This window comes from Poromitra crassiceps (assembly GCF_964638095.1).
Source record: "Poromitra crassiceps genome assembly, chromosome: 5".
NCBI lineage: Eukaryota > Metazoa > Chordata > Actinopteri > Beryciformes > Melamphaidae > Poromitra > Poromitra crassiceps.
Window position 1 is genome coordinate 62,177,396 of NC_139642.1, and position 63,144 is coordinate 62,240,539.

General features: G+C 42.5%; 2 protein-coding genes, 1 long non-coding RNA gene and 1 pseudogene across 4 annotated transcripts; 2 read left to right on the top strand and 2 right to left on the bottom strand.

The window, feature by feature from the left end:
• Window positions 1-18,851: 18,851 nt before the first annotated feature.
• On the top strand, window positions 18,852-24,247 carry mrps28 (mitochondrial ribosomal protein S28; the record flags this gene model as incomplete). The annotated part of the gene is made up of 3 exons (XM_083636839.1): window positions 18,852-19,085; window positions 20,374-20,457; window positions 23,555-24,247. 3 exons carry the CDS (start codon window positions 18,852-18,854, stop codon window positions 23,861-23,863), a joined length of 627 nt encoding a protein of 208 aa, XP_083492965.1. The 3' UTR covers window positions 23,864-24,247.
• A 3,975-nt stretch (window positions 24,248-28,222) lies between these two features.
• On the bottom strand, window positions 28,223-40,679 carry LOC310777311 (uncharacterized protein). Its single transcript, XM_083637637.1, has 3 exons — window positions 40,544-40,679; window positions 29,860-29,923; window positions 28,223-29,765 (listed from the first exon to the last, which is right to left on the bottom strand). Exons 2-3 carry the CDS (start codon window positions 29,881-29,883, stop codon window positions 28,500-28,502), a joined length of 1,290 nt encoding a protein of 429 aa, XP_083493763.1. The 5' UTR covers window positions 29,884-29,923; window positions 40,544-40,679; the 3' UTR covers window positions 28,223-28,499.
• Window positions 40,680-56,416: 15,737 nt separating this feature from the next.
• Window positions 56,417-59,904, bottom strand: LOC310777316. The gene is made up of 3 exons (XR_014552738.1): window positions 59,830-59,904; window positions 58,871-58,952; window positions 56,417-56,653 (listed from the first exon to the last, which is right to left on the bottom strand). It is a non-coding gene; the product is annotated as an uncharacterized lncRNA (long non-coding RNA).
• A 1,185-nt stretch (window positions 59,905-61,089) lies between these two features.
• LOC310776678 (eukaryotic initiation factor 4A-I pseudogene) lies at window positions 61,090-62,313 on the top strand (annotated as a pseudogene). Its single transcript has one exon. The product of its transcript is annotated as a eukaryotic initiation factor 4A-I pseudogene (transcript).
• Window positions 62,314-63,144: the final 831 nt, after the last annotated feature.

The following is a 63,144-nucleotide window of genomic DNA, read 5'->3' on the forward strand; positions in this document are numbered from 1 at the left end:
ATGAAACAAACAAAAATAAAATCGTGAAATAAAACAAGTCAGCCTCCAAAAAAAAAGAAAAAGAAAACAACTTAGGATGCTGAATGGCCGCCACCTCCCTTCCTCGTTGTGCTTCAAGTGATCCGCCGTGTGGTTGCGGATCTCTGCCTCAGTAGCAGCAGCATCCCATTTCAGCACTGCCCCTGCAACAGTTGAACAAAAAACAAAATTGGAATATGCAAAGACAACCAGTGTAGTTACATGGCAGCCTGCATGTTATTATACATATTTGTAGGTCAGAAGATTCTCATACATATTTATTATTATTCCATCAAGTGCAAATATCGAATGTCATGAATTTAGAGAACTACAGAATAAAATGGCTCATCAGGCAGCCACGCGTGATTTCTAACCCCACATAGGATAAGCAATAACCACGCCCTGTGGCGCCGGGATTGGCCAGGAGCATTGAAGCTTGGGACTACAATAAAGATGTTTAAAAAACTATTGCTTGTTACATTTTCAGTGCTGTACCTTTTCTCTGGGTAAGAATTGAGCTTGAAATTAACGATATGATACATTATATTATATGAGCTATGAACGTGAACACAACACCGTTTATATTATTGCATGTTTTTGTAGATTGTGTACATTGTGTAGATTACAATTATTATGCTTATTATTATTATTATTACTATGCTAAGGAAGGTAGGTGACCATAATTCATTTCAATGTCCGCTCCCAATGTCCGCTCTTGAAAATTTATCACTGTCCGTTCTCAAGAGCTATTCAGTTGGTTCATGAAATCGCTGGGCCGCGTGCCCTCCAGTGTTGCTCCTGGCCAATCCCGGCGCCACAGGGCGTGGTTATTGCTTATCCTATGTGGGGTTAGAAATCACGCGGCAGCCACAAAGTAATGGATTGGGGTAATAGAATATCAATTTTAGCAAATACTTGCTTAATTGTACTTGACTTTTGATAGAGGGAAGACAGCTGATTGTTGACAACTTATAGTCAAGTGAAATCCCTTTCAGCCAGGTAAGCCGCTATCTCCCATTATGTTTCATTCCATGGATCAGTCTAGACTTCTACCCGCCCACATCGATTTCCTGAAATTACAATGTAAACCGGCTAATCAGTTCTTACACCAGGTCAATCATGGACGCCGCTGGCAAACGGAGTAACAAATGTCATAAGTGCAGATATAGTTGCACAAAATACTCAACAATGCATTCGCATATATTCTCAGTGGAAAAGATGTTTGTCGTGCATTTGACAAAGTTTCATTGGCACCGTTCGGCTGAAGGAGTTTGTCAAGGAAAGTACGGCCACCGAATGAAATCAATGTGGGCGACTCGAAGTCCAGACTGATACATGGAGTGAAACAAAAAGTGAGGTTACGTGATAAGGGCGGCCAAGGCTGATGACATCCATGCATCATCTAGTAGGGGCGGCTGTAGCTCAGGAGGTAGAGCGGGTTGTCCACTAATCGCTTTGGATGAAAGAGGTCGGTGGTTCGATTCCCGCCTCCTCCAGTCTGCATGTCGAAGTGTCCTTTGGCAACGTACTGAACCCCAAATTGCTCCCGATGGTGTGTAAGCACCCTGTGTGGTAGCCTGCCGCCATCGGTGTGTGAATGGGTGAATGTACCTACTGATTGTAAAGCGCTTTGGATAAAAGCTCTATATAATGTAAATGCAGGCCATTTACCATTTAGTTTGTTGCTTGACCCGTTAATTCCAATAGTCTCATTCAACAAGCAAGCAAAACATACCCAAGAGATTTTCATCAAATAAAACTCTATCAATTTAACAACCCGTTACAGTCTACAGCAACATTTCTTTCTACCACTGACCATTCGGTTATAAAATGTACTTAATTCAGAAAATGTTGACAGTGAATATGAGTGAGATTTGGTGATGACTTAAATGGCATGGGGGAAATGCTGCATACCTTTAATTGCTTGAAAACCCCTTGTCGTCTCCAGAGGCTGTTTTTGCAGCTTCCCCCTCATGTTGAACTTCGCCATCAGGTTGTTGGTGAAGAGCCTGGAGAAGTGGCATGATTTAGAAATGACATGTGTATGCTGTAATCTACAGTAACTGTGCCATGGGTGAGGATGCCAAGAGGTGTGGTTCTGGGATACTGTGGTTTTATGGAACCAATCGTACAAAACCTGATGAAAGGTTGACCATTTGACAGCTCCGATTACATACTGTCCCTGCACAAAACCCCGCCTCTTTACCATCCAAGTCAGGTTTCTACTTAACCTAGGCAACTCACCTTAGATTTACTTATTCACATTCCTGCCATTTTGGATGACTGTGAGACCTATTCTAGGGCGGCTGTGGCTCAGGAGGTAGAGCAGGTCATCCACTAATCAGAAGGTTGGTGGTTCGATCCCCGGCTCCTCCAGTCCGCATGTCGAAGTGTCCTTGGGCAAGCCACTGAACCCCAAATTGCTCCCGATGGCTGTGCCAGCACCCTGCGTGGCAGCTGGCCGCCCTCGGTGTGTGAATGGGTGAATGTAGGCACATTGTAAAGCGCTTTGGATAAAAGTGCTATATAAATGCAGTCCATTTATTCACTTATACATTCATTTTAAATTTTAACCACACTAGCTTTCATGTTTTGAAATGTATGCAAGTGAATTCGTCATCATGCTGATCGACAATCTGGGAACCCAGAGTCTATTTTTATTGGAAAAAAGACTCTGGGACAGCCCTACCTTTTCCCCAGCTTCATGTACCCTCTCCTGCCACCGTTAGGGGTGTCACGATACCCTCAGTTCACGATACGATACGATACACGATATTGGGTTCACGATTACGATACGATATTTATTAAGTTTTTACAAAACTTGAATAATGAAAATATATGACTGGAAAAATAGTCGTATTTGAAATACACAAAATGCAAAACAAATGCTGTTGTTGGAAATTGTTATAATAACTAGAAAACAACATGGAAGATAAGGCTTATCTTGCAATATAATGTGTCACACTGTCACAAACTAAACGTTTGTTGCATGGTAGGCCTAAAAGAAAAATAAACAATACAATCTATATGTTAAATAACTTATGCAGCTGTGTATTGTGTAGGCTACTATCTTCATATGTAATTGTCATCCTCTTAAGAGGATGATTCCTCTTCAATTAATTCTCTGACTGCACTGTATGTTGAGCGTTGCGCAGCGTTAATTGACGATTGAAACGTAGTATCAAGTTAACGTTACTCGTACAATTAGACATGGTAATCGTAACGTACAATTAGAAATTGTTTCGGGAGTACAGAGCTGCATCGCCTAATGACAGATATGACAGACGCATTCAGAGCGAGATTCATTTGTAGGCTATCTTTAGAGATGAGGGGAGACATCTCGCCTGCCACTTGGAGCCGCGGGGTCTCCCTGTCAGAGTGTCCGTCCGTGCCTCTGCCAGTGCAGGCGGCAGACACACAGCCAGTGCGCTGCTGTCATCCACTGAAACACGCGGTCCGCATGGGATAACCGCATTAGCCTATAAATAGCGCATTTAATCTTGTCGGTTATTTAATGAGCGTCGGTTTAGTCCCCATTTCAAGCAAAGCAATGAAAAAGATAGAGAGAGAATACAGATCAGTGCCGGCCCGTCAGTGCAGCATGTTCAGAGGTTCTTTTTCTCGGGATATAGTTTTTCATCTCCACGATATCGTCACGTTTTGATATCGCGAAATTTCGTGGGACTTTGATATTGCGAAATTTCGTGGGACGAAATATTGTGACATCCCTAGCCACCGCGTCCGTGCTCCACTGTTTACGGTCTAAATAGCAACTTGTGCCGTGACTTTAGAGTAATTTTCCACTGTTGTTGTAAGACGAGTTGACGTTGTCTATGCAGTTTTAACGTTATTAGTGAATAGCCGAAATGGACGTGGAAAAGGAAGTGACGGTGGCTTTTCCGTCACTTCTGCTTTCCTTTTCCACGTCCATTTCGGAAAAGGAAGTGACGGTGGCAGGAGAGGCGCTGTACAGGAAGATGGGAAAAAAGGTAGGGCTGTCTTAGAGTCTATTTCCAGATTCCCAGATTGGCTGATGGATAATCTGCTCATCTTTAGATTGATCTGGAAAACACCACAGAGGCAGCAAATATTGAATCACTAATAGTCGCCCGCAGCCCGGCTGCTGTGTGGCCTCGCCTACCCTATTGGCGTGCGGGTGTGTTGCTCACTATTGCATCAGTGATGTCACAATGCCTGCTTGTGTGTGCCCTATTATGACATCACTGACGACATCTGTGTGTGTACCCGCTTGTGACATCACTGATCAGTCTTGTCACAATGCCTCCTTATGTGTGTGCTCCCTTATGACATCACATTAGAGATAATAGGTTAATAATAGGTATAATAGGTAGATAACTAGGTTTAATGATAACCGTGATAGAATTCCTTACGATAACGTCATCACTGGTCCACAACTTTACTCAAATCAACTCTCAATAACTGTCAAACTGTCAAACCTGTTTACAGTATTCTGATATGCTACTGTTGTTCTAATGATACAAAGCTGGTTGAAAATCGGCGGAGTGTTCCTTTAATGTATTGTATTTTTATTATTTCAAATAAAATAAAATACGTAAGATTTTTGTCTAACTAGATATACTAACAGGGATATAATTTTACAGTTGTCTGATTGCCAGCATCAGATAAATTAAAAGCAAATGACTTGCATTCATACATTTTTTAATTCTCATCTGTTGCATTAAAAAAAACAGGCTGCTACAATATATACAGTATGTCCCGTTCAATTGATTGCGGGTGGTGTTTGAATTGATACTGGCACCAACACTTCAGCACTTACTTTCTTCGGGCGTTGGAAATGTGAAGTCCTGATCCTTCCGAGGAGCTGCAGAATCTGAAAAACAGAAATTGTTGAATGCTTGATCAATGTAGAGAAACAGAAAAAAGATCTCAGATAGCACACTCATTTCTGGCAGTCTGCTACTGTAAACAGCCAAAGTGGTGATGTGATACAGACCCGAGTGAATGGTGCCCCCCCCCCCCCCCAATTCAAACACACACATATACTGTACACGTACATATACACACACCTCTATATCTATATATCTAAGCGCTGCAGACAGTAGTGAAAGTCGTCTCATCCGGTTAATTTTGCAATATTCTTCAACACATCGGCTCATTACACGCTGTACACTTAAACTAGTTCTGCCTAAGCACTCGCAGCTCTCTGCTTCTTTAAAAAAAGTTCTCACTAAATCACACGGCTGTTTACATACTTTTCTGATCGGCTAGTTATTAACGAAGCTGTTAGGGATGACTGCTGCATGTGGCTCTCTCCAACTCTATGATGTTTATGTTGAGTGGGTGAAGTCTAGTGAGGTGAAGTCTAGTGTTGATGTCCAGTGTGATGTGAAGTCTAGTGAGGTGAAGTCTAGTGTTGATGTCCAGTGTGATGTGAAGTCTAGTGAGGTGAAGTCTAGTGTTGATGTCCAGTGTGATGTGAAGTCTAGTGAGGTGAAGGCTAGTGTTGATGTAGCCTAGGTAAACCCAGCCACCACGTGACCTGCTCTCTCAGTTCCCAGTCACTATCGCATAGTGACTGAGAACAGGTCTGAGAGCAGGTCACGTGGGGGATGGGTTTACCCAGGCTAGTGTTGATGTCCAGTGTGATGGCAGATAAACCTGTGCTTGTTTATTTGCTGCGTCACCTGTGTAACGTTAGTTGGACAGGAAAATTTGCAACTTCCCTTTAAAAGCACAACGGCTGATGTACCGAACTTTGCCAACACTTTGTGGCCGTTTAACAAAAAGTCTCGTAATAGTATCGAAATTTCGGTATACCGTGCAACACTAATATCTATCTATCCATCTACAAATAACCTTCCACACACACACCATGGTTGAATGAGATGATTACTCACCGCCTATGGACCACCTGTCCCTGGACCCTCCACCCTCCACCTGGTGAGACGTGGCTGGAGTAGATAGTCTCTAGAGTCTGAAGATGAGCACATGTAATGCAACATTAATATCTATCCATCTACACACACAATGTATATATATACATACAGACCTGCCAACCTTGGGGAAGTAGTAAGGAGGGCGGCTTTAGCTCAGGAGGTAGAGCGGGTCGTCCAATGACGCAAGGGTTGGCGGTTCGATCCCCGCTCCCTCCCAGCTGTTAATCGTTGTGTCCCTGGGCAAGACACTTAACCCTCCTTGCCTGGTATGATTGGTATGAATGTAAGACATGAATGGTATGATTGGTATGAATGTAGACATGAATGATGATGGTGGTTCGGAGGGACCGCCAATGTGTGGCTGCCACGCTTCTGAACCACCGGTACGAATGGTGTGAACGAATAATGATTCTGTGTAAGCGCTTTGAGCCTTGGAAAGGCGCTATATAAATCCAATCATTATTATTATTATTATAGTTTGAGTACCACACACCGGCACCGCCACGTCACACCGCATCATATGGTGCGGTCCATAATATAACTATCTATCTATATATCTCTCTATCTATATATACATACATACATACATACATACACACACACACAGTATATAGATACTGTATGTACTGTATATACCGGTATGATGTATATATTTTTATTTTGACCACATCAATACCTATTTTAATCACCCATGTTCACTCTTTTGCATGAATTCAGGTTGCTTAAATGCCTTGTGGTTGAATTCAAGGGATCTTCTTTCACTTGACCAAGCTGTTCCAGCCCTGCTTTTGAGGACTGACCAACAATGTATTTAAACAGCTTGCTATGCTGATACCGCTTATATTGATCATGCACAGCCATCACATCATCTGATGTTACTACTATAATTAGATCGAGGACAGGTCATAGTGTTACAGAATTAAAGCAACATGGGCCATGATAAAATTACCTTTAGACTAGTTTGTGATTCATTTTATATTTACGGTGAAAAAAGATACGCACATCCCAACCAGTTTGAAAGGCAGGTGCTGGACCCAATAAAAACTGCAGTGAAATAAACAAAGAAAGGCCGCATACGGTAGCTCCCGTTTGCTTTTGTTTTATTCCATGTGTTACGTTTCTTCAGACATAAAACACACATATACAGACGCCATCTTAAATACCCCCTCACCTGTCACATGACTCACCAGGTCATCATGTGACATCTAGTGTTAGAAAAAAAGTACTGCGTTCACATCAAAGCAGTGCATATATACAGGCATGTACAAATATAATACAGATATATACATTCAAATATAGAGAAAAGGCCTCAGAGCACATAATGAAACTTCTCAGGCCAGAAGGCCGTCATATCTAAAAATGGCCAGATAAACCAGGAGGCATCTCTATATTTAAATGAAGTGGAAAATGTCACTAAGACATTTAGGAGGACAGCAACAACATCCATGAGGACACAACTGAGCATCGACAGTGTAGGGAAAAGCCATACAATGATCATATACATACATATATAAATATATATATATATATATATATACACACACACATAAGAATAGACAAATGTCTCACAGAAACGGTCTAATACTAAAATCCTCATTCAGACCTCTGGGGGCGAGTGTGTTTAGTGTATAAATCCAAAACAATTCTCTCCTCAGGAGTATGGCGTCGACATCCCCTCCTCTCCTAGGGCATTTGATGGCCTCGATGCCAATATATTTGAGAGAGGTTAGGCTATGGTGGGCTTCTGCAAAATGCACAGCCACTGGGCTTTTAGGGTCCTGGTTGCGGATAGCCCTCCTGTGTTCCGTAATCCTGGTTTTGAGAGCTCTAGATGTTCTCCCAATGTACGCGAGTCCGCAGGGACACTTAATCATATATATTAGGGCTGTCAATCTCCCTCTATAATCAAATTCGAATTTCAGTGCTTTATACATTTTAATATTCGAATTATATTCGAATATTTTAATTAATTTTTAATTGAATTAAAAAAAAAAAAAAAAAAAAAAAATTGGTCTGAGTGAATTGTTGTCTTCTCTTATGTTATGTTCTGATTCTAAATATAGCTGAATCTTTGGGTTTGACCAAGTAAAACTTTTTCTAAGCATTTTACCAAATGTAGATGGAAAAGTGAATGGTGGATGAATATTCAAAATAATATTAGGCTTATCACAAATAGTCCAGCAATGATGTTTATTTAAGAAAACATGTTCCTTGTACAATGTACATACATTCATTGCATTAGAAAATAGGTCAGATAACCAGAGCTTAGTTAATATTCATCAGTGATGTATTGGTGCTGTCTGAAATGCTAAAATAAAATAATTGATAATAAAAAAAGACACAGCCTTTGTTTGAGCTCCTTATCAATAAACAAATAAGTAAACTTTGCCAAAACAACAATGAGCCATGAACAAAAAAAAATCAGTCACGTATTGCACTTAAGAGCTACATGTTTACATTCAGTATAGCAGCTTCAACAGTCAACTTCAGTTAACAATGAATGAACATACATTTTAAGAGCTACAGGTAGGTTTACATCAGTATAGCAGCTTCAACAGTCAACTTCAGTTAACACTCTTTTCTTCAAGTATGTTGTCAGAACTTGTCACTGTTCTAGTGTTCTAAAAAAAAATTAAAAAAAATAAAAAAAATAAAAAATAAAAAAATAAAATATTCGTTTTAAAAAAAAATTAATAATCGAATTTCGTTCATAATTATTAAATTCGAATAATATTCGAATATCAAAATTCGTTTCAACAGCCCTAATATATATTACATTAGTTGTTTTACAGGAGATAAATCTCTTGATGTCAAACGATTTGCCCGAGTGAGGGTGGTTAAAAGTCTTAGTTTTGTAGGTGAAATGGCATTGCTGGCAATTCCCACATCTAAAGTTCCCAGAAGGGGGCCGACTGAGCAAATGTGAAGGGGTAGGAGGAGGGAGGTCTGCTGTCACTAACATGTTACGAAGATTTGGTGGTCGTTTGTATACAACAGAGGGAGGATGCTCAAAACAGCCTTTCAATGCAGGATCTGTAACTAAGATGTACCAGTGTTTTTTGAGAACCTCCTCAATGTTTTTACCCACAGGAGAGTACTGAATACAGCAGGTGAGTCTGGGATCAATTTCTGTAGATTTATTTTTATTTATTCTTTTCAGACACTCTGTTTGAGATAGTGTCAAATCATGTGGCTGCCCCTGTAATCCAACATCATCTAATTGCAGCGCTGGGCAGATTTGTCAAGTTTTAAATGACAAATCTTACCAGCGTACTTTGATGCCAAAATGCGTGCATGGTAAGAAAAATGTGTGCAGGTTGGCAGGTCTGTATATATCGATATATATATATATATATATACTGGTATATATATAGCCTATATATATATATATATATATATACACACATCTATATTAGGTCTGCTCAATCGTCCCTATTTTCATATCGTCCAATCGTGGTCATTAAGATTGGCGATTGATGATCAAATCGCAATAATCTTAACTGGCCGTCATTTTAATTATTATTATTATTTTTGATAAAGCGTTTTCCTATTTAATGGCATTAATAATTTGGAGGGGGGAAAACAATCAATCATATTATTGAATACAGCGAGCCTGTAGATCAAGCGTAGATGATGCATTTATAAGAGGAAAGATGAAAGAGAGACCGACCATGCATTCGTTCTGAAGCCGCATCACGCTCGCTGAAACTCTTCGTGACTTTTTTCCTGCGGTCTCCTTTTTCATGTTCATTTTGGATGATTTAACACCGGCTGTAAGGTCATGTATCTGTTGCACTTTTCATAGAAAGTAGCTACTCTGGCTGGAGTAATACACTTTGGAACGAGACCGCCATGTTATGGCTGCAGAGAGAACACGGCAAAAAACACAACCACTTCCATTTCTAGCCTTAAAAATGAAAGCACACAGTGCAAAATAAACTTAAATCCCCCATAGCCTTAAGTACGAGGAACCTCCATACATTGGAACCGGGTTTCGGTAGCCAACCCTAATCTTGAACGAGTTAAATAATAAACGTTGCGTCGTCGCCTCCACAGTTCAGACTTAATTTTTCAGTTATCGCTGCCTGCTTGTAGTGTCGTTGACGAGAGAGACGTGCTGTTTGGTGACAACAGTTCCCCCTTTTTGTTGGGGACCACCCTGCGAGTGGAAGGTGCTCATGGGAACATACGGGATGATTAGCTCAGCTATGTACGGGGGTGCGAGCCTGTGTAAAGGCTAGGCTTGACTGCCAGTGGGGGAAAGTCCATTTTAAATCTAAATTTAACGAAAAAATGATCCGACGGGGCTGGAGGACATGGCAGAACTAAGTATCGAGGAACGTGCGCACATCCACTGCTGCATCAGGTATCAATGGTTTAAAGAAATCTGTATCAGTAGCACCTCTTCATGGATGTTAACTGAGCTGAATAGCCAGCCTTCAAATTCAGTGTTCTATACCATGGAGGAGAGGGATGAGGACAGAACCACCCTTTTCATGAGGGAGGCAGGCCACCTTACGGAACAGATCAGTTTCGAGCAGCTGTTGTCTTTTCATCCTTTTCTGTTGATTTCTTGTGCACACTATATTCAGGAGTTTGGAGCTGCACGGCTTTTCAAACAACGTTGATGTGTAACGCTGCTGCAGGACATCACAGAGCACAGTGCCGTCTTCCCGTCTTTCTCTGACGAAAGCAAATCGTTCATCTCGCAAGAGAAAACAACTGTCTTTTTCCTTTGAGTTAACGAACATTCGAAGCCGTGTTTTGCTCTCGTTGGCGTTTGCACATTCAATCTCAGACAATCGCCTGGCCACCTGTGCTAGGGGATTTTTTCCACTCCGTACCTGTTTCTTGATTTGTCGGAGGTGGTTTTCAAAAGGAAACCCGGAAATATCGTTCAGTGAGCAATTGAAGTGGCGGACGTCCTCATGAAGGTGAGTCAGTCCATGCACATTGTACACTGAAAAGTACTTTCCGTACAGGTCAGCACAGCGGGTAACAAAGTGCGACATGAGTTCCTGGGCATATTGAAGATATGCACTGCGAGTGTTGTCATCCGATTCCAACATTATGGACATGGCTACTGTAAAGGACAAGAAATGACAGTATCTTTCAGGAGATAACACATTCTTTAGTACAACTGGTCCTGTGTACAACAGAAACTGCCGAAATTCCGTGGCCTTCCACCTGTCCAGCTCTTCTAAACCCCGGGGTTGCCGAGCAAATTCACTAGGCATCTTTCCACTCAGGGTCTTTAGCTTTTGTGATATTTCTTCCTTTTGCCTGGCAGATAAGCGGCAAATTGTTGGGCCCCGAGTCAAGAAGATCAGCATCCTTCGTACTACTCCCAAGTTGACCATATGCATATAATCTAAGACAAACGAGGTGACGCAAGGAATTCCTGCAGCAATGAAGGGGCTGGTACCAGTTTGATGGTTCTTGTATTCTACTGTACTGAACGCTTCATCTGTTCGCAAGGTGCACCCCTGTTCATTGTATACCACACTTTTCATTATGTAATCACCTTTGGTGATGCACCTCTCGCAACTGTGATAGGCATTATGGTTTTTTATGCACTTCAGATAAGCCCTTGCTGGTGCGTCACAGATCAATGCTTCAATATGGACAGTGTAGGTCTTCCCTTCATAAACCATGCCTGTGTCTGTGAGATGTTTACACTCCGTTAAAAAATCATCGAGGTATTCCGCAAGAGGAGATGGTTTCTTGTCCCCACAAAAGAGAGCTACCACAAATGGCTCAAAGTTGTGAAACTGAGCTAGTATTGGCCAGAACTGGACGACGTTGCTGCTTTTGGAGAGCGGGACACCGTCAACATTGATGCTCAGGTTTATAGAATCATGATCCTGTTGGAAAGCAATCGTCTGATTTAGTAAACTGCAAATCCCTTTTTCTAACCCACAATAAATGTATTGCCCACTACACTTCTGCTCAGATCCTACAGTTCGTGGTGTGGCAGCGAGGAGTGTCCTTGCATCCTTTGCTAGCAGGTGCCCTTGCTCTCTTAATATTCCCAGTAATTCATTTAAGGATCTTTGTGTGGTTTTGTTCTTTGTAGACCATTCTCTTAAGTCAGCTTGTAAATGGGGCAAATCCAAATCAGCATCATCATTTAAAACGTCTCTGTCCGAGTCTGAAGACACATACTCCAGGTCGGTGTCAAAGTCTGTGTCATCTGTTGTCAAACGGTCTGTTGCCGAATGTCTGCTTTCCAAACCGCTTGCTATGCCAGCCTGGTTGTGTGATCCGCTAGTTGATGCCTCAGTCAATGACGTCCGTCTTTCAAGGTCATCATCAGTGTCAGATTCTAGGAGCCGCCGGATCCGTCTGTCAACGTCATCATCACTGTCAGATTCTAGGAGCCGCAGGATCCGACTGTCAACCTCATCATCACTGTCAGATTCTAGGAGCCGAGCCATTTCTGCATTCCGTTTGCGGTAGTACTTAGCAGAATCCGCCATCTGAAATACATCATTTCCAGAGTCAGATTCAGAACAGTGCTTCCTTCAACTAAAATGCTTTGGTTTATGTAGGGCCATATGAAATCCACGTTCACGGAATTGCGGATGGAATCGCGGAATTGACCAATAAAAACGGAATCAACAGTAAAATGTGAAATACTGCATAATTTGCCGTAATTGGGCTGAAATTCAACTATTGAACAGGCTAAACTCAAACTAACAGTTTCACAAGTTGGACGGTTTTCTATGCATTTTGTCGGTTTTTGAACTCTTTGTACTGGTAATTAGGGGTGGGACAAAATATCGATACTCACGGTATCGCGATATTTCCACTTGCGATACGTTATCGATACACTGGCACCAAGTATCGATATGTTTATTTAAAAAAAATAAAATAAAAAAATAAACAGGCTAAAATATTATGCTGTGTGTGGTAGTTGAAACATAGTTTCAAGTTGACGTTTATTTATGTTTGTAGTTGAAACAAAAACATAAATACTGTAGGCTACATGAAATTAAATGTTTGCTCATTAATATCTACTTTTAGAAATTATATAATTATATAGGTAGGTAGGTTATATAGGTTTTCTTGTTTTAATAATAATAATAAAAAGACTTAATGTGTAACTTTTCCTCCGTGGTATCGAAAATGTTATGAGTGAGTGAGTGAACTCTGAGAGAGTTCATGTCAATTCTGCTAATAAATACATAATACCTGCTTCTTGCCTTTTAGGGGTATTTTTTTCTCTTCAGTTACACAGGTATCGTGATGTATCGTCTTCCAATATATCGAATATCGCAGAATCGCTGTATCGTGATAATATCGTCATCGAGGGCCAAGTATCGTGACCATATTGTATCGTGAGCTACTCAGCGATTCCCACCCCTACTGGTAATACGGCTTCAGTTCAGTTGGTCACCGCATTTGTAGTCTGACTCACTGGAAGCAGGCTGCAGGAATAAGCTCTGCTATTGGCTCTAACCATTTCAGTCAGAATGAAAGGAAATCCATGTCAGTGTTGCTGACAGGGAATAGTTGTTGATATAGTAGTGTCACGGTAGCCTTATCAAAAGGCTCATTTGAGATGACTAGCGTTGCCTGCTTCCTAATCGGTCTGATTCTTTATCAATTCCTCATCAATTCGATGTATGGAAAAAAGTATGCCTACACAGGTTTGCGGTGTCAACAGTTTCGTCATATCCACTGTTTATGTATGACCTTACAAGCTGATGATATTATGAAGCGTAACTCGTAGATATTTTTTTATTTCCGTTTCCTCACCTCTGAGTTGGTTATCCAAGTAGCAGGTCACAGCAGGTCAGTCTAGTAACAGAGAGAGCAGCAAGAAGCATATATTAGTCCACTAAAGGGCCACTGTTATGTCAATGTAAAGTTTGACTATTAAATTTAAAATGAGGAAACACCCTGGGTGTTTCCTCATTTTAAATTGTTTCCATCATTAATGGATTTCTGTTCTGTGAGTGCAGCATGGCTTAAAAGGGACAGCTCACCCTAAAATCCAAAATACATATTTTCCCCCTCACCTGTAGTGCTATTTATCCATCTAGATTGTTTTGTGTTAGATGTCGGTTTTGGAGATATCAGTCATAGAGATGTCTGCCTTCTCTCCAATACAATGGAACAATACAATGGAACTATTAATTTTCTTTCAACCGAGCTACACCCATTAACTGCTAGCTAGTTCCCACATGAAATTATTAGGAGGAAAAAATAGTTGTGCCCATTTCATTTTTGGCTGCCGGACAAACTCCTGTTATATAGCAAGGGATTTAGGTATAGATAGGCCATTGTATTTAAACCAGTAGTATTAGTAGTGACGTGTATGCAAAATATAGAGGCAAATTAATTTTTTCATCATTGCAAAGCTACAGCACAGTAAAGAGGATATTAATGTGGTGTGTAATTCTTTATCGATCTACTAGCCTCTACATTGTACTCTCAAAGTGCAGATTGATGCACGTTATTTTTGAAATGTACAATGGGGGGGTTGAGTATCACTGACCTACAGTATCTTTCCTCTGCATAGTACTCATACATCCTGTTTCTCTTACCTCTCAGACACCAGTCTTGGTGTGTAGCTATGCTTTTCCACGTCTGTCACCTATCGCAAGTAGGATGAACCTGTAGAAAACACACCACATTAAAATTAATATTTTAATATTTGATTTACCTTTGTCAAAAGTTAACTAACTTTATAATTACTGCGCAACATCTGTGACTGGTTGAACTGAAGCTTGTTATATTAACTTGTTGCCCATGAAAATATTGAACTGAATTGGCTCTATGCTGATAGATAGGGACTTCACTTAGAACTGGCAATATACTGTAGGCTAGTGATCTCTGGCACGAGGCAACTGAAAATAACTTGAAATATCATAATTATTTTCCACTCTGATCCTCTGTTTTCTTATCAATGATGCTCCGCCTTTAAATGTAGTCTGAATGAGCCCACACGCCCTTTTGACAAATTGGGAACCAGATAGACGAACAGCAGCATGCAAATCCTGTTTAGCTTCTCATTATCCTGATCTTCAATGGTGTCCAGATTTAACTCGACTGTTCCATTATCAAGGCTCATCTATTTTAATATGCAGTCCCTGTGGTCACTGACAATGTGCTTACTATAGCCTGAATTTGATCATATTAGTGTCCACTGCCCATTAAATAATAGGCTGCCGCCATCTGTTCTCCAACCATTACATTACATTACGTCATTTGGCAGACGCTTTTATCCAAAGCGACTTACATTAACACATTTTTGTCAGCAATAGAGCAATCAACTATGGAGCACAGTCTATGACAACTACAACCTCTGAAGAAACAGTGGTACAAGTTTAGTTTAGTTCTTTTTTTAGAAAGAGAAAGAAGTTAGATCAAGAAGGGCCCAGATGAAGCCTGAAAAGGTGTGTCTTTAGTCTTTTCCGAAAGATCGGCAGTGATTCAGCTGTCCTGACCGAAGGTGGAAGCTCGTTCCACCATTGAGGTGCCAGGGACGAGAAGAGTCGAGATGGGATGAGCCACTTTAGAGCCCCCGTAGCGAAGGAGGAGCGAGGCGCCCTGCACTGGTGGAGGAGCGAAGGGAGCGCTGAGAGGTTTGGAACCTGACCATAGATTGCAGGTACAGGGGAGCTGACTGGTGTACTGCCCTGTAGGCCAGTACCAGTGTCTTGAATTTGATGCGTGCCGAGATGGGAAGCCAGTGGAGGTCCCGGAAGAGGGGAGTGACATGAGAGAATTTGGGTTGGTTGAATACCAGACGGGCTGCAGCGTTCTGAATGAGCTGAAGCGGTCGGATGTCAGTGGCAGGTAGGCCGGCCAGGAGCACGTTGCAGTAGTCCAGGCGAGGGACCATAAGTGACTGGACCAGGAGTTGAGTCGCTTCTCTTGTGAGAAAGGGACGGATTTTGCAGATGTTGTAGAGGGAGAACCTACAGGAGCGTGCTGCCGCAGCTATGTTGGCCGAGCAAGACAGCTGGTTGTCAAGGATCACCCCAAGGTTCTTAGCTGTTTGGGAGGGAACCATTGTTTGGCTGATTTCCATGTGCACTTTTAAGAGTTAGAATTTGGGGTGGCTCAATCAGGCTACAATATGTAGGCTAACAGAGGTATGTAGGCTAACATGTAGGCTAACATAGGCAAAGTCCTTATTGCAGTGGCACTGTTTCAATGTTATATGCAATAAAGCAGAAATGCTATTTGATAGCAGTCATGAATACAATAAAGCCATAGGGCTATACAATAGGAGAGAAGCATGTACAATACAGAATACAGTGACACAATAGGCTATCAGCCTTTTGAAAATGGGATTTTAATGTTCATTTGATAATATAATGCTTGTCAAATGCCAGAGATCACTGCATGCCAGTTCTTGTAAACCGTGCAGTCCCAACTATCAGCATGCAACGAATTCAGTTCAATATTTTCATGGGCAACAAGTTACCCTCAGGCTCTTCTAAATTTCGTGTTAACACTACAGTTGTAGAGCCCTCCCATCGAGCATAGCATTTTCGTTAGACAATCTGTGTTGGGCATTAAACTCACCTTATTTCTGCACTTTGAAGTCACAGGTAGGGTCGGGTGGGGCAAACTATTTATATCGGAAGCCTAGTTGCGGAAAAAAGTGAGCTGCTGTTCTTTTTTTTAAGACAAAGTTTGACGAGAATCACCGAGTTGCCTGGAAACAGAGTCCAGACGCATGCGCACTGGCATCATTTTGTCTTGTACATACATTCTACAATGCATTTAGACAGACCACCACCGCTCACTTCTTTTCGGCAACTAGGCTTCCGATATAATTAGTTTGCCCCACCCGACCCTACCTGTGACTTCAAAGTGCAGAAATAAGGTGAGTTTAATGCCCAACACAGATTGTCTAACGAAAATGCTATGCTCGATGGGAGGGCTCTTCCAACTGTAGTGTTAACAGAACACGAAATTTAGAAGAGCCTGAGGGCAACAAGATAGTTGAACAAGCTTCAGTTCAACCAGTCGCCGATGTTGCTCAGTCATGAGTTGAACTGAGCAACCGTGAATGGACTGGTGGCGTAGAGCCATAGGTGCATGGTTTACTGTGCTGAATCCTTTTGTATTTGCGGATCGAAACGCGCAGGTGAGTCGTTTTTTTATTATTATTTTAGCAGTGATCACTGCTTTGAAAAGGTGTAATAATGCAGATCACCAATATACTTGTGTCGATCGCTATGAAAGCTAATTTTAACATTTTAATTTAATTTAATTCAATTCAATATTTGAACACCAGGAAGTAGGAAGAGAGTAGGCGGGTTTCATTCCAACACCACAGTCACACCCACCGAGAGATTTGGCAGACACATGCTCGCCTATCCTGTGTTTATTAGTTTATTTATTTGTTGGACAGGCACAGTGGAGATTAAAAGATGGTAAAACCAACGCAAAGAAGGGTAGTTTTCATCCGCCGGAGACTTCAGCGTTTCATTGTGGAGTTGTGGTGAATCTGCGGACAGAAGTGCACAACAGCTGCTGCAGAAAGTAAACAACAATCACACGCACGGTATGGAGGCAGGATAGCGGAGCGACCAGTGGCTGTCACACCGTTCAATAGATTCGGATCGTGCGCGAACGTCACATCACTACCGGACTCCATTAAAACTCAATGCAGTTGAATAGGCAGATTAATTGTTGGGTTAGCTAACTAGCTAACAAGCTAACAAGCACCACGTTGGGCTACCAGTTGGGTTGGTAGTCAACGTACGAACGCTACCTTTCAGTTATACGTCACAGCACAATTTCGACAAACATATGACTTCATTTGGACTATAAGCAAGCATGGAAATAAAATACAAAGCGAAATACAAATTGTTATTGTGTGCATGCGGTATTGCCTCTCGGAAGCCAGCCATAGCAAGCTAGCTGCTAACGTTAGCTATGCTGTAGTTAGCGTGAGAGCTAGCCGAAGTCGAGTTGAGAGAACTGCATGCTGAAGCTGATCTTATAAATCTAATTTACGTTATGTGTTCGAACCATGGCAGGTAACCCTCAGAATAACGAACTTTATTGGAAATGGTTGGGTTTAGTCATTACCTTATTAGCTAGTTAGTTCTGGTTCTGTCCTCCTGATCTGCTTTCTAGATGCCTTGTTGTTCTTCTCTTCCCCACGGCAGAGATGGGTGGGCTCATGCATCTTTTATGCTTTTGATTGGACGAGTAGCCAGCCACGAGATAGGGAAGTGTATGTCACAAGTTGAAAATTTATATTAAATAATATTAGATATAGAAAACATAAAAGAATAATAAGATAGATAGATAGATAGATAGATAGATAGATAGATAGATAGATAGATAGATAGATAGATAAAATATGTAAAGATAAATGAATAAAGAAAGAAAGAAAGAGACTGTCTGACTGACAGGGGCTCAAAACTACTTTTTATTAATCGGTCATTGTACCTGCCTACATATCAATTAGTGGCCTTTTCCCCAAAATACTGATGGTTCTGTGCTGTTGGTATTTGGTAGCCTATCTGAACAAGAACACTAAACACATCATTATGATTCAGTCAGGTCTTTCTCAGTGAGTCTGTCCTCCGCCAGCAGAGGGCGCGGCGGTACCATGATTGGCAAGGTCACGACGAATCACGGTAAAGAAGGAAGCCATAAAGGAAGCTGTCTCAAAGAGCATCGGAGGCAAGATGAGACATATGGTTTTACTTTACCACAACGCTACCGCCATTTTGGCATGAAAAAACCCCACTTTCTTGGCCAATGGGATAACGGCTCCGAACCTTGGCAGCCAATCATTCAGAGGTGTCTCCTTCAGGCCAAAATGGCGGGTTTGCTGTGCGCTGTTGTTACAAAGGAACGCTGAATTAGTTGTCATTTCTTATCAATGTAAGTTACTTTGTTGTCTCTCGCTTTGCATTGTGGGATATAATGAAGATGGCGGCTCTGTGTAAGGTAGTTTGTGTTAGCAGTGTGCTGAGCAGAGCGTGTTTAAAGCGTGTGAGCGGCTTAAACAGCACTGTGTTGTTCATCACAAAGTCTCCGTACTGTTCAGACATAAAAGCTCCGCCCGCCGGGGACAACGAGCCTGCACCGCCCGCCGGGGACGCACCGAGGAGCGGCTTTGCTGCTGCGTTCGAGCAGCAGTCTGCGATGCGCAGGCGCGAGGAGGTATGATACCTTCCAGTGACCCTCATTCTAAATAACAAACAGTCCCCAATTGCTTTTGATACAGAGCCATAACGTATCTTATGAAGGCAGCATTTGCTAACTTCAGATGTGGAGTTGTACGTTTAGCTATAGAGACTGGTCTACCTATACAGACTGGTCTACCTATTATAAACAGACAACGGTGGCTCAGTGGTTCAGACTGTTTACATGGCTCTGCTTATAGTAAGAAGGTCCTGGGTTTGAAACCAGGTCCGTCCATGGTCCTTTCTGTGTGGAGTTTGCATGTGTTCCCAGTGTTCGTGTGGGTTTCCTCCCACCATCACATACATGTATGTTAGGGTTAATATTCCTGTCATAGACATGTATGTTAGGGTTAATACTCCTGTCATAGACATGTATGTTAGGGTTAATACTCCTGTCAAATACATGTATGTTAGGGTTAACACTCCTGTCATAGACATGTATGTTAGGGTTACTACTCCTGTCAAATACATGTATGTTAGGGTTAATACTCCTGTCAGATACTGTTTTAAGGTATATCGTGATATCAAGCAACCACGGTTATCATAGGGTAAGCTTTGTTGTGTTGTGTGTAATATGGACGGTGCCACACGCCACTACAAATAACACTACAAATAAGGTGAAGTTCATAATGGAGGACCCTTGTGTAAACATTCTCATATTAGTTTCTTCAGTTCAATAAAGCAATATTTTTCTTCAAAGCAAAATATTTATATATTTTTCTATTGGTCATAGTTCGTTTCATTAAAGTGCTGGGGGGAATTAATAGTGTGAAATACCATATACTGTGTCTGTGATATTTTGGTAGATGCCTTACCATACTGTGAAATTTCATACCATTATTAAGTGTAATGGTATGCAACTGTGAACTTTATATACAGACAGTCATTACAAATTGTTTTCTCAACTTTCAAGGCAAGTTGCAGGTTTTGGTGAGTGCAGTCATTTGAATAGATTGTGTGCCTGGTAGGTCATTTGTGTCCAAGTCTAAGAGAAGCTTGCCACCTCATTCTCACAAGAAGGCCTTTTTTTTATTAGAATCTACACATTTTTAAATGCATTATATAGTGTTTCTATATCTTGTGCCTTTGTGTATTATAATTCTTTCTCTAGTATATTTTCATGTGTGTATTGTATTTAGCCTGTCTCTCATATCTTTTGTGAGTGATCCTCAACTCCTTTGTCTTTTGGCTGTTTGCTGTTTTGTTTGACCTGTTTATTGAGGATTGACACGTTAATAACATTTCTCTCTCTCTGTCTGTCACAGGAGCGGAGTGCAGGGAGGAGTGGCACCTCCTCCGGGGAGCAGCAGTCCTTTGCCTCACTGCTACGTCGCTCCCCGCTGCTCCAGGTAAACTTTTATATTGTATTCTTATGTGTCTATAGATGCTTTTCACGCAATTGTGGAGCTATGGGGGAACAACCTAGCTTGAAGCTTGAACAACCTAGCTTGAAACCTAGCTTATTTCCTGTCAGCAAACACTGCAACAGGAAGTAAGCTAGGGGCAATTTAGAATGTTTATTAGTGATGCACGATATGGATTTTTTCAACCGATACGATAACCGATAAATATCTGCTTCTCCTGCCGATAACCGATACCGATAACCGATAATTATTATAATAAAAAAAAAAATATATATATATATATATATATATTTTTTTTTTTTACCTGTATTTTATGCACACCTGGGGTTAAAAAAGGGTTAGGGTAGATGTATGGATGTAGTGAGCATAGCTCTGACCTAACCAAATCTAACTGACATCACTGTGAACGCAAAACAAAGAAAACTTCTGATATAATATGATTGTTTTAATAAAGTGTATCACTCAATTATAGTCAATACAAAAATAAAGGCTTTTATAGAACGGAAAGCCAAGCTGCTTAGTCTGCAGATAAAAGACAATGACAAAAGGCATAGTAATTTAGACTGTTATTGTCATGTTACTGATCTGTTCAAATTTTGCATAGGTTCCAGTTCTCAGTGAATGAAGTGAAGCCCAATGAATGGGGCAGGCACTATAAACCATCTGTGTTGTTTCACTTTTGACTGAAAAATGCTGCCACCAGATTAAAGAAAAGACACTATGTGATGTTGACTGACTGATGCTTTTTATGTAGCCTAATGTGCGTGACTGCGCCTTTGTTTTCATTATTGGCTATTAGATGGCTCTGTCCAGTAGCTAACGCTAACTAGCGCGGTTAGCTTAACGTTAGCGAGTGTTTTTTTAGTTAAATACACAATCCCTGGATGTTTCATTTCGGGTAAAGGGGTTTCCATTAGTTTCTATAAGTTTACGCCAGCTCTGTGTATTAAGTGCTTTTGCGGGACTGTTTGATCACAAGCCAGACAGATTACAAGACTGTAAATGTCAGTTTGTCTGCCAAGTGGACGAGCGTGCAGGGTAGGCCGCGCTACGAGCTACAAAACTCGCTAACAAAAACAACAAACATATCCGCTGCATCATCGCCAGCTTTGGTTTAACGTAATGCCAGCTTAGAGGTTTCCCCTCCTCTCGGAACCTGTGTGGGACATGTATTGCAAATTACAGTAGCTTTCTGATCATTCTGAAACTGAAAAACAGCAACACGCTGGCAGCAGCCATGTTTGCGTCGCAGCTGTGATGTCACGGGTGTGCGACAACAAAGGCTTTGCTTCCGAGGCAAAAAATAAAGCATGATTATTATCGGATGATAATTTATCGGAAAAAGGCCATTATCGGAATTATAAATAATAACGCAAATGGCCATATTGGCCGATAATTTATCGGTCCGATAATTATCGTGCATCCCTAATGTTTATGTTGTCAAGTTAAAACCGTCTATATCGTCGCTGTTGCGGCAGGACCTCGAATCTCCACAACATTAACTTTTCAGGAAGTTAAAAAAACCTGTTTGCTCTTAAAATACTGAACCAAACGTCGTCAAAGTGGCACGTCTTAATTATAGTTAGTTTCCCGCTGAATGTGTCATTACATTATTAATATCTTACGTGGATAAGCTCAAATGATGTTGTTTATGTTATCAGTCCGACTTGGAAGCACTCTCTCCCGGCCAGGCAGGCGCTGATGGCCGCCTCCCTTCTGGTCTGCACATGCACGAGCCGCAAGCTCCGGGCCGCGGGGGCGCGCGCAGCAGCAGCGCTCCCCAGCCTCTCATGGCCGAGGCGAAGGCTTTGGGATGGGGATGGGGATGAGGACAGTCTGACATAACGTAACTTTAACGTTACTTTATTCTCATCAGAAACCACTCTGATTTGCATGTTTAAACAAGTTTGCAGCCTAGGAATAACTGGAAAACATTTTATTGATCTATTTACGTCAGAGAAGGAAGCAAGGATTAAACAAAACGATATAGGAAATACACAGTGGGTCTGCTGTGTGTCTTTTTCAGGTTAAAGGTGCTGACAGGGTTCTGCGCAGCCTCGACTTGGGGCCTTGCCGCCGCCGAGCGGCGACAGCGAGACTGTGCATACTCGAACGTTAACTTGGTGCATTGGCTGCAGTACACCTCAAAAACACTAGGTGGCTTGTGGTACACTCATGTCCATTACATATGACGCTATCGTGTTGTTTACCAAGAACTTGCAATCATGTCGGTGGGGGGACATTTTATTGTCCCTCCATTTCAAAACTCATTCCGGTGAGCCTGCAGAAGGCTTTGCTAGATGAGGGACAAGCACTGTTAAATGAGGAAATTGCATTTCCTCATTCCTCACAACAAGTACGTCCAATCACAGCTCTCGTGCTAGTCACGTCACGTCCGCATTGACGCCGCGGAGTCACATTTTCGAGGAGCTGCACGCCCCCTCCGCCGATAGGACGGCCAGCTGCGGCAACTCCCTCGGCGCAGTCAGCGCCGGCGATTTCGCTTGAGCATAATTTGCGCTTTAGTGTCCTGCGTGGGGAGGTACAGACGGAGGTAGGGGAGGAATTTCGAGGTTTGACTGACAGACGGGATGTGGACAGGACGTAGCACGGGATGTCGGTAACTTGATATGATAGTTATTAGTTACTAGCATAGTTACAGGTTAGCTACTAGCATAGTTGATTGCTCTATTGCTGACAAAAATGTGTTATTGTAAGTCGCTTTGGATAAAAGCGTCTGCCAAATGACATAATGTAATGTAATGATATGAGCATGAGATCTGTCTGTAGCCTTGCAGCCTGTAGAGAGAACGTCTCGAGGACGATAGCGGTTCAAAGCCGGTGAAACACGCATGCACAGTTGAAGAAACGTCTGGAAATGAATAGTGAATTCACTTCCTCATGGGTGAGACTTTTGCACGTTATGGAGAGAGCGGCTCCAAACGCACACGCGCGCACGTACGTACGCACACCGACTTGCTCAAAACCTGCACTGCTTACTTCAACACCTGGGTGTGATTTTGTGTTTGTTTTGCATTGTACGTTGAGGAGTGACACACAAATAAAATGTCTATCCTTCCAGATGGGACCAGCCAAGGACAAGGTGGTGGTTGGTAAGATCTTCCACGTGACGCAGGATGACCTGTACATAGACTTCGGGGGGAAGTTCCACTGCGTGTGTGCGCGGCCCGCGGCGCCCGGCGGGGAGAAGCTGCAGCGAGGCAGCAGGGTCAAGCTGCGGCTGGAGGACCTGGAGCAGACCGCGCGCTTCCTGGGAGCCGAGACAGACACCACGCTGCTGGAGGCCAGGGCCGCACTGCTGGGCCCGCTGGAGGGGCCGGGACACGGGCCCGCGCGGGACAACCCCAAGGCCCAGGAGAGCCAGAGCTGACGGGACAGAACCGCACAAACTGGGAATTCCCAAATTTGTTCAAGAGCTGGACGGGGTCTTGGAAGAGTTTGAGAATTGGACAGAAAGTGGGGAAGATAAACTCTGAACAGACTAAACACATGTTAGATTTGCTGTCTGGACTCCTGACAGGTTATCTAAGATATATTAAATGAATAAACGTCTTGTGTGCCGGTCTGTGACGTGACATCAGACTTTATTTTGTGCTGATCTTCAGTTCTTCCATCGCTCTTTTCCAGTAACTACTAAGTACCTTTACTCAAGTAAGGTATTTGAGATACTCCAAAACAAATTGGAACAAATGTATCCTTTGTAAACTACAAGAGAAAAATCCTATTTGTGAGAAGGAAACAAATAAAAAAGAGACAAAACATTGACATTTTTCTCCAAATAATGTCTTGAACACATTGTAGGGTTGTCACTCACAATACTAGAATTTTTTAACTTTGATACAATACCCAGGAAAATATCGATATGCAATACCATTTTCGATACCACGGGGTGGGGGGTTGGCAGAATTTTCAATCTTTTTTAAATGGTAACGCTTCCTTTCATAGTCCAGGGATTTACCTGCTAAATATATGGCCAACAACATTAACACATTCCATCAACTGCCAACAATGGAAATGGAATAAACTTTATTTTGAGAGCGAATTGCCCCACAACATTGTATGTGTGTGTGTATGTATGTATATTTATATGTATATGTATATATATATATATATACAGTATATATATACACATACATATATGAACAGGGTTCCTACAAAGCTATGGAAAAGTATGGAATTTGATTTTAGTATTTTCCAGGTGTGGAAAATTATGAAAAAGATACTCTTTGAGTATGGGAAAATGTGTTTCCAGACTATTGTCTATGTTATCTGATAATTCAATATTATCGTCTTTCAGTGAAATCATATTGTGATGATATGAAGATATTTTGATATTGTGACACATTTCTGCTGTCTAAATTGATGACAGCAAATTTTACTTAAAAAATAAGTAAGTACTGAGGTATGGTTGAATATTTGAATATTAATGTTTTGTCACACGTAACGCTACCATTCGGTTCAATGAGATGAACATTCATTTAATTATTTAACATTAATCTGTATAGCTTACATAAACCATATCGTGCTACATATCGATATTGAGAAAAATCGTTAGGCTGATTTCAATAACAAGTGCAATGCCCGTTACCCCCATGCACCACTCTGTGGGCGCTCCCCCCACACACTGCATTCAGTCAGGTCTGTCAATAACCCCCTTTTCTATCATCTATTTTACTCCAAATGGGCGAGTTATATAAAGAATGACCCCTCTACAGTTGTTATGGAAAGGTGAAATTAGCTATATAGACCGTGTTTTGCCCCTCACTGGAAATACGTTTAATCCTGTTACAAAGTCAGGCATTTTAACATGGGGGGGGAATGCCTACTGCCCCACTGCCCCTGACGCCTAGCGGCCAGCCGAGGAACTACAGCTTTTCAATTCACTTCCGCATCATCAGAGGCAGTGGTGGCCCAACGGTTAGAGAAGGGAGCTTTGTGACCGGAAGGTTGTCGGTTCAATCCCCGGAACGGGCAGGATAAATCTGGGTGGGGAAAGTGAAAAGGCAGCGCTTGCCCCTCCCTCATTACCACCACTGAGGTGCCCTTGAGCAAGGCCCTTAACCCCAACCGCTCCCGTGGAGCTGACCAGTGGCCAGCAGTGGATCAGACTGTGGTTGTACTGGTCAGCTTCCAGGTATGAATGTGTGTGTGGCTGTGAACAGAGCCCTCCTGAAAAAAGAGCATTAATCTGGGTGAGACTCCGCCTGTATAAAGGTAAAAAAAAAAAAGGGGGGAAGGGGGTGGGCTTGCCCACTGAGGGCAACCTGACGAGCCCTTATGTTTTTTTTGCTCATCCTGCACATTTATTTTTATCGTCTTCTCTTCCCGATCAATATGTACTATATATATTGTTTTGTTTTTAATCTATCATGTATTGTTTTTTGTTTATGTGCAATAAATTAACTAAACTAAACCTGGCGGGGAAGAGATCGATCCAGACTCCCACGCGGGAGGGGCGGTGACGCAAGGGACTAGATTCGGATTGGGGGATAGATTTGGATAAATCAGATTTGATTATTTCTGTCTTGATCAGATTTCAAATTGTTTATTTATGTACTACCTTTGAAGCAAAGAGTTAAGGTCCATATGGCGGTAAAGTAGGACTCAAAACGCAGTCGCCAACTAAATCTACACAATCCATATTAGAAAAGCGACCCTCTAAACAAGCCATTTAGACTTTAGACTAGACTGTTAGTTTTACTTCGTTAGATACTTCGCCTATTCTTAATCTGACTTTAATTTATAGCCAACCTAATTAAAATACAGGTCACCCTGGAAAGCAGCACTCTCCCTTTAAGGTGTCAGATACTGTAGCTCTTTGGTCACAAGTTCAGAGAAAAGTAACAATTCAAAAAGATAATGTAGTCTTGACATTTGGCTTTCTGAGTTTTATTACAGAATGAGTATATGACACAACAATCCCTTTAATTAGGGTTTAGCTGTCTATTGAAAAAAAAGCAAAAAGCAAGAAATATAAAAAATACTGCCTGGGTAAAAATTAGCAAGCAGATAAGTTTTCTCTGCAAGATTCCTCAAACTTCTATAAGAATCTGACTATATTTACTGTCTATACATCTGTGGGTGTTTCCCTCTAATCAAAATACAAATGTATTGGCTTACATCGGCCCTAAGACTTCATCATGTAACCGGTTCTTCATTACTTTAGTCACAATACTTTCTTACTTAATAGTTCAATGACGTTCATCATGTCTTCATAACAATTACAGTTTTTGTTTTCTTGTGTTCAGACATATAGGTTTATTAGATGTTGTTTTACCTTGACAGTTTCCTGAGGAAGGCGAGAGCTATCGCTGAAACTGTCAAGGTAAAACAACATCTAACAAACCTATATGTCTGAACACAAGAAAACAAAAACTGTCACTTTGTTACTTTCTGCCTTATATGGTCTTTCAGTTCAGGCGGCACTCAACTTCTAGTTAGTTTCCAAGTAAAGCAGGCATAATACAAAAACACAGGTTTACACACATACAACAAGCTGTTCAGATATACATCATGCGAGCAGAATACAACTTAGACAGGTTTAGTGATCTATGCTTCTCTAGTCTCGCTAGCCAGCCTCTCTTCCTTTCTGTCAAGGAAGAGAGGCTGGCTAGCGAGACTAATGCTTCTCTGACATATCAAGGCTTTGGTTAAAATGGAATCCTTCAGTCATTGAGGTTCCTGTGGGCTGCTGCTTTTCTTCCAACTGCCTCCGCTCTCTCCTCTTTTCCTTCCAGACATTTCCTCATCTCTCAATCATTCATCTCTTGCCCTTCCTCATCTAAATCCCTCTGTATCCCACAGGAGTTGCTTGATACACAACCTCTCACGCCATTCGGGCAAACTTCATAACATCATGTTTCACTCTTGAAGGGTTAGCCAATTGGAACAGGAGTGGTCGTTAATATTAATGAGCCTTAAAAACACGGCGACACAAACAGCCCGTGGTTGGTGAGGCTCAGAGAGATGCTGGAATGGACCTTAAGACACAAAATAAAACTCTGGACAGCAAAGAGTGCAGAATATGGGACTTGACTTAAAAGCTCTGCACCACTTCCTGTTCACGCCATTTTACAGTTAAATCTGGAGCAGAACAGGTTTAAACAAAACAGCCGTCAGTTACAAGTTCCAACTATGTTCAGTATGAATATATGAATGAAAACGGAATCAAACTGCTGCCTGTAAAATAACAGCAATAGATTTGACTGAGACCGTCTGTCAACCTCAGACAAATTAATGGTGATTTTAGCTCCAGAATATTCTGCTGTAGTGTAGTACCGTAAATTCCGGACTATAAGCCGCACCGGTGTATAAGCCGCACCTTCAAAGTTGACTATTTTTTTCTTATATAAGCCGCACCGGAGTATAAGCCGCGGGTGTTTTAATGGTATTTTTTTTTTTTTTTTTTTTTGTGTTTTAATGTTTAATTACCATATGTAAGGGTTCATGCACAGAGGGGATTGTAGAGGAAGCTCCCATTTATTAACATTTCAACAAAACAACATAACACAATACCACCTGTGTTGTTTTTTACAGTGCACACAGTGTCATACAGTGTCATACAGTGTGGTGAAAAGAGGGCAAGAGAGGAAATTAAAACTTATTATAGTTATATAGGATTTATAGTTAGAAAGAGTGCTAAAAAAGAGAGTTTTTTTTTTTTTTTTTTTTTTTTTGAAAAAATCCATAGATAAGCCGCACCGTTATATAAGCCGCAGGGGCCAAAAAAGGCCAAAAAACGGGAAAAAAGGTGCGGCTTATAGTCCGGAATTTACGGTAGTAATCACACACGAGACACTTGACTTGACCATCACAGTTTCACAAACTCTCGATCCAAACTATATTATTTACCTTGTAATGACATGTTTACATCACGGTTTGCTTTCTAGCAGCCAATGCCAAGATTCATGGCTGAGAAACAAACATAATTCTGCACAGTCAGACTTTGCTGTCAGTTACACAGAAGCTTGTTCCCCCTGCAGACAGTGGAGGCGCTCTTCAGCAGGTTAACGGCAACGGTGTCTCTTCAGTGAATCGGACCGATGGAACAATTTCTTGCAGCGGACACACCAGTAGCCTGTTCCAGTGTGAATGCGTTGATGTGTTTTTAGGTCACCTAACCGACTGAAACTGCTCCCACATTGGTCACAGTGGTAGGGCTTCTCTCCAGTGTGAATGAGTTTATGATTCGTTAGGTTATCTACGCGACTGAAACTGCTCTCACATTGGTCACAGTGATAGGGCTTGTCCCCACGGTGAATGCGTTGATGTCTTTTTAGGGTACCCAACCGACTGAAATTGCTCCCACATTGGTCACACCAGTAGGGTTTCTGTCCAGTGTGAATGCGTTGATGTGATCTTAGGCCTTCTAAGCGACCGAAACTGCTCCCACATTGGTCACAGCTGTAGGGTTTCTCTTCAGTGTGAACGTGTTGATGGCTTATTAGGTTAGCTAACTGCCTGAAGCTGCTCCCACATTGGTCACAACTGTAGGGTTTCGTTCCAGTGTGAATGCGTTTATGTATTGTTAGGTTACTTGACTGACTGAAGCTGCTCCCACATTGGTCACACCTGTAGGGTTTCGTTCCAGTGTGAATGCGTTTATGTGTCGTTAGGTGACTTGAGACACTGAAGCTGCTCCCACATTGGTCACAGTGGTAGGGTTTGGCCCCAGTGTGAATGCGTTGATGTGTTTTTAGGTGAACTGACTGAGTGAACGATTTCCCACACAGCTGACAGGAGTAAGGTTTCTCCCCTGAGTGAACTCTCTGATGCCTCTTTAACACTTGAGGTGTTGTGAAAGCTTTGTCACACTGCTGACAGGAGTACCGTTTCTCCCCTGAGTGAACTCTCTGATGCTCCTTTAATGTTCCAAGTCTTCTGAATGCTTTGTCACACAGCTGACAGGAATAAGGTTTCTCCCCCGAGTGGACTCTCTGATGAATTTTTAACGCTGGAAGTGTTGAATATGCTTTGTCACACTGCTGACAGGGGTAAGGTTTCTCCTCTGAGTGAAGTATCTGATGCGTCTTTAAGTATTGAGGTGTTGTGAATGCTTTGTCACACACCTGACAGGAATAAGGTTTCTCCACTAAGTGAACTCTCTGATGGATCTTTAAAGTTCCAAGTACTTTGAAGGCTTTGCCACACTGCTGACAGGAGTACGGTCTCTCCCCTGAGTGGACTCTCTGATGATTCTTTAAGTTTTGACGTGTTTTGAATGCTTTGTCACACTGCTGACAGCGGTGACCTTTGGGTCCGTTGGTGTCTCTCTGTTTCCATAGAGAAAAATATAAAGAAAGAATCAGGGCAGAGTGTATGTGTGTGTTGCAACATCAGTGATACAACAGTGATATTTTTTCTCACCTCTTCCGAAGAATTCATTTCCATAACGTGTCTTGTCAAATGTCTCTCGTCTCGCCAATCAGCTCTGACATCAAACAGAGACAGTCAGTAAGACAGGGAACATCCACAAAAATAGCAATCATAATAACAATAATAATAATCATAATTAAAGCTGCAAGTAGCCTCCAAATCTATTCACAGCCACACGATGGCCCAGTACAGCGACCCCCTTTGAAAATCACATGACAAAGTAGGACAAAGAGTGTTTGTTAACAATGTTGTTGTTGTGTAGGGAGGTCTGTAGTCTCTCTCTCTGTCCCTCTCTCGTTCTGTTGTGCCAGATGACCACCTGATAGCCCACTTCAGATAGCAACATCACTCCCACCTCCCTCTCTTTCCCCCTCCCTCTCTCTCTTTCACTCACGGCTTGCGGAAAAAATAGAACAGACGCCGAACAGAAGCGGGGACAGCCCTAGCGTGAATGTCACTTGAAATGACTTGGAGTATTATCATTTTGGAAATATATTGTAATCCCCAATCTTTCCAAGTACCCCCTGCAATCTGCTGAAGTACCCCTAGGGCTACTTGGTATAAGGATTAAAGAGCGTGGTGCAGGTAAAAAAAATAATAATAAAAATATATATATATATATATATATATATATATATATATATATATAAGGACTCAAGATTCTTATGATAATACCCCCCAAAAAACAAAAACAAAATTAAAACATGCCCCCACGGCAGAAATATGGAGAAAAAGGTGGCATTATAATGCACATGGAAAAAGAAAACACTTTTGACGTCCCTCGGGCTACTGTAATAATGTACTGTACTGTAATAATAATAATAATATACAGTCAATGTGTACTACAGCAGAAAACTTTCCAAAACACCAGACGTACGATAATTATCGTATTTATAGAGCCATATGATTTCCGCAAAACCCCAAAAATGGACGGAATCACCGAATTTGGTAATAAAATGGAATAAACGGCAAAACATGGAATATTGCAGAATTTTCAATAATTTGGCTAAAATTAATAAAAGTATACCTAATTATCAAAATAAGAAGTAGATCTAATTATCGTATACCTAATGATTTCATAATTGTAAAATAGGTCTAGAGAAATGATTCAGTTTTCGATTGGGGTGTTTTGAGAGGGGGGTCGGCCTTGCGTGCAAGCAACCCTTACTGTACCTTAAGAAACATGTCGAAGAAGCTGTCTGTCTGAGAGAGCAATGTCGTCAAAAAAAGAAAAAATATCGCTCCTAACCCCTAAATTTAAATTTAAATTAAAATGGAAAAAATTGAATTCAGGGAAAAACAAAACGGAATTTGGAAAAAAATAAAACTGATTTCATATGGCTCTATGATAATTGACCTCCAACAATGATCATTTTGACCCTCTGGTACGATAATTCAATACTGCCCAAAATGCATTTCAGCACTGAGGCAGCAGAGAAAACTCCACGCCGCCATGTTGCAAGGCAACTATATTTAGTTTGTTTGGGCTCTATCTATGGTTAATATGGCATTTTATGAAGTTTTAATAGTTTCAGTAGTCAAACATAACTAGTAGTAAAACTAGTTGAACCCCAATATGTAATTGTTTTTTCAAAATAACGCCTATTTGGAAATATAATTTTGGAGAGCCATGAGACCGTACAGGGGACCGACCATCTCAGCTCGTGTAAGCCGGCTGCAGAATGGTCTCAGGTGGATGGATAACTATCGTTGGAGATGATGGACGCAAGTGGCACTCGCTGGAGCTCAGGAGGAGAGGAGGTTTAGCTCCAGAGGGGAAGAGTTTTAGCTGCAGAGTGGAGGAAATGTACTGCAGCGAGTGGCCTCTCGACAGATGGACAGACAGGGACAGACGCTGGGCGTACAGAGGTAATGATCCGAGGGAACATTTATTGTTTATTGTGTATTAAAATCATCACAGGTGTTATTGCTAGATTTGCCGGTTTTTATGTGTGCGTGCCAGATGCTTCACAAAAACCAGTCTAGATGCAGCTGTGTGGGGGGGGGAAACAAAAAACAAAAGAGAATCCTAATTGCTACATAAAAGTCCCACATATTAATGCAAAGTGGTGTCTAACCTGCATCAAGCTCTTTAAATGTTCAAACTGCTAAAGTGTTCAAAGTATAAAGTTTATTGTTCGATTTTGTCCAGAATTCCCCCTTCTTTTTTAATTATAGGTAGAGAGGGGGGTAACAGTGAAACTATAATCAAAATAGCCATTCTCTGATTGTTAGCTTCAGTGTGGGAATTTAGTCAAGATGCACCTAAAAACCATGATTGAGGGGTAAAATTGCCCCCAAGACATCGATGCTAAATGACCATCTATAGCGTCCATTTTCTGACTCTGGTAAAGAATAAATCTGAAGGTAATGATTAAAATGAGAAAGGTAAGAAGTTATACTTGCAGTTTTAGCCATTAAACCAGGTGGAAACAGACCATCATTTTAGCAAGTACAGGGTATATGCAATCCTGAGGTTAAATTCAAGACTTTTTCAAGACCCTTCCAATAACTTTCAAGACCCCATCACCACTTCGAGCTGTGACCGATTACATCAGCGACACAACTTTAACTAACTTACTATACATTTTGAGTTTGAGATTGCAAAACTAAACAATGTTAGTTTGCCATAACTTCTATGCACTGTATCAATACAACAGAATTCAGATAGGCCAGGAAGGAATCAAGCTCAAGAGAATAAATTGAGTGACTAACCCAAAGGCAAGGTTTATTTAAACGTAAATATATATATAAAGTATATTTATAACAATAACATGCTCGCTCACTCACTCACACATGCACACAACAGTGTTTCCCTGAGGATCAATCTGGTGCACTCTGAGAGCTATCCCCAGGTATTTTCACATGATCAAATCTGGCCCCCATTCAAAAAGGTTTGGACACCCTTGCCATATAGTCTCATATCACAATATTGATATAAAATTGATATATTGCCCACCCGTAATATTGAGTGCCAGAATCAACCTCCCAATGATGCAATTACAGAAAAAGATTAGATTTCATTGGTTATCAATCACTGCTTTCAATGTCTGATATAAATGTTTTATTTTTACAACCAGATCACCCTATTGTTTTATTTTTACAACGAGATCACCCTATTAAATAAACAGCGTCATGACTCAATAACGTTAATTGGCAGAGGGTCGCTCGTACTGAGCACATGTCCTCCTCAAACTGACGGTGAAAAATGTTTGCCGTCACAAAATAAAAATCGTTTGACGACTTATTTGAGGGAGTGTAATTATGTTATCGATCACATCGCTCGCAGCTGATAGAAATAATACAATCATGTCAAAACCATTCCCTCACTGCGGTGTCAAACAAACTGCGTGGTTGCCAGCGTATTGTTGCATCTGGCATTTCCTCGTCGTTAACGAGAAATGCGCAAGCTGCAACAATCAAGTCACCAGCGTCCCAGCGTCGGAGTTTTAACGATAAGCAAAGCAGCTGTCTGGAGGTTTGGAGCTGCATCCCAGAGAGAGACAGACTGAACATCAGAATGTTTTCATATATATATATTTTAATCAAGTCGGTGTGAATGTTTTCATCACTTTTATCATTTTTGATATCGTTTATATATATTAGAGCCCGACCGATACTGGATTTTTGAGGCCGATGCCGATACCAGGGAGTAAAAAAAATCCGATATCGATATATCGGCCGATATTCTTATATTAAATATACACATATTACACAATGTTTTTGCAATGATCCCTCAAATATCAAACACTTGACAAAGATATGACTTGACATGACTTGAGATATGTAATGTAGGCAGGATATTTTAGAGCTCATCAATCAACTTTATTGTCCAAAATGAAATCAATGCAATGAAACAGTAAACTGAACTGGGAATTTAATAATTATAAATAACTAGAAATACAAAAACACAAATAGAACAAATATGAAATATAACTTGAATTAAGAAAAAAGATCAAATATACACAACATGCTGTCTATAACTTAAAAAATACAAAATAAAGAAATATCGGCATACCGGCCAACATATCGGCCGATACCGATATATCGGTCGGGCTCTAATATATATATATATATATATATATATATATAAAGTCGGTCTGAATGTTTTTATGATTTTTATAATTGTTTCTAACATTTTTATCATTGGTTCTAAATTTTTTATCATTGGTTTTATCATTTAATAAACTAAATCAAATGCTTACTGTGTGGTTTTGTGATAAAAGTGGCTCTCCTCTTGACTTCGACCGGCTAGTGTGGCTCTCATGGAGAAAGTAGTGAGGATCACTGTTTTAGACAGTCGGGTAGGATGTGAACCGATTAACCGATGACCCTTTCAACATTAACCGATTAATACTAATAAAAAAAGTGTTGCACGTGCCCTTTAACACAGTGCCATGCCATGTGGGTGGGCGGCGCAGACGCAGCGAGAAGCACACAGTGCAAAGCGAGTAGAGCAAAATTAAGTGCCAAAAAAAAACACCGTGTGGGACCCAGATACCTACAGAGAGACAACCCACCCTCATAAAAAGCACCGTGTGGGACCCAGACACCTACATGAGAGACAATCCACCCTCATAAAAAGCACCGTTTGGGACCCAGACACCTACATGAGAGACAATCCACCCTCATAAAAAGCACCGTGTGGGACCCAGACACCTACATGAGAGACAATCCACCCTCATAAAAAGCACCGTGTGGGACCCAGACACCTACATGAGAGACAATCCACCCTCATAAAAAGCACCGTGTGGGACCCAGATACCTACATGAGAGACAATCCACCCTCATAAAAAACACCGTGTGGGACCCAGATACCTACATGAGAGACAATCCACCCTCATAAAAAGCACCGTGTGGGACCCAGATACCTACATAAGAGACAATCCACCCTCATAATAAGCACCGTGTGGGACCCAGATACCTACATGAGAGACAATCCACCCTCATAAAAAACACCGCGTGGGACCCAGATACCTACATAAGAGACAATCCACCCTCATAAAAAGCACCGTGTGGGACCCAGATACCTACATAAGAGACAATCCACCCTCATAAAAAACACCGCGTGGGACCCAGATACCTACATAAGAGACAATCCACCCTCATAAAAAACACCGCGTGGGACCCAGATACCTACATAAGAGACAATCCACCCTCATAAAAAACACCGCGTGGGACCCAGATACCTACATAAGAGACAATCCACCCTCATAAAAAACACCGCGTGGGACCCAGATACCTACATAAGAGACAATCCACCCTCATAAAAAGCACCGTGTGGGACCCAGATACCTACATGAGAGACAATCCACCCTCATAAAAAGCACCGTGTGGGACCCAGATACCTACATGAGACAATCCACCCTCATAAAAAGCACCGTGTGGGACCCAGATACCTACAGAGAGACAATCCACCCTCATAAAAAGCACCGTGTGGGACCCAGATACCTACAGAGAGACAATCCACCCTCATAAAAAGCACCGCGTGGGACCCAGATACCTACAGAGAGACAATCCACCCTCATAAAAAGCACCGTGTGGGACCCAGATACCTACATGAGAGACAATCCACCCTCATAAAAAGCACTGTGTGGGACCCAGATACCTACATGAGACAATCCACCCTCATAAAAAGCACCATGTGGGACCCAGATACCTACAGAGAGACAATCCACCCTCATAAAAAGCACCATGTGGGACCCAGACACCTACAGAGAGACAATCCACCCTCATAAAAAGCACTGTGTGGGACCCAGATACCTACATGAGACAATCCACCCTCATAAAAAGCACCATGTGGGACCCAGACACCTACAGAGAGACAACCCACCCTCATAAAAAGCACCGTGTGGGACCCAGATACCTACATGAGAGACAATCCACCCTCATAAAAAGCACCGTGTGGGACCCAGATACCTACAGAGAGACAATCCACCCTCATAAAAAGCACCATGTGGGACCCAGACACCTACAGAGAGACAATCCACCCTCATAAAAAGCACTGTGTGGGACCCAGATACCTACATGAGACAATCCACCCTCATAAAAAGCACCATGTGGGACCCAGACACCTACAGAGAGACAACCCACCCTCATAAAAAGCACCGTGTGGGACCCAGATACCTACATGAGAGACAATCCACCCTCATAAAAAGCACCGTGTGGGACCCAGACACCTACAGAGAGACAATCCACCCTCATAAAAAGCACCGTGTGGGACCCAGATACCTACATGAGAGACAATCCACCCTCATAAAAAGCACTGTGTGGGACCCAGATACCTACATGAGAGACAATCCACCCTCATAAAAAACACCGTGTGGGACCCAGATACCTACAGAGAGACAACCCACCCTCATAAAAAGCACCGTGTGGGACCCAGACACCTACATGAGAGACAATCCACCCTCATAAAAAGCACCATGTGGGACCCAGATACCTACATGAGAGACAATCCACCCTCATAAAAAGCACCGTGTGGGACCCAGATACCTACATGAGAGACAATCCACCCTCATAAAAAGCACCGTGTGAGACCCAGATACCTACATGAGAGACAATCCACCCTCATAAAAAGCACCGTGTGGGACCCAGACACCTACAGAGAGACAATCCACCCTCATAAAAAGCACCGTGTGGGACCCAGATACCTACAGAGACACAATCCACCCTCATAAAAAGCACCGTGTGGGACCCAGATACCTACATGAGAGACAATCCACCCTCATAAAAAGCACTGTGTGGGACCCAGATACCTACATGAGAGACAATCCACCCTCATAAAAAGCACCGTGTGGGACCCAGATACCTACATGAGACACAATCCACCCTCATAAAAAGCACCGTTTGGGACCCAGATACCTACATGAGAGACAATCCACCCTCATAAAAAGCACCGTGTGGGACCCAGATACCTACAGAGACACAATCCACCCTCATAAAAAGCACCGTGTGGGACCCAGATACCTACATGAGAGACAATCCACCCTCATAAAAAGCACTGTGTGGGACCCAGATACCTACATGAGAGACAATCCACCCTCATAAAAAGCACCGTGTGGGACCCAGATACCTACATGAGACACAATCCACCCTCATAAAAAGCACCGTGTGGGACCCAGATACCTACATGAGAGACAATCCACCCTCATAAAAAGCACCGTGTGGGACCCAGATACCTACATGAGACACAATCCACCCTCATAAAAAGCACCGTGTGGGACCCAGATACCTACAGAGACAATCCACCCTCATTGGATAGTAATGCTCTTCCTGGTGGAAGGTGGAAGGGTAACAAGACGCGCTTCCCAGGGCTGGCCAGTCTAGCGAGGCGCTACCTGTGTGTTCCCGGGACCTCTGTCCCATCTGAGCGGGTATCCTCTGCTGCGGGGCTCACAGTCAATAGACTGTGCTGTGCTGACCCCAAAGCATGTCGATATGCTGATATTCATAAATAAAAACTAGAACGACCGCAACGCGGACTTATGCCTCCGCCATTAGTTCATTCTTGAGTCCAAGTGGATGTTGGAGCCAAATAGGAAGAAATTGCATCAAGGCGTTTCTGTGCAGAATTGGATATTTGAGCCAAATGTGAAGAAATTTAGTCAATGTGTTACTGAGATATGGCGTTACCGAGCTTGAAAATGGCATTTGTTAGGTCACTGTGACCTTGACCTTTGACCTTTGACCACCAAAATCTAATCAGATCATCCTTGAGCCTAAGTGAATGTTTAAGGCGAATCTGATGAAATTCCGTCCAGGCGTTCCTCAGATATCGCGTTAACAAGCTTGAAAATGGCGTTCGAGAGGTCACAGTGACCTTGACCTTTGACCTTTGACCACCAAAATCTAATCAGATCATCCTTGAGCCTAAGTGAATGTTTAAGGCGAATCTGATGAAATTCCGTCCAGGCGTTCCTCAGATATCGCGTTAACTCATTCACCGCCAGTTTAGGACTGCCAATATTTAGCACAGGCCAAAGATTTTCATAATTGTTGGTCATCTTTCAAGACCCACAGTAAATTATCTATTAGCACCAGAGTGATTTGCAATACCTCAAAATGAAGATGTACGTCTCTGGGTTCACCAGGAAAAAAAAAGTGAGCTTTTAGCATGTTCTGTACTCTACTTATAGCCATTTATAAAAGAAATTGCAGAAAATGGCATTTATGTACACAGCACACAATATCAGGCAGAACTCGCTCTCAATTCTTTTATTTTGAACTGTATTGACATCAGACATGTAAATATTATTCATTATGACACAAATGACAAAAAAAAATATATATATATATATATATATATATATGAAGTGCTTTTTTTACATTCAACAATACAGTTTGCTCAGTGTGAGTGAGTGTACAGACAGACAGACAGACAGACAGACAGACAGACACACACAGACACAGACACACACACACACACACGCACACACACACACACACACACAGAGAGAGAGAGTTCTCTCCACAGCTGCTGCTGGATCGCACCTCCTTCCCCCTCCTTCCCCATCAGCGTTTCCCTCCTCTCGCTGGGAGGAATGCTGCGACACGACACAGGCTTTGGGACCAGGCGCTGCTGTTACCGGATCGATCATGTTCGTCACGGGTTTGACTAGGCAATCCAGGTTCGCCCTGCAGCAAGGCTGGCACATAGGAACGGGGTCCAGGGACCAGGATCGATCATGTTGGTCACGGGTTTGACTACCGCGGTTTCGATGTCTGCTGCTCTGCAGCAAGTCGATCAGCTCTGCAGCGCAGCGAGGGGGCATTTCAATGGCGTTTCTCCTCTGCAACAAGGAAGCGCGTTTCCTTTCCACCTTCTTCCTAATTTCAAACAACAGCTGTGGTATGTGTTTGATAACGTGCTGTCGGCTTGACTTTGAGGATAGGGACCCGAAACTATGTCACAGGCTGGGTAAGTGTTTCAACTATGCGCTGCACTCATAAAAACAAAAACACGTCAAACACGTCATTGGCGGGGAGGGCTATTTCTGATAACACGTCAAAGACGTCATTGGCGGTGAATGAGCAAGCTTGAAAATGGCGTTCGAGAGGTCACAGTGACCTTGACCTTTGACCACCAAAATCTAATCAGATCATCCTTGAGCCTAAGTGAATGTTTAAGGCGAATCTGATGAAATTCCGTCCAGGCGTTCCTCAGATATCGCGTTAAGCTTGAAAATGGCGTTCGAGAGGTCACAGTGACCTTGACCTTTGACCTTTGACCACCAAAATCTAATCAGATCATCCTTGAGCCTAAGTGAATGTTTAAGGCGAATCTGATGAAATTCCGTCCATGCGTTCCTCAGATATCGCGTTAACAAGCTTGAAAATGGCGTTCGAGAGGTCACAGTGACCTTGACCTTTGACCTTTGACCACCAAAATCTAATCAGATCATCCTTGAGCCTAAGTGAATGTTTAAGGCGAATCTGATGAAATTCCGTCCAGGCGTTCCTCAGATATCGCGTTAACAAGCTTGAAAATGGCGTTCGAGAGGTCACAGTGACCTTGACCTTTGACCACCAAAATCTAATCAGATCATCCTTGAGCCTAAGTGAATGTTTAAGGCGAATCTGATGAAATTCCGTCCAGGCGTTCCTCAGATATCGCATTAACAAGCTTGAAAATGGCGTTCGAGAGGTCACAGTGACCTTGACCTTTGACCTTTGACCACCAAAATGTAATCAGATCATCCTTGAGCCTAAGTGAATGTTTAAGGCGAATCTGATGAAATTCCGTCAAGGCGTTCCTCAGATATGGCGTTAACAAACATCCGTACGGACGGACGGACGGACGGACGGACATCCGTACGGACGGACATCCGTACGGACGGCCGGCCGTACGTACGTATGTACGGACGGACAACCCGGATCCATAATGCCTTCGGCCTGGCTTCGCCGGCGGAGGCATAACAAGTCAACTGTCCTGTCCTGTGTGTGCGTGTGTGTGTGTGTGTGTGTGTGTGTGTGTGTCCGCCATGTGAGGACTCGAGAGTGAGGTAGATCTTGCACGTTTATTTTATTTTGCCTTTATTTTATTATTTATCACGAACTGCCTTCTTCAGAAGGCCGTTAGGCTGAAACGTTCGTGCTTGTTGTACCTGGTGAAACTGGAATAAACACAAAGAAAGGACATTTTGTGTGCTGGCGCTCCTTCTCCTTCAAGTATTCTCCTGTGCCGTGCACCTAAACTTTTAAAACACCGCACCGGTGAGTGTGCTCGCTGCAGGCTGATTGCCAGTTTGTTTGAATATTTATTTTAATACCATATTTGCATATTAGCCTACGAAGAGTACAAAGTCTAATATTTTATATTTATTTTAATACCCTAAGTTTAACAGGCTATTTTGTATTTTCCAAAATGGACGGCCTTATCTCCAGCAGCTATGTCTGTTTTTTATCCCCATAATTAAAGTGTATTGATTTTTGTTTTAGTGAAAAAATAAAAGGAGGAGTGGACTCCTTTCATTGTTCCAAGTAGGCCTGGGATAGTCACCAGACCTCACGTTGAAAACCACCGCACTTTCCCCACCAAAGTCTAAGCCCCCCATTGGAAAAATGCATTTGAGGCCCATGAATTTGAGGCCCTGCCTGTGGAAATTACAACATAAATGGTTCAATCCCAAAGGAAAACAATAATGGCGTGGCAGCATTTTCCCACACAACTTACCCTCAGCAATGCAGACGCGTGTGAGTCTGTACACACCCTGGATGGGACTCTGTGTTGTGTGGAGAGAAAAAAGCACAGGAAGACACTGGAGCTCTGGATTGTGCTTGAGACCTGGTGTGACTTTATTGGCTCACAACCACAACTTTCATCTCTGCTGCTGGTCCACTGCTGGCTCCACAACCTAAGTTGGGAAGTAGTGAAACTTTAAGCAAACCTTTTTGGGTACAAGTCCAAAACTAATGAAAATAAATGACTGCACATTTAAATTAAATATATTATTAAGGCACTAGACTCTTCTTTACACATGACTAAACTGTTTCCACTGAATGGGTGCTCTACCCGCACAAAGCAAGTCGGCCTACATCATGACGTGGCACACAACAAGCGCTCACTTCTCAAAGCCACGCCAAAGTGAAGTCAACATCTTCAAGAACACATGAGTAATTAGTTGAACAGATTGACTGGATGGGTGTTTTTAGCTCGGATATTTTAGGATAATGTAGTCCGCCATTAACACTGCTTACCTTACGAAGACGTGATGAAAGTAAACAATGAACAAGATGGCACAGAACGACTTTCGGAACTACGGTATCAGCTCTGGGACAAACAGCCCTAAATTGCTGAATTCTCCAAGGCAATATAGACAGTGCTACAGTGACATCTAGTGGCTCATTTAGGCTACTGCCTTAAAACAGCTGGATAGGCCTGCAATAAAGAACTGTAGTAAAGTCAGAATCGGCTTTATTGGCGAATCATGTGCACATAGTAGGCTACAAGGAATTTGACTCCGGTGTAGTTGCTCACAAACATGACGTTCTCTCTCTCTCTCTCTCTCTCTCTCTCTCTCTCTCTCTCTCTCACACACACACACACACACACACACACACAGACACACACACACACACACACACACACACACACACACACACACACACACACACACACACACACACACACACACACACACACACACACACACACACGACACAAACAGCCTATTATGCACAGGCTGAGACAAGGACAGAGATGCATTAAATATTAACATGCATGATATGAGATCTTTAAATAGCAGGCCACAACTGCAAATGGCTGTGGAATAGGTGGTCTAATTTGGCAGGGCATTAAAAAAAACTAAATTGCACACTTGCTACTGTGTGTTGCTGTGTCACAGGTTAACCTTTCGCGTGCCAGAGGTGGCACTACCCGTGCCCTAGGTTGCTGACCCCTGGCCTACATGAAAACGCAGCAGCAGTAGAAGCTAGTAGCCTAATAATAAATCCAATACTAACGTAAGAATATTTTCTGATAGAACGAGGCCCGCTTCAACTCTTACTGAGTGTGACCTACATGTGTTTGCTCCTGGCGTACGCTGTGCATCCAGCCGTGTATTAACCATGTTGTGTAAAAACCTAAAATGGGTTCCCATCATACGTTATTAGACTCATGCCTCGCCTCAAACTGTGTCCGAAGCTCCAGGCCAGGCAGGCAGTGAGACCAAGTCAAGACCAAGACCAGACCAATGTGAGACCTTTGACTCTAATGATGGCTTAACCTTTACTCCATTGCTCTGCTAACGACAAAATATATATATTTTTTTAGTCAAATAGCCTACAAATGGCTGTAGGCTACAGTATTATACTCAGTGCCAGAAGGCAATCATTTGATCTGAAACACTGCAATTCCATATCTCACTGAGCTTCAGAAAGGCTCAACACAGTGTAAAAACACCTTACTGCTGCTAAATTATGACTCCCCCAAATTGTCAGCCACTGATTGGTAAATTATAGCCTATGATGTAATAACCTGTGTGATGATACATATAGGCTATCTGTATCATCACACAGATGATACATATAGCCTATGATGTAATAACCTGTGTGATGATACATATAGCCTATATGTATCATCACACAGATGATACATATAGGCTATATGTATCATCTGTGTGATGATACATATAGGCTATATGTATCATCTGTGTGATGATACATATAGGCTATATGTATCATCACACAGATGATACATATAGCCTATATGTATCATCACACAGATGATACAGATAGCCTATATGTATCATCTGTGTGATGATACAGATAGCCTATATGTATCATCACACAGATGATACATATAGCCTATATGTATCATCTGTGTGATGATACATATAGGCTATATGTATCATCTGTGTGATGATACATATAGGCTATATGTATCATCTGTGTGATGATACATATAGGCTATCTGTATCATCACACAGATGATACATATAGGCTATCTGTATCATCTGTGTGATGATACATATAGGCTATATGTATCATCTGTGTGATGATACATATAGGCTATCTGTATCACCTGTGTGATGATACATATAGGCTATCTGTATCACCTGTGTGATGATACATATAGGCTATCTGTATCATCTGTGTGATGATACATATAGGCTATATGTATCATCTGTGTGATGATACATATAGGCTATCTGTATCATCACACAGATGATACATATAGCCTATATGTATCATCACACAGATGATACATATAGGCTATCTGTATCATCTGTGTGATGATACATATAGGCTATATGTATCATCTGTGTGATGATACATATAGGCTATCTGTATCATCACACAGATGATACATATAGCCTATATGTATCATCACACAGATGATACATATAGGCTATATGTATCATCTGTGTGATGATACATATAGGCTATATGTATCATCACACAGATGATACAGATAGCCTATATGTATCATCACACAGATGATACATATAGGCTATATGTATCATCACACAGATGATACATATAGGCTATATGTATCATCACACAGATGATACAGATAGCCTATATGTATCATCACACAGATGATACATATAGGCTATATGTATCATCTGTGTGATGATACATATAGGCTATCTGTATCATCACACAGATGATACATATAGGCTATCTGTATCATCTGTGTGATGATACATATAGGCTATATGTATCATCTGTGTGATGATACATATAGGCTATCTGTATCACCTGTGTGATGATACATATAGGCTATCTGTATCACCTGTGTGATGATACATATAGGCTATCTGTATCATCTGTGTGATGATACATATAGGCTATATGTATCATCTGTGTGATGATACATATAGGCTATCTGTATCATCACACAGATGATACATATAGCCTATATGTATCATCACACAGATGATACATATAGGCTATCTGTATCATCTGTGTGATGATACATATAGGCTATATGTATCATCTGTGTGATGATACATATAGGCTATCTGTATCATCACACAGATGATACATATAGCCTATATGTATCATCACACAGATGATACATATAGGCTATCTGTATCATCTGTGTGATGATACATATAGCCTATATGTATCATCTGTGTGATGATACATATAGGCTATCTGTATCACCTGTGTGATGATACATATAGGCTATCTGTATCACCTGTGTGATGATACATATAGGCTATCTGTATCATCTGTGTGATGATACATATAGGCTATCTGTATCACCTGTGTGATGATACATATAGGCTATATGTATCATCTGTGTGATGATACATATAGGCTATCTGTATCATCTGTGTGATGATACATATAGGCTATATGTATCATCTGTGTGATGATACATATAGGCTATCTGTATCACCTGTGTGATGATACATATAGGCTATCTGTATCACCTGTGTGATGATACATATAGGCTATCTGTATCATCTGTGTGATGATACATATAGGCTATATGTATCATCTGTGTGATGATACATATAGGCTATCTGTATCATCACACAGATGATACATATAGCCTATATGTATCATCACACAGATGATACATATAGGCTATCTGTATCATCTGTGTGATGATACATATAGGCTATATGTATCATCTGTGTGATGATACATATAGGCTATCTGTATCATCACACAGATGATACATATAGCCTATATGTATCATCACACAGATGATACATATAGGCTATCTGTATCATCTGTGTGATGATACATATAGCCTATATGTATCATCTGTGTGATGATACATATAGGCTATCTGTATCACCTGTGTGATGATACATATAGGCTATCTGTATCACCTGTGTGATGATACATATAGGCTATCTGTATCATCTGTGTGATGATACATATAGGCTATATGTATCATCTGTGTGATGATACATATAGGCTATCTGTATCATCTGTGTGATGATACATATAGGCTATCTGTATCATCACACAGATGATACATATAGCCTATATGTATCATCACACAGATGATACATATAGGCTATCTGTATCATCTGTGTGATGATACATATAGCCTATATGTATCATCACACAGATGATACAGATAGCCTATATGTATCATCACACAGATGATACATATAGCCTATATGTATCATCTGTGTGATGATACAGATAGCCTATATGTATCATCACACAGATGATACATATAGCCTATATGTATCATCTGTGTGATGATACAGATAGCCTATATGTATCATCACACAGATGATACAGATAGCCTATATGTATCATCACACAGATGATACAGATAGCCTATATGTATCATCACACAGATGATACATATAGGCTATATGTATCATCACACAGATGATACATATAGGCTATATGTATCATCACACAGATGATACAGATAGCCTATATGTATCATCACACAGATGATACAGATAGCCTATATGTATCATCACACAGATGATACATATAGCCTATATGTATCATCACACAGATGATACAGATATATAGCTAATGATCACATGGGTGGGAAAGGGAGTGTTCATCGACTGTAAAGTCACAGTAGATGAAATCGGCCATTTTGGAGGCCCCCCAAAAAGCAGGTTTGAACCCATAGAGGGCACTCTCACTGCCTGAAAATGATACAGTGTGTAGAATTCTAATAGTTTAGTCTCAAATGTGGAGATTTCGACCAGAATCCTTCAGCAACACACCTCAAAGGCCATGTAGGCTACATTGATTTAAAGCTGAAAACATGTGTTTTAGGGTTTACCCTTTCAATGAATGAAATTATTTTTTTTAGTTTGGGAGCAGAAGCTGAATACAATAAGACTGGATTTCATTCAATAGTTGATCAAATGTATTTTTTCCACTCAGAGTGCCATGTGCCGTGCAGCTGTATGGAGACAATTCTGGCCACGCATTCTTCCTCCAAGCCGATTATCCGCATGTTCTTTCTTTGCGAGGCCTTTCAGTGATTCTCATTTGTCCTCAAGAGTTTTCCCCAATGAGGAGAGACGCATGACTTCTTTCTGGAGATGAGCGGTTAGCTCTGAAGTATGTCACACTCCCCATAAGGTGGCGACAAGCCAATCCACAGTGGTCCGCAGCGTGGAACATAGCATTTTACCTTTCTGCAAACCTACAATCTCAATGTCAATCTGAAACAAAACAGCCGTTCATTTGAAAACCTTGCTGCCTTTCCAACATTAAATGCAAATACAATCTTTGAACGCTCCAGAAACAGTCTGTAGTACTTCCAGCCATTAACGTTTGGACAGAGAGTGGTCCCTTGCCACACATAATCACATCTCTCCCCCCCCCCCCTGTCAACCCAGTGTCCCATCAAATAAAGGGAAAATGTAAAAAAAAAAAAATGGATAGAGGAAGTCATCATTTTCCAAAGAAAGAAAAAAAAAACATTTCAGACCAGAAGTTCGATGGCATTCAACTAATCACAAGTGGGGAACAAATACCTCCGATGGTATTTTGACCGATCACAGTGGGAAATGAGTGGATACTACTATATATATACTATATATAGATATACTAGGGGTGTCAAAAATAATCGATTATAAGATGCATCGCGATGCGGACGTGCACGATTCTGCATCGATTCACAAATGTCAAAAATCGATTATTACATTTATTTTTATTTTTTTATAATCAAATCAAATATAATGGAAGTACATGCAGTTGTTTATTTTAATTATGGATCATAATACAATGCAATTCTAAATGCACTTTTATTTTAAAAGTAGCCACACAGTGAGAAAAAAGAAAGCGAGAAAAAATAAATCATGTATTGCGGAAAAAAGTGATGCATCGATTTAAGATGCATCGAGATGCATCGAGATGCATCGATAATCGTAATCGAATCGAATCGTAGCCCTCTGAATTGTAATCGAATCGAACCCTGAGGCCAGTGAAGATTCACAGCCCTAGTGGATACCCGCCTTCGATGGTATTCGGCAAATTACAAGTGGTAAAATGAGCAAATATCCCACCTTATTTTGACCAATCACAAGTGGGGAAATGAGCGGATACCCGCCTTTGATTGTATTCGATCAATTACATGTGGCGAAATTAGCGGATATCCTACCTTATTTTGACCGGATATGCTGCCTTATTTGTTTGACCAACTTTGGCCGAATGGGCCTACCGGGCCCATAACCCATAGCGTCTTCACAGGGCCACCGTATCTTGCCCGGGCCTGGGACCAAATGATCCCTTAGGACCCTAACCGTTTATCTTTGACAAAATGTTCCATAAGTTCATGGATAATTACTGTAGGGTTATTGTGATTTTGGCTTTAATTAAGTGTACCTGCACTGTAAATCCTGTTAATTGAGATATAGATGAATGTATTTCTTGTTATTGTGCTGTTGGCTTTGAGTGCTCAGGTGGCTGTGCTCTAAATCCTATTGAGATGCAGGTGAATGTATGTCTTAAGTTATTATTCTGTCCTTAATTGTGCGTAGGTGCGCTGTGAGGAGGGGCCCTTTTTGCATCCAGGCCCAGGGGCCCGTCAAGTCATAATCCACCTATGCAGACGGGTAGGTGGGAGCATTTGTAAATTGTGTCTGTTTGGCAACTACAGCAACTTGGTTAAGGTTTGGGTATGTTTTGGGTTGGCGTAAGTAGAAAGACGACCTGTCTTGCACAGGAGTCGAACATGCGCTCTCTCGCTTGTGAGACGGGGATGCTACAGATCTGCTCTCTCGCTTGTGAGACGGGGATGCTACAGATCTGCTCTCTTGCTTGTGAGACGGGGATGCTACAGATCTGCTCTCTCGCTTGTGAGACGGGGATGCTACAGATCTGCCGTCGATGATCCCATTCCTTCAGAAATGTCGAAAAGATGGGTTTACTGGCATGAAGATGAGGAGCTGTTGACTTAATTGAAAGTTTTGGGTGAACTGTCTCGTTAACAGATGAGGGCGGCTGACCTCTGTGTGACCTCTGTTAGTTGTAACGATGAGGATCATCAGATGCGGTTGAGCGTGGGGCACGCAGGGCTCCGCTGTCACAGGCAGGCAACGCGCCTCATTTACTGCTCAATCCAGATGACTGTTCACGGGGGGGGGGGTGTTATGACCTCTGGCTGACTGAGCTTCACATGACTTCTCCTCTCCCAGCATGCAATGCTGCAGCAGCACGCCATGTCGCAGCATCGCCCTCCAGTCTCATGTTAATATTTCATCTTCTGGATGATTATTTCTCTGAACGGCAAAACACAGACGTGACAGCACAGAATGTGGATCTGGGTTAAGTGGCTTATTGTGTCGCATACGGGAATGTTGCTCTCTCTCTTCTCTCCAATGCAGGGGTGGTACTAACATGTCACAAGCAATGCGCACGAGCAAACGTTTTCTTTTTCCTTTTTGAAATTTTCATGTTCCTTTTTTTAACCTCATAAGCCCAGGGTGCTTTTGGGGTGTTCTCTCGCTAAGACAGACATACCCAAAATAAATCAGGATAGCTCCTCAACCATAAGGCCTATCTGCATTCCTTTTTTTTGCAGGGAGTTCAACCTCAAGGGAGCACGGGGAGAACAATGCAATCTCCACACAGAAAGGCCCTTTTGACGAGCCCACCCGGGCAGTAGGCGCTGAGGACGGGGTAACAACCTCAGCGCCCACAGCGTCCCAGGCGGGAATCGAACCCAGGACCTTTTTGCTGTCAGGCGACATGTGAATCAAGTGTAAGTAAACCTACATCTATTACCATTCCAGAGCTCATAATTAAGTTATAAAATAAAGGAAAAATAATATTTTCATCCACGCCTCTTTTTGCTGTCAGGCGACATGTGAATCAAGTGTAAGTAAACCTACATCTATTACCATTCCAGAGCTCATAATTAAGTTATAAAATAAAGGAAAAATAATATTTTCATCCACGCCTCTTTTACAATGTGAATAATCACATTGTAAAAGGCAATATCACAATTATAACAAGATGCCACATAGATAATTATGCTGCTGAATGTGTTGGCATACTCCTTGACAACTGTAACTGTAAATTTGATGAAAATACATTAAAATGCACCATTTATGATGCAATTCTATAAATATACATTCAGGCGCTCTGCATGCTTTGCCCATATTTACAGTTAGATGTTGACTGTTTAGTGGGGATTTTACTTCTAAACACTAGTTATTTAGATATATATCCATGTTACAAACGACTCCAAAAGCATTGAAATAAAATTCTCCAAGGATAGGATGGTGAATCAAAAAGGAATGAATAGTTTATACTAAAACTACTACTTTTTTTGCTTTTAATAATAAAAACCCAGATACTATTTCTGCGTTAATAATAAAAACCAACATGTCCATCAGTTTCCATATTAAAGTTTGTGGTTTGTTCTCAGCAGCTGGGGAAGAGAGCGGAGAGGAAGAGAGGAAAGGCTTTTTTTCAGGTCAGAGGATGTGTGGCTGCACTCAGCATGGACTCGTCCTGTTTCAAACGGGGACATCACGTCGCTGTGATGAATTATTGAGTGATAAACAACAAACAAACTCCTGACTTATTCTGTGCAGGTTAGCGTGTCGCCGCTCCTCCATTAAAGACTCGGCTCAGTCAGCGACTCGCTCTCGTGTCGCGGGAAAAGCACTTTGTCCTGCAGGTGAGGTTTCTTTTATTTATTATTATTATTTATTTATTTATTTATATGAGTCACATCGTCTCTCATACATGCAGGAAATGGAAATGAAAGGAAACAAACACAGGATTAAAACACAGTAAATCAAATTACACTCCAAATAAAAACAATGCTGATTCATTTTGCACATAATCTCACACATATCCCAAAACTGTTAGCAGTTTTGCAGGCATTCATTTAGTTTGACAGTTGTTGAGAGTTCATTTGAGTTACGTTGTGGACCAGTGATGTCATTCATGCACAAATGACACCACTGGTCCACAACCTCAGTCAACTCAACTCTCAATAACTGTCAAACTAAACAAATTCCTACAAAACTGTTAACAGTTTTGGGATATGTGTGAGATTATGTGCAAAATGAATCAGCATTGTTTTTCGGTGGAGTGTCCCTTTAATGAAATAAGAATAAATAAGAGAAAAAACTTAACACAGCAAAAAACAAAAAAAAACAAAAAACACCCCGCTGAGACCAGCTGAGGAGGGTGGGTGGGGGCTAGACAGCTCAGACCAGCTCATGATGGTGGGTTCAGGTATGAAATTTGTCCCTTTCAGGCTGGATTTAGTTGGTTTAACCAGCTGGTTCTGATGTGTTAAGTTCGTGTGAAACTGGTGCAGCCTCACGCTGCTGCTGAAAGAGAGAGGGAGTACACACTTCAAATAAGGAGTGATCGAGGAACTCAGGTGAAATTAATTAGGAAGATGAGAGAGCCATGTGAACAAAATAACCAATTAGTGAGGAGCTGAGGAAAGAAGCGAAGTAAAGGAAGTGAAGTAGGTGAGGAGAGGAAATGTAAAAATAAGAAAGGGAGAAATAGGAAGAGTATCTGGAAGACATGGATGCTAGCAAGTCATACATGGTCCTTATTAATATTGAGAAGATTATCTTACTGAACACAGACCTCACTGTTTCATAAACATTTGTTGACCGTAGACCTTATTTCATGCATTTAACCGACATTACTATGCAAAACCTCCATTGCTTCCACACCTACGAAGTGCAGGCAGGGACTTCTGGGTAAAAGCCTACAAAATGTCTGTCATCCCTGCAGTAGGCCTACTCTATTATGAACTGAATGTGGAGTTACTGCAGTAAGAAATGAAAGCGGACAGATTATTTTCTTTTCAACATCCTACATTTATTTTACAAGAGCAAGTTAACATTTCTGACAAAAAACATTTTTACAAAGAAACAAAAGTCTTTTACAAAATGACAGCCGACTGCTAGCATCATCAAAACATCCCAGAAACAAGAGCAGTCTTTAATATGGATTAATTTATCATCTTTTCTCTTTGCCAGCTATACACATAGGCTACTTTGCCAATACAGAGTTAAATTACTTTAGTGCAGTGAGGAACACAACTCTTACCAAAATAAACCATTTCAGAAGGGTTAAATAAGCATCACACAGTTTAGCAAAGTGTTTCAGAGCAGTCATCAGTTTCACTTCATGTGTCTTTATTCCAGCAGATCCGATGGGCAAAGTAAAGTAACTGTTTTATTATGTCCACTTTTGTAAAGCAGAGCTGAAACTTGCTGCTTGTGGTTTGAGCAAGCCGGACCCGATCTAGCTAGCTAGCTTACGGTAAGATGCTGTCATTCTGTGAAATGTTTTTTTTTTTTTAATGTTTTACAGTTTGAAAGCCGGCAAATAATCCACAAGAACTGAAATTAAATTTGAACTCGAGCTAAAACGGCCAAATTTAGAAGAAAACACCTTCATGTTTAAAATTAACCAGACTTTATCAGTTGTCTGCCTGTTGCTAGCTAGCATCAGCTGAGGTTTGTTAGCGCTGCTGCACTGTCAATAACATGGCTACCACGGCTCCTCTGATGCGTGTTTTGGATTGACGTGTGTTAACCTTTGGAAAATGACATAATATACTTATAACACAACTGAAGCACTGATGTTGTGTTGGACACCAGAAGGACCTTATTTTCATCAGAGTATTATTGTAGCCTACCTATAATCCACTGGAATAAAGTCTCCGTGAAGTAAATGTCTGTGAAATGACTGGAAATAAAACCTGGAGACACCTGAGCACAAAGCTAGATAAAATCTGTGAATATAATAATTACATGGCGTTTTTAACCAACTTTTAGACCAGTGATACAGTGTCAAGGAACATGTGTTTTAAGAAAATTGCATTGAGGTAAAACATGAGCTAACAGACTAGTGCTAACAGTGCTAACCAACTAGTCCTATTGTTTCTGTTCAAAGGGAAAGGAAACCTTCTGTTTATATTTCACATGTTTTCCTCACCCTGATCTCACAGAAATACAACCTCTTAACACTGCATTAAGCTAGAGTAGGTGGTGGTGGCACATCATGTCTTAACATTATGTGGTCGCAGCACGATACGGTTATGTTTAGACACGACTATAGACAGGTAGTATTGTGACAGAGAGCCAAAGTGAACATCACTTCCTGCCTTTCTCTGTGTACCAGCGTCTGAAAAAATATGAATGGCGGTGAACAGAGATAAACATTACTTATTTTTTTTTATCCCGTTTGAATTGGGCCACGGGGTAGCTACACATGCCATGCTTGTCAATGTAAAAGCTAACTCCGCAAGTCAAGAAAGTTGCAGTTTGTGGTAAAACTGTTATAAATCAGAAAGACTACGCACAACAACCAGTCACATAAGTGACGTCTCTCCCGCCAGTCCATGTTGTTGATGGTGTGACGTATATTGTGCGACACGAGAGATGTAGTCGATCTACAAATACTGAAACCTTCCGTTTCAGTTTCAGGACAAACTGTGACTTTCTTGACATGCATTATGTTATCTTTTAAATTGACAAAATGTACATGTGTACTCCCGTGGCACAATTCAAACGGGATCAACAAGAGTCACATCTCTCTCCGTTCACTACCATTCATATTTGTTCAGATGCTGGTACACAGAGAAGGGCAGGAAGTTCACTCTGGCTCTCTATTGAAATAAAGCGGTGACCCGTAACGGTGTTGTGGTTGTAATGGTGTTGTGGTTGTAATGGTGTTGTGGTTGTAAGGGTGTTGTGGTTGTAAGGGTGTTGTGGTTGTAACGGTGTTGTGGTTGGGGTGACGGGATACGTTTGCCTTCGATGTCGGCGCCCAGGGTTCGTTTTCCAGTGTCTCCAAAAGGACATACAACCGTGAGTCACATTGTTCTAATTGACCAAACCATTTTCTTAACTGTAACACTAATTGTATTAGTTGCCTAAAATTGACCATAACCGACCGTGTTTTAATTGCCTAAATGGATCCCTTCAACAACTTTTGGGCCATAATAAAATGTCTGGTGGAGAAATGTTTTCAAATTCGTTTGAAACAAATTTGTGCTGGACGAACGTAAGTTTATGATGGAGGCACATCTCCCCCCCCCCCCCATAATTCATGTCCGTAACACGTGCTGTAAATCACCATTTTCAAGGTTGTGTTTATTTCACGTATTTTATGAGATCAGGTTGATCAGAAGACTCAAATAATCTGCAAAATGAACGCAGAACAAACTCCACAACGTAGAACATCAGCGCTAAACACGAAACAGATTTGTGACTTTCACCAGAAGTTATTGCTAGTTCTCTTTTTCATCTCAGTGGCTCACGTAGAAAACTACTTACAGAGGCGTGTGGGTGCGTGTCGAGGTAAAAGCACTTGCCTACCACCGCAGAACCCCGGGTTCAATTCCCTTGGGCTTGGTCAGGCACAACTGTCCGTGTCTGTGGGTGGGAAGCCGGTGCGGTATGAGTCCTGGTCGCTGCATTAGCGCCTCCTCTGGTTGGTCGGGGGACTAGAAGACCTAAGGCATCCGTTGGTACCAACCATGTCATGCTAGGTTGTCGGGAAGGGGGTTAAATAACGCTCCCAAAGTTAGGCAAACGTTTGCAGTTTGCAGTCGCATGCAGTGTTTTAACCTGGTAAACCAGCCGGTCACGTGAACTCACATTTCAATTCGTTCTACCAGACCGTCAGCCCTCCACTCTGGAAGGGCTGTCTGCAGAAACTGCAAAGCAGACGAGCCAATCAGCGACCTGCCTCATAGTTGACATTGTAACCGGCCAATCAGAACGTCGCTAGCAAAGCAGTAATGGCCACCTCCTTGCCTGTCTGCCTCGAGGAGTAATGTCAATGTTCGTCTAGTCTAAAACGGCCATACAGTGCCGTTATTGCAGAAAAAGAATCAATAACAACTATGAAACAAGTACAGGAGTATCGCCGCAACAGCGGAGATTCTCTGCGGAAAATATGTTTTTGCCGTTCTCCCGAGTGGATTTGGGTTTGACTGGATCCAACGCTGATTGGCTGAAGGAGTTGTCTGTCAAGGCAAGTACAGCCGCCCAACTTCCGCCCACTGCAAAGACTGTTGTGAAGGTTTCAGGCCAGACAGGAACGAAGAACGAAATGAAATGTGAGTTCAGGTGACCGGCTGGGTTACCAGGCTAGCAGTGTTTTGCATGCAGTATGAATATATTATTTTTGCCTATCCTACTGTATTTGAATATTTCTGCATACTGGGGTCCCTAAACCAGTGGTTCTCAAAGTGGGGTCCGGGGCCCCCCAGGGGTCCTTGAGGGGGTTGCAGGGGCTCCCCAGCAAAAGAGAAATCATTAATTTTCACTATAATTCCATCCATAGTGACAGAATGTATGGCTATTTTGGTAATGGTTTTCATACGCTTTCTGTAATAAAACATCTAAAAGCAAAAACCGCATCAGACCCTGGGACAAAGTCCTATCAAATGTTTTTTACAAAGCACACATTTAAATAAAGATATCATTTCCTAATCAAATTGTGTGTTTTTATGCAAATAATCACTATAGATGACAACAACAAAGGAAAAGGATAGCATTTAGAATTTTGGAAATTCTTTTACGGGATGGTTCCAGGATGGCGCTGTCGTTCTGCGGTTATTTTGGTGAAGTAATGCAAAAGTAGTGTAATAAGTAACGAGTTACTCTACACAGACAGTAATATTGTAAAGTACAGTAAGTATGTAGTATTATTATACATTTTGAAAGTAACTTGCCCAACACTACCTGCCCGCTGTCAGGTGAAAAGAAGTGGCTGACACAGTACAGAACAACAGAAGAATAGTTTCCAACAGAAAGCACATTGTGGTCCACTGGTCAGCCAACACAGCTGCAGTCTGACCACACCTGAGCATGTGATATAGTGTGTGTGTGTGTGTGCGTGTGTGTGCGTGCACGTCTTGTCTTGTGTGTGTGTATGTGCGTGCACGTCTCGTCTTGTGTGTGTGTATGTGTGTGTGCACGTCTCGTCTCACGTCACGACACATGGACATCAATATTCCGATATTAACCCGATTAACCCCGGCCGCGAACCGCGTTAACGTGGTTCGCGGTCTTAAAGGGATACACACACAAATGAGGGATATACACGCAAATGCTGCATCAGGTATCAATGGGTTAAGACAATGCTCTAAATAGGACACTGCCATGTAAACAGCATGTTCTGATGACCTGAACCTGAATGAGGTCATAGTCTGAGTGAGCAATAGTGGAATTAAGACGTGAAGTATTCCGGTCTTAAAGCAGCTACGAGCAACTTTTTCGATTGTTATTAAACAGTATAATTACAATATTGATGCATCACATCTTACCTATAATAGTAGCTGAGACCAAAGCCGTGTCAATCGGAGATTGCTCCCTTAGATGATTATTAAGTCTGTGTCTGTCTAAACTCGCGTCAACAGGGGGCTCTCTCTCTCTCCTTACCGCCGGACCGGATAAACGCGGAAGTGAAACCCGGAAGTGAAACGCAGCTGCCTGCCTTCACCCGTTCGCGCTGCCTAGCAACATAGCATAAACAATGTGAACGCCATGCATACTCTCGCGAACATCTCTCGTTATATTCTAACAGGTTTTTTGGAAGTTATTTTGTGGTTATGGCCGAAGTGGCTGCTGCAAACCGTTTCATTTCGCTTCCTGATCTTCCCTGGCCACAGACAGTCTAACACTGGCCGATTCACTCGGGGTTCAAGCGAGACTACTCTGCGTTGGTCTCGTCTACTATTAGAGGTAAGATGTGATGCATTGATATTAAATTTAGACTGTTTAATAACAATCGAAAAAGTTGCTCGTAGCTGCTTTAAGTCTCGTTATTGAAGTGTATTGTAGACATGTAAACCCGTTCATCACACTATGACGTTCTAATGGATTTGCCGCTGCATTTTGCGACACGTACGGCAGTCAAACTGCTTGACAATGTTCACAGCAGACTAGCAGCTCGCACACTCACCAGATAAAAAAAGTTTTAGGTGCAGGGCACAGGAGTTTCAATGGAGTAGAGAGAAAGAGCCAGCACAGTACAACGTACACGTTTCAGCAAGAAGCCTTCGTCAGCGTTGACGAAGGCTTCCTGCTGAAACGCGTACATTGTACTGGTGGAGTGCTAACACCTTGTCTCCTCAGGTCCTCTTGGTGACAGACTGTAGGACCCAGGTGCTTGGCCTCTCTCAGGTCCCCTTGGTGACAGACTCTAGGACCCAGGTGCTTGGCCTCTCTTAGGTCCCCTTGGTGACAGATTCTAGGAGCCAGGTGCTTGGCCTCTCTCAGGTCCCCTTGGTGACAGACTCTAGGACCCAGGCGCTTGGCCTCTCTCAGGTCCCCTTGGTGACAGACTGTAGGACCCAGGTGCTTGGCCTCTCTCAGGTCCTCTTGGTGACAGACTGTAGGACCCAGGTGCTTGGCCTCTCTCAGGTCCCCTTGGTGACAGACTCTAGGACCCAGGTGCTTGGCCTCTCTCAGGTCCCCTTGGTGACAGATTCTAGGAGCCAGGTGCTTGGCCTCTCTCAGGTCCCCTTGGTGACAGATTCTAGGAGCCAGGTGCTTGGCCTCTCTCAGGTCCCCTTGGTGACAGATTCTAGGAGCCAGGTGCTTGGCCTCTCTCAGGTCCCCTTGGTGACAGACTGTAGGACCCAGGTGCTTGGCCTCTCTCAGGTCCCCTTGGTGACAGACTGTAGGACCCAGGTGCTTGGCCTCTCTCAGGTCCTCTTGGTGACAGACTGTAGGACCCAGGTGCTTGGCCTCTCTCAGGTCCTCTTGGTGGCAGACTGTAGGAGCCAGGCGAGCTGATTGGCTGCTGTCCGGCTCTCCTCATGCAGACGCCGGTTATCCTGACGCAGGTGCTGCACCTGCTCCTGAAGCTCCGCTTTGTCCTGCTGCTCCTACACACACACACACGCGCACGCACGCACACGCACACGCACACGCACACACACACACACACACACACACACACACACACACACACACACACACACACAGGAACACGTCAGATAGTATATAAGTCAATGGGACAATAAGACCCTGCTTCTCACTTGATTTATGACGTAAGTAAATGAGTTGATGATCTCAATCTCTAGTTTCAAGTCTTCTTCAACACAACATGATGTTCATTATGTAAATGATGGCCCCGTTGAGAGAGATTAAACAGACGATAAAGCAGACTATGTTTTGTGCCGTGATTGACAGGTCGCCTGTCCAATGATCATGCAGCTCGCCAATCACGGACCAATAGCAGGCAGCGCGGTGTGGCTCTGAGAGATGGCCACAGTCATTATGCCAAACTCGAGTCTTCAAACAGGAGTGCACAAACCAATGGGTGACGTCACAGCTACAGTATGTCCATATTGTTATGGTCTATGGTAGGCATGGGTCGATTTCCGGTTTTACCGGTTCGGTTCGGTATACGAGCCCAAACCGGTTTGATCACGTGCAAACCGAAAAAACCTAAAAAAAAAAAAAAAATTTTTTTTTTTTTTTTGCCAGTCCATTCTGATTGCACTATTGTTCGTATTAGCCTCTTCTCAAGTTGTACTAGTAGGCAAAAGTCTTATTTTGTTTATTATGTTGATGTTTGAAGAAAAGTTAAGCTGAATAGTTATGAGAAATAAAAACAGTGTGTTGTTACAGTTAAAAGGTTCTGCTTATTTGTATTCAGTGTTCGTGCTGGTTGGCAGCATACCAGCTTAGAGGTGCATTATCGCCACCAACTGCAGCCGCTTTGATACGTTTTTTTGGGGAATATCGAACCGGTTTCAAAATGTTCAAACCGACCCATGCCTAGGCCCTATATTGTGTGAATTTGTGAGTTTTGAAGTTTATAAGGCAGCTCAGCTGTAAGCCAATCCATTCTGATTGCACTGCTTGTGTTTTTATTAGCCTTTTTCTCAAGTTGCACTATAGGCAGAAGTCTTATTTCATTTATTATTTTGATGTTTAGAAGAAAAGTTGAGCTGAATAGTTATGAGAAATAAATACAGGGTGTGTTTGTTACACAGGTGTCCTGCTTCTTTTTATTCAGTATCATTGCTGGTTGACAATACCAGCTTAGAGGTGTATTATCGCTATCAGGTGGACTGAAGTTGCACTACAGACAGTTATGGGCCACACTCGGGAGCCCTGCTTGAAAAAAAAAAAAAAAAAAAAAATTTTTTTTTTTAATTACCAAAAAAAATCGGTATACCGGTTCGATCCGGTTTAGACGGCAATATCGAACCGGTTTTAAAATTTTCAAACCGACCCAGCCCTAGTCTATGGTGAAGCTAACCTGACTGACGCTGCCAGATGGTTTTGTTTTCACGTCACGTGAGATCTCAAGATCTCACGTGAATCCAGCTGCTTGCAAGGTTATGCTCAGGCTATTTTACAAACACTATGTTAGAGAGTTCCGGTCGGGCTCGTGGAGGCCGGAGCGGAGCAGGTCTCTCTTGGGGATTTGCGGACGCGCAAGTAGGTTCAAAGATCCAACCTTCTCCTCTGGTAGGTATGAACCTGGCTCGTAACTCGTAGCTTGCATTGTCGTAGGTACAGCATGTCTGTTAGAACATGATGGAGGTCCCATCATGGACCTGGGTGGTCTGGTTTATGAGCACCTCTGGCTGTCAGCTGTCGGCTGTTCCATGGGTACTGTAGGCTCCAAGGAGCTACTCGGGAGACTTCTCCCAGTCATGACGTCTGCTTCTGTACCTGCTTGCTCGTCTTGGCATTGAAGCTATGTGGAACGTCGAGCCGCAAAGCGTGGCTTGCACTAGTGTGCGTTGTAGTTATAGCCCTCGCTGGTGTTGCGTATGACATCACTGCTGATGTCATGACGTCTCGGCTTTGATGATGTCATTGCCGATGATGTCATATTGCCACATTGTCTCGTTGGTTATGACATCATCGGTCGGGAATGTCACATGATGTCTGATGTCATAGGTCATTGTGATGTCATTGTTGCGGTGATGTCGTCATCACTCGATAGAATAGTTTCCAGGGACCTAGCTGGACTCGGGGGCCCAGAATATGCCCCGGGGGGGTGGGGGGTAGCCATCTCATCTCGCCTTTGTACCGACTAACTCAGCCCAACACATTACAACACGACAAAACAACAGGTTTACCTTCCGCAGGTCGCGCTGCAGCTGCTTCAGGATCTCCTCCAACTGGCTGACTTTGCCTGTGAGCAAGGCAGGAGGGACCTCACTGAAGAGAGGAGAAACAGAGTCTGTGTCATTAGTTAGCATCAGATAGTTTAACTGAAAAATATTACAAACCATCAGAGGAAATTGAGTTTCTGCTCATTTCATAAGTCTACTAATTTCATGAGTCTACGACTGTCAATGTGTTTCAGTTTCAGAAAATAAATGCACACCTGAATGTGTAGCAGGTGTGTGGGAGGAGCAACTTGAAAACAATGAAAATAACTCTTGCATACTGCATACTGTACTGCATACTGTATACTGTCTCGCTTAGTGCTGAAAAATGTATTAGTCTACAATGTTTCATTCTGTCCGTCCTTCATCAGGCACATTATATGGGCAGCATCACAACATTACATTGGGGCTGCCTCAATCATCAAATAAACCAATCAGAGGCCCACAGAGACTGACTGGTCTGGCTGATGAGCCAATCAGAGGCCCACAGAGACTGACTGGTCTGGCTGATGAGCCAATCAGAGGCCCACAGAGACTGACTGGTCTGGCTGATGAGCATCTTGGCTCTACTCGGAGTGAAACAAGGTCAAAAAGAAAATAGATAAGAACAAGTCACTTGTGCTGTGTGTGGTGTGTGTTGTGCAGTGTGTGTGGTGTGTGTTGTGCAGTGTGTGTGGTGTGTGTTGTGCAGTGTGTGTGGTGTGGTGTGTGTTGTCCAGTGTGTGTGGTGTGTGTTGTGCAGTGTGTGTTGTGCAGTGTGTGTGGTGTGTGTTGTGCAGTGTGTGTGGTGTGGTGTGTGTTGTCCAGTGTGTGGTGTGTGTTGTGCAGTGTGTGTGGTGTGTGTGGTGCAGTGTATGTGGTGTGTGTTGTGCAGTGTGTGGTGTGTGTTGTGCAGTGTGTGTGGTGTGTGTTGTGTGTTCTCCTACCCGGCCTGCAGGGTGGCGCTCTCTGTCACCAGGCGCCGGCTGAGCTGCTGCTGGATCTGATCCACATGGTCAGCTACACACACACACACACACACACACACACACACACACACACACATTAACCATAGTTTTCCAGGGAAGTGGAGTGATGCCTTGCTCACAGGCTGTTTCCCCCACATGGAGGATTCAAACCTTCCAGAAGGTCTAAGGTCAGGAAGCCAGAACATGAGCAGAGCAAAATAAAATAAGATGGCAGAGAGAAGACACGTTTGTATTTTTCTCCTACGATGAGGCCAATCCAGTCTTGATGCTAAAGCTATCCAGTAGGTCAGGTGTGTGCAAACTCTTTTGAATGGGGGCCAGATTAGATCATGTGAAAATGGCGAGGGGGGCAGGTGCTTCTCACATCATATGGGTTATAGAAAAAATAAAATAAAAAATCACATACAATGTACTGTAAGTATTTTGTTTACCATCTGAAAACATTAGTTCTGCATGTGCTGTTCCTACCTGGTGCTTGTACAAACTGTATGATAGTACTGTCATTGTTAGGTGAAGGGAAAAAATGCAAACTGAACTTGCTTGATTAACCAATACCGTGTGGAGGGCCACATATAGTCTATTTTGAGAGACAAGCTGAGGGCCATTTAAAATCTGTCCACGGGCCAGGCTTTGGACATGCCTGCAGGAGGCTATCTAGCCTAGTAGCTACATGAGAGTGAGTCAAGTGCTGGACATGTAATCTGCAACAGCATGGAAGTTTAACTGCACTGCAACGATTCGCACGGACGGCAGCAGAAACACTAAGTTCATCTCCCCAATACAAGACTCGCTGTTCCATTTAAAAGGCAAGACAGCATTGTGAAATGTCGGGCGTGAGCGAGCTGCAGGGCCAGCTGGGCGAGCTGCAGGGCGTGCGAGGCCGCACAGCGGGCGAGCCTAGGAATCGAGCGTGTGTATCGAGCGTGCAAGATGCCTAGTACAGATAGATAAACGTGCCTTGCCTGACTGGACAGTTTCTGCTGGCTGGGTCTTCAGGAGGAGGACAGTGACATCATCAGTGATGTCATAAAGCCCTGATGATGTTAGATATTCTCTGCTAATGAGGTCATGGACAGTGTGACATAATCAATTATGTCATAGAGATGGTGACATCATCAATGATGTCATAGAGATTGTGACATCATCAGCGATGTCATAACCCCTTCCCGGCTGAGGCTCTATAAGTGAGGGAGGTAGCATTATTCCCTCACAAGTACGATGCCCACAACACAGTTCAGAGAAGAAAGGGAAGAAAACAAAATGCAAACTGAGAGCAACTGGAGCGAGATAACAGAAAACTTTGATGACATGAACCTGAGAGAGACTCTGGTCAGAGGAATCTACGCCTACGGTTTTGAGAAGCCATCCGCCATCCAGCAGAGGGCGATCATTCCATGCATTAAAGGCCTGGATGTCATCGCCCAGGCCCAATCAGGAACAGGGAAGACGGCAACGTTTGCCATCTCCATCCTGCAGCAGTTGGAGTTTGGTGATTCCAACGATAAAGAGAAGGAATCCTGCACCCAGGCCCTGGTCCTCGCTCCTACCAGGGAGCTCGCACAGCAGATTCAGAAGGTGGTTCTAGCCCTGGGCGACCACATGGGAGCCACCTGCCACACCTGCATCGGAGGGACCAACGTCCGCGACGAGATGCAGAAACTCCACACTGAGGCGCCGCACATCATTGTCGGCACTCCTGGGAGGGTCTATGATATGCTCAACAGAGGATATATCTCCCCTAAGCGGATCAAGATGTTTGTCTTGGATGAAGCCGATGAGATGTTGAGTCGAGGATTCAAGGATCAGATCCATGACATTTTTCAAAAATTGACATCCGACATCCAAGTGGTGCTGCTGTCAGCCACCATGCCTCCTGAGGTGCTGGAGGTGACCATGAAGTTCATGAGGAAGCCGATTCAGATCCTGGTCAAGAAGGAAGAGCTTACCTTGGAGGGAATCAAGCAGTTCTACATCAGCATTGAACAGGAGGAGTGGAAGCTGGACACCCTGTGCGATCTGTACGCAACGTTGAGCATCACCCAGGCCGTCATCTTCCTCAACACGCGAAGGAAAGTGGACTGGCTGATGGAGAAGATGCACGAAAGGCACTTCACTGTCTCCGCCTTGCATGGAGACATGGAGCAGAAGGAGAGAGACCTGATCATGAGAGAGTTCAGATCCGGATCCAGCAGAGTGCTCATCACTACTGATGTGCTGGCTCGTGGCATTGACGTGCAGCAGGTGTCTTTGGTCATTAATTATGACCTTCCCACCAACCGGGAGAACTACATCCACAGGATTGGACGTGGCGGCCGTTTCGGCAGAAAGGGAGTCGCCATCAACTTTGTCACTGAGGAGGACAAACGAATCCTCCACGACATCGAGACGTCTTACAACACATCCATTCAGGAGATGCCGATGAACGTGGCCGACCTGATCTGATTTTATAGCTTCAGACTAGAAGTTCCGCACGCTTCGCACGCTCAAATCTAGTAGTGATTGTGGCAGCGCGAATTCACTGATGCATGTCATGCCAAGCAACCCTGTTGCTTGAGTGAAATCACTGATGATAAGAGTGACATCGCTCACTGATGACATCACCACCGGCTGGTAAAGATTATAACTGATGTTTGCCCATTCCATATCGAAAACATCCGTAAACATTTTGTTTCATCAACCGCCCTTCAGAAAAAAGTCTGTCATTATGTATGTATGCTGATATGAGAATAAACTCCATGTATAATCAGACCAGACCTGAACAGCAGGCAATCTGTAGCCCCAACACACACACACACACACTCGCTCTCTCTCTCTCGCTCTCTCGCTCTCTCTCTCTCTCTCTCTCTCTCTCTCTCTCTCTCTCTCTCTGTCTCTACTCTCTCAAAACACATATACATGAGGTAGAGATGATGTAAATTGCCAGAGACAGTGTGATTACAGCACTGCTGCAAATGAGAACAGATTAATTTCACATCTCCAAAAATACACTCAGCCTTCTCATTATCACCTGGGTGCAGAAGCGGAGGAGCGAACAGGAAAGACTCAACGCTCTGGAAGATTTCAACAATGCTAAATTAACTTGGAATACTTTAAATTCACTGGCTGGGATTACTCACTGATGACAGACAGTCTGTCAGTGTCAAGAGTTTGGAATATGTAAGGGAATAAGGCCAGCAGGGGGCAGCAGCCCGGTTCGTACAGATGTTCAGAAAAGTGAAGCAGTGCGATTAAACAGAACACTGTTACTTCCTCAGACAGTTTACAGAAAGCCTG

Coding starts and splice junctions, on each gene's coding strand:
- LOC310777311 (XM_083637637.1), bottom strand. CDS start 29,883: ATGGAAATGAATTCTTCGGAAGAG. Junction 29,766..29,859: donor AAATGAATTCTTCGGAAGAG/GTGAGAAAAAAT, acceptor CTATGGAAACAG/AGAGACACCAACGGACCCAA.